At 40.3% G+C, this 72,089-nt stretch overlaps 1 long non-coding RNA gene across 8 annotated transcripts; it reads left to right on the forward strand.

Moving 5' to 3' along the window:
• The first annotated feature begins 25,620 nt into the window (after positions 1 to 25,620).
• On the forward strand, positions 25,621 to 45,304 carry LOC133254049 (uncharacterized). 8 transcript variants are annotated; one of them, XR_009738547.1, is made up of 9 exons: positions 25,621 to 25,900; positions 26,770 to 26,949; positions 30,023 to 30,344; positions 31,805 to 31,872; positions 32,951 to 33,116; positions 33,571 to 33,870; positions 34,970 to 35,398; positions 37,675 to 37,860; positions 39,688 to 45,304. It is a non-coding gene; the product is annotated as an uncharacterized LOC133254049 (long non-coding RNA). The 8 variants fall into 8 exon arrangements; XR_009738546.1 differs by lacking the exon at positions 39,688 to 45,304 and adding an exon at positions 38,832 to 39,681; XR_009738542.1 differs by lacking the exon at positions 39,688 to 45,304 and having other exon boundaries at positions 25,624 to 25,900; positions 37,675 to 39,681.
• Positions 45,305 to 72,089: the final 26,785 nt, after the last annotated feature.

Below are 72,089 nucleotides of genomic sequence, written 5' to 3' on the forward strand. Positions count from 1 at the left end.
ACTGCTTCCTTTATGAACAATTTCTTCACCAGCACTATATTTTTTCTTGCCCTCTCTAACCTTTTATACAATAGGCTCCTGAACTTCATCTGCAGTCCTCTGGTCTATATCCGGTTTCTTCAGAAGCCAGGCGAAACATTTAGTCAAATCGCTCTCTTGACAAGCAATCAATCCACAAATATTTATTTTAGTGTCCGTAGGATCCAGCCACCAAAACCTGTACTCTTCTCTTCTTTATAAAACCAGCATTTAAAATCAGCTACGGGGATTCCTTGATAGTCCAATGGTTAGAACTCTGCCTGCCAATGAAGGGGATATGGGTTCAATCCCTTGTCTAGGAACATCCCACATGCCTCTGAGCAACTAAGCCCAAGAGCCACAACTACTGAGCCCACCATGCACTCTAGAGCCCATGCTCTGCAACAAGAGAAGCCAATGCAATCAGAAGCCCAAACACCGCAAGGAGAGAGTATTCCCCACTCATTGCAACTAGGGTAAGCCTCTGCATAGCAATGAAAACCCAGCACAACCAAAATAAATAATAATAAAGAAATAAAGTCAGCCATGATGATAACAATAACAATAATGATCTCCAGTAAGTTGAGCTGGTTTATGTGTAGACACAGGTTTTTTAAATTTAATTAGTTAATTAATTTATTAGTCAGATCTTAGTTCTGGCATGAGGGATCTTTGTTGCAACCCACAGGCTCTCTAGTTTTGGCATACTGGCACCAGAGGGCTTGGGCTTCAATAGTTGCAGCATGGGGCTTCCCAGGTGGCTCTGATTATAAAAAATCCACCTCCAGTGTAGGAGACCTGAGTTCCATCTCTGGGTTGGGAAGATCCCCTAGAGAAGGGAATGGCTACTCACCCCAGGATTCTTGCCTGGATAATTCCATGGACAGAGGAGCCTGGCGAGTTATAGTCCATGGGGCGGCAAAGAGTCAGGCACATGTGGGATCTTAGTTCCCCAACAAGAAATTGAACCCAGCTCCCCTGCATTGCAGGGCAGATTCTTAACCACTGGACCACCACGAAGTCCCTAGACACAGGTTTTTAAAATGCATATTACAGAATGTCTAAACAATGGGTTTGTGGCATGTGTGTAGGCTCATGAAAGAGTGATTCAAACATCAGCAGCACCAGACATTGCTATGCCTCCCAGGAGGCTGACATAGAACCCGTTTGGGGGAAGGCAAAGAGTTGGAACACAGAGAAGGGAATTTACAGTGGTGATGAAAGGGCCTCCTGGGTATCCCTTAGTTAGATAATGATTTTCTTACTGTTTTCTTTAGAGATATAAGCTGGGCTGTAATGCCTCAGAAACAAAACAAATTCGTATTGTTAACATGTATAACTAAAAGAATCTTCTTCATTTTCAGAAGATCATGGTCAGAGGTAACTGATACTGTTCTGTGTTCAAAACACATAAGTAGAATCTCTATACTCATCTCCTATGTCTGAAGTCTGAGGACTGTCTACTAGTAACACATCAGAGGCACCTGGAGTGTGGCTTTCAAATGCAGATTCAAATCCCACAAATAACTACAATATGTCTTAGTTTGAGAACCGCTGTCTTCTGGACCTTGGGCGTGAATAGGGCCCATTTCCCATCTGGCAGGACTACACAGTAAAGTTTGAATTACTCAAGAAAATGCCTTAATAATGAAACATTACATGCACATACGCACATCACTAATATTAGTTAACTTTCAGAAAGCTTATCATTTCTCAAAATCAGTGTTTATAGTTGTGGCAATAAAGGTTAACTTTAAAAAGAATTCCTTGGAAATGAAAAAATAACACGAACTGCTCAGCTTAATCTTACGAAGGTAATTTCAATCATTTCTTGGAAGCAGATGAAGCTCTCATCAGGGACTGTAACCCAGCTGGACACAGTAGCTTCCAAAAGTGGAGTCATCCCAGGTGAAGGGGCAGCCTTGGTCTTGTCAGGAAAGTGTTATAATTCCTGTTGATTAGTTGAGCCCTGCAAACAATGGAAAGAAAATGATGGATAAAGGAATAGGGTCTTCTTGGTATAGAAGGCCCAATTTAGTTCTGTAAAGAATTTACTCCTGCAGGGCTAGGGGAAGGCCCATTCCTTCCCTGGCAGCTAGTGAAGAACTTTCATGGAACATGTGCCCAGAGACCCCCACCTGTCCTGAGTGTGGATGAGGGGGAAGGGCAGCCCTCCTATTGGAACCACCTTGATCAACATTCCCCACCTCATTTCCTGCCAGGCTTCCCTAGCTTTGAGTCCAAGCTACCTTTGGGAAAGTGATCTTAAGTCCCTTTGCTGCAAGGTCTACCATGCTACACCATGTAGTCTGCACAAATAAAATATCATTTGTCCCTCAAATGGCAATATGGATGGAGATTTGGACTTCTAGGAATTTAAGTACCTAGAGTAACGGGCAGTTTAGTTAATCAGGAAATTAGTTCTGCTAATTTTGTTATTCTGTTATTAACAATTATAATTATTACAGTATTGTTTTGGTTTGTTTTCCAGACATAATACCTCTTAAATTTGCATTTTAGGCTAGAGCTTGGTGATTTTCAATTCTTACTGCATATTAGATTCATTTAGGGGGCTTTAATGAATTCTAATCTGGTCAAGTCTAGTCTAGTCAAGGCTACGGTTTTTCCAGTGGTCATGTATGGATATGAGAGTTGGACTGTGAAAAAAGCTGAGCGCCAAAGAATTGATGCTTTTGAACTGTGGTGTTGGAGAAGACTCTTGAGAATCCCTTGGACTGCAAGGAGATCCAACCAGTCCATCCTAAAGGAGATCAGTCCTGGGTGTTCATTGGAAGGACTGATGCTGAAGCTGAAACTCCAGTACTTTGGCCACCTCATGTGAAGAGTTGACTCATTGGAAAAGACCCCGATGCTGGGAGGGATTGGGGGCAGGAGGAGAAGGGGACGACAGAGGATGAGATGGCTGGATGGCATCACTGACTCGATGGACGTGAGTTTGGGTAAACTCCAGGAGTTGGTGATAGACAGGGAGGCCTGGTGTGCTGCGATTCATAGGGTCACAAAGAGTCAGACATGACTGAGTGACTGAACTGAACTGAACTGAATGAATTCTAACACTCAGGCCCCATTACAGGAAAGAGTTTGATTCCATCTAAGGGAGGTTCAGAGCACCACATTTTTCAAAGCTTCCAGGTGATTCTAAGTGTAGCACCATTGCTAGTTTTATGACATGATACTTACAAAAGTCAATTATATGAAATCAGCCACCATCAAGAGCAAAACTTTTGATTTGACCACACCCTAATGGTTCAATAGTTTATGGAGACATTATTCTTAGTTTGACATTTTTCTGGGAATTTGACTACCTTTCACAGTTTAAGTGGCAGGAGTTTAATTCCAGGATTCAGAACTCCAAAAATACAGACAGAAATATTCCATCACACAATGATGAAGCAGTAATAGCAAATCCTCTATTCATATTTGTGGGGCTTCCCTGGTGGCTCAGTGGTAAAGAAACCTGCCAATGCAAGAAACATGAGTTTGATCCTTGGGTCAGGAATATCCTCTGGAGAAGGAAATGACAAGTCACTCCAGTATTTTTGCCAGGGAAATCCCATGGACAGAGGCACCTGGCAGGCTACAGTCCATGGGGTTGCAAAAGAGTCAGACACAACTTAGTGATTAAAAACAACAATATTCATATTTGTGTACTGTTTGGGAGCAGAATTCAGCAAGAAATTCAGTCAGTAACATTGCTAACAAATGCTTGTTTTCTCAATTTGTCCACAAAATTTCCAACCTCAAAACTTGAGAGAATTTAACTTCTGTGAAGCCCAATATGTGTAACAAAATCAACTGGAATGGTTTTGCAGTTAGCTTACATTTAATTGACTTGGGGGACTTTAGTCTAGAGCTAATCTGTGTTCACGGAGCCAGTCAAAGCTGTGAAACCTTCATTTTGCCACATATGGTTATGTCCACCCATAAGCCAGGTTAATAACTTTCATGAGAGTGAGAGTGGGCTAGGACAAGGTTGGTTTGGGTTTTGAGGACAGTAATTACCTGAGATAATGCTTCCACCAAGTCCACGAGATGAGGGGAGGTCCCTGGACACCTTCCCAACAGCTGAGGAGGCCATTGTGTGCCCTTTCTACCTGATGTCACACCCCTCAATTTGACATGTACGCACTGCTATATTTATTTATGTATTTTCAGCTGAGCTGGGTCTTCATTGCTGCGCCGGCTCTCTCTAATTGCAGAGTAGGGGCTACTCTCTCGTGGCCAAGCAAGGGCTTCTCATTGTGGTGGCTTCACTTTTGCAAAGCCCAGGCTCCAGGTGCGTGAGCTTCCATGGCTGCAGCACGTGGGCTCGTTAGTTGTGGCACATGGGCTTAGTTGCTCTGCAGCCTGTGGAATCTTCCTGGACCAGGGATTGAACCCGTGTCTCATGCACTGGCAGGCAAATTCTCATCCACTGTGCCCTGAGGGAAGTACACACCCCTCAATCTGTGAACTGAACTGCTGGCCTTTAATGTTGGTGAAAGATAAATGTAGAGGATTTATGAGAGCTAAGTTGCTAAGCCCTTGAGGAGGAGCACACATATCTTAACTTTCTATGGAGGGTGAGGGGGCAAAGAGAACAAGAGGGTACAAAAAACAAAAGAAACTAGTATTTTTTAAAATTAATTTTTATTGGAGTATAGCTGCTTTATGATATTGTGTTAGTTTCTGCTGTACAGCAAAGTGAATCAGTTTATATATGTATAATATACATCTATCCACTTGTAGAGGTTATTACTGAGTATTGAATAGAGTTCACTGTGCTATACAGTAGCATTCTTATTAGTTATCTATTTAATATATAGTTATGTATATCTGTCAATCCCAATATCTCAGTTTATCCCTCCTCCACTTTGATAAACATAAGTTTGCTTTTTCCATCTGTGACTCTCTTTCTTTTTTGTAAATAGGTTCATTTATTCCATTTATTTATTATGTTTTAGATTCCATGTATAAGCAATATCGTATAATATTTGTCGTTCTCTCTCTGACTTACTGCACTTAGTGTAACAATCTCTAGGAAACCAGTATTTTAAAGCGCATCCGTTTAGATGGTGTCCTTAGCTAGTGTCTGCCCCTGGGAGGCACGTGCGTCTGGCTGCTGCAATCACTTAATCCCTGCACCTTTACCATGAAAACTGGGGAGGCGGAGGTCGGGGAGCGGGAATCCAGTGCAATCGCTGCTGACATCCCTTTAAAGCCAAAGTCGTAGAGAGAAGTAATTGGATTGAATGGAAATAGAGTTTTAGAATGAAAGTGAATGATTTGATTCATCTAATTCAGTTAAAACTTTAGATCATCTCATTTAAATTGCCTGTGTTTCCATTTATATGTCAAATTCCTGGCCTTTACCAAGAAGGCAGAGTTTTCCCAATATAAAATAATGGAAGTCTGTTCACTTCTCCTTCAAGGCCGTGCTGTACCATTCCTTTCAGCCAGGACTGAAGGTCAGGACCCAGGTCCTTGTAAAGACAATCTCTTTCAATGCAGTGTTGGTTGAGTCATAGAATGTGAGCTCCTGAAGTGCTCTAACGTTGCCTAGGTCTCTCTCCAGTTGCAGTGAAGCCTCCACATTCTGATCCTCTGGGGGTTTTGGTAGCTATGGGAGCCGGCACTACCTCTGCTCAAGGACACAGCCTCTCAAGGGCACCTAATCATTCCCAAGGGCAAAAGCCATGGGGACTTTGCAACAGATCAGGTAAGAACTATACGTTCATTTCCAGAATGAAAATCAGTCTTGCAGTTCAACATGATACTTTTATCTCCCAAACCCAGACAAATGGAACCAGCTAATTAAAGCTCATGACTAGCTAGGCTGATGACATGGCATGAATTCCTCAGGACTTACATTGGAGCATCCCTTGGCCTTGGTGTTTCCCTTGGAAGAAGGAAGTGCAGCAGAGCCTTCTGAGCTGGTAAGGAAACACAGAGGGAGGCGCGGGTAGGAGGGGTAGTCCTGCTGTGGCAGGTGGAGGCCCCAGGAGAGGGGGAGATAGGCAGCAGGTCTCCTCATTATCGCTCCCTCATTTGCTCTCAGTAAAGCAGGAATGACTGAAGTCATAAAACAGTGCATTTCACGATTGGATAGTTAACACAGATGCATTTCCACTGCAGGTGGGAGTCAGGCTTTCTTGCCTCTCTGCGTGCCCACTCCCAGGGCAAGTCTGAAATTAGTGTCTTCAAACCCTCTGTTCACCTCTTTCCTCTTATTCCTTTGAGATTGTCAGAAAGCCTGTGCTGTTTGTAGTTAATACCAAATTGATTTATTGTTACCTCTCACTAAGAGCAGTATTATTTGAGGACATATATTTTTGTATCCATTTGAACACACACATCACCATTTATGTTTTGTCGTATAATGTGATCTGCTTTCTCCATGTTGCCATTCTTCTCCATAACTTGTGTACATATATGAACCATTAAACTATGATTATTTATTCACTCAGCATACCAGGCAAGGCAGCAATATAGACAATTATTAACTCAATAAGTATTTATTGGGTGACAGCTTCATATAAGGCACTGAGCCCAGGTCTTGGGGTAAGTACAAAAATGTTTGACTTAAATCCTCTCCCAGGGGCTTCTATTCTCATAAAGGCAATTAAGCCACAGACACAAATGACTGACTCAAAGAAGAAAGTGGCAACTGGGAAATACTGAGAAAGTGCTGTAAGTCTGCTGAAGAGAATAAGTTAATGTCTGACGGGTCTGGAGAGAGCGGGAGAGTCAGAGAGTATTCTATCCAGGGGAGGCTTTTGGTGCTGGGTTCTGAAGGAGACAGGGGTTTGGACAAGTCGTGGTGGGTGGAGATGCGGTGCCCCAGGTAGTGGAAATAGCGGGGGCGATGCCTAGCCCTAGGAAAATACTGAGCACTTTCCAGCCCCATAAACTAGCTGTTGGGTTGTGGCACAGAACAGGCTGAAGGTGGTGAGAAGTAAATTCTACTAGAGCGAGATCCTGAGAACACTTTGGTAGCAAGCTAAGGAGTTGGAACTTTTCCAGTTCAGTTGCCTGGGTCCAGAGAGACACAAATCTGAGTCCTCCCAGAGGAAGGATTATCCTGGCAGCCTGGGCCCTCCCCAGCTTGCACCTGGTGTGTCTGTGGTGAGCTCCGAACACCTGGCTGTCCTGAGTCATATCTGCACGGACACCCACAGTCACTGTCTAGTCTGCAGCCCTGCCCTCACCCTCAGTTCATGGGAATGTGACCCTAAGCATCTGTTTACATCTCCCAGGGGTTGGCGGGGGGATGTCTTGTCCACTCTCCTGTGCCCAATACCAGCTGCAAGCTGGGGAGGGCTAGACTGCCTGGGACTCTAGAGCAGAACGTAGGTGGGGCGTTCAAAGCCAGTGCTTCTGGTTCTTTCCACTCTACCACATCTGCCTCCCATGTTTTACTTTACTAATGAAGTGTTTGTCATATAAATGTGTACGCCTCTAAGAGAAGGAAGGGTAACTTTCATCTTGGTAGTGCTTCTCAAAAATTGCTTTTTGGTTTAGAGACATCTAAATAGCCATATCAGAACTACCATTTGAAAGACACTTTTAAGGCATTCACTCAAGAATACTTGTTTGAATAAGTGAATACAATGAATACTTCCTATATGATAGATACTGTGCTAAACTAAATAACAACTTTTAGGTAAAGTGAAGCAAAGTATAAGTGAAGCAAAAAAATATGTTTTACATCAAAATAAAACACAGTCTCCTTATATTACCATTTATAGTTGTAAGAGTAAATGAAATAATATAGTATAGACTTACTATAATATAGTAAGACTATAATATAATATAGTCTTAACACATGGCACACAGTAGTCATTACCTATTTATTATTACCATTATTAACTCTATTCCATGTGAACTATCCAGCTCAAAAAGTTTTTAGTGGAAGATGATGTATTTTGCCTATCAGTTTCAGGTTTTAAATCTTTTAACTATCAAAAGATTGACACACATTTCTTGAAAAGATCAGAAATTTGGTTTCTTGAGTTATGACAACCATTGCAATGTGCCCTAATGTAGGTACTCTGGTTGCTATTGCTGCTGCTGCTAAGTCACATCAGTCATGTCCGACCCTGTGCAACCCCATAGACGGCAGCCCACCAGGCTCCCCCGTCCCTGGGATTCTCCAGGCAAGAACACTGGAGTGGGTTGCCATTTCCTTCTCCAATGATGAAAAGGGAAAGTGAAGGTGCTCAGTCGTGTCTGACTCTTAGTGACCCCATGGACGGCAGCCCACCAGGCTCCTCCATCCATGGGATTTTCCAGGCAAGAGTACTGGAGTGGGGTGCCATTGCCTTCTCCACTCTGGTTGCTAAGGACTGTATGAATCAAAGTAAAAAGAGAGAGATGTGACAACAATCGTTTTATTCGCCTTTAGTTTGGTCATTTGGAGGGAAAACCAGGTTTAGGAGATGTGTGGGTGTATGTCTGAGGCATTGGAACAACACTCTGAAAAGGAATCAATCAGCATGATGATGCCAACCGTGTGTGGCTCACTTCTGGACGATCTGCCAGCCCCACAGCTGTACTGCCATGCTAGTCATGGGAATGTGGGTGAAAATCCTTGTGTTAAAGAAACTCCCAGGTCTTCTGTTCCCTATTCAGAGCAATGGAAATCTCCCTCCACCCTAGAGATTGTAGCATAGAGCCTTTGCCTTGATCAAGAGCAGAAATAAATGGTCTTGGCATAAAAATTGATTTTCCAACACCACAAGATTTTGTGTGAGTTATCCAAGGACAAAATAGCTATAAAGTGAAGTCTTAACACAAGCCTAGAGAGTTCTGAATCTAGATTTACAGACATCATAAAAAGGAAAGATTACTACATCAAGGAAGGTATATTTTACTAAGGAAATGATGTTTAATCCCAGTGTTTTTATTTGTAGCATTAATATCATATAAGTATGTTTTATGCAAAGTGGTAGGCAGAGAAAAAGAGAGAAGAAATTAATTTTGAGCCCAAATATACCAATGAATAAACAAGTTGAAAAAAGATGATTTAATATCAGAAGGCTCACCCAATTTGTCTTGTACAAGAACAACAAAAACACAAATACATCATGTCGGTCAGAGTATGAAAGTTGCAAGAGTTTGTCATTTCCATTTTTTAAAAGAGGAAGCAAATGTGTCTGGCTTACTCATTTTTCCCCCAACTTCAAGTTTTCATCTTTAAATAAACATTATGGAGACTTGCTGACTCACAGCACTTCCTTTCTTCTTGGCTCTTTAAGAACCAAGAATGGCGTCACCAAGAGAGTGGACAAACAAATGATGCAAGTTATTCATACACCAAATCAGATAATCATATACGTTTATATCTGTTAATTGGCAAAGTCTGCATGAGATCATCTTGAAAGAAGAATTGTTTTTAGAATCCTAGAGCAAATGATCAATCCAGCAACAGTTTTTACGTTTGCTTGATTTGCCCCTCCTCTGGTACGTTAGGCACATGTTCGCTTGCTTTTGTAATACTTCAGATTTACATTAGCACTGCTAGCACCATAGCACTTAATATTTATTGGCTTAAGTATCTCTTTCCCCAGTCACATGAATTTCTTGAGGCTTGACTGTCTTAGCAATCCTGGTTTCAGAAAGTGAACCAACTGCCATATCAGCCAGCACATGGAAGATTCCACTCCAGAGCACTGATAATGGCAATTTTTTCTTTTTTGTCAGCATTGGGGCTAAGAAGGAAACATCAAATTTGGTCACCTAGGGTGAGGAATACAGGTGTAAGGCTGCTTGAAGACACATACAGTTATTTACATAATGTAGATGAAAAACTAAGGGAGAGATGGAACCACCACAATGGCTTCCGAACTGCTGCTTCCCAGTGAGATTTTAAAATTGTTGCCCAGTGAGATTTTAAAAATACAACTTGAATTAGTTCACTTCTCTGCTTAAAACCCTCAGTGCATCCAAGGATACTTGGGATGAAGACCTTAGCCCTCTCCTGCCGATGAGGCCTTGAGTGACATGGCTCCTGTCCATCATCTGCCAGGGTGGACCCATTCTCTCCTTCATCCATTAAGGTTGCTGTTTTCTGGTTCATCAAAACAGACAGCTCTTCCCGCCTCAGGGCCATTGTTTCTGCTTTTCCTCCTGCCTGCATCTGAGAGCCCGAGCAGCATGCCAGGCCTTCTGCTGTCTTTGGCTGCAGACCTCTTTTGTTTGGCCAGTCCAGAGATTTTTAAAGCTTGAATTTGAATGCCTTAAGGCCAGTAGACTTCCTCCAATCTGCCTTAGGACCTTTTGTTTTTCTTTCAGTCTTACCCCTGCCAGGTACACATTGGTGTTAGCTGCTTGCCACCCAGAAGGAGTTTGGATTTGCAATCTCTTGGACTAATTAATTCCCACTAATCAACCAGTGATCTTTGTAAATGTCATTTCCTCAAGGAAGTCTTCTCAGCCCCACACTGTCAAAGCATCCTGTACTTTCTCTTCATAGCACTCAACACAATTGTAATTAAATAATTGATGGCGTAATTAGGTGTTAAAAGCCCATCTTCCTGGTAAGGACTCTTCACACTGTATCCTCAGTGCTTTACCTACAGAAGGCACTCATTTATTGAATGGATGATAAAGCTAAACTATTCCAAACTTAATAATATAGATAATTCTCTGAAAGCTTAAAACCAGAATGATAGGCAGACATCTTCCTGGGATTTACTGAAGCTGAATCCTTTCACTGCTGAGACACTACCATCCCCTAACCCTGAGATGATAATACAGTGGTAAGTTTGTCAGGACAGCAGTTTTGTACCAATGTCCTGTGTTCAAAGAACAGAAGATGCAGAGAGGGCGCCAGGCTCCCTATACCTGATTAAACTAGAGCATCTCTACCCTTCTCTTTATTCATCTTCTGTCTTTTATGTAAATATAATGCACTCCTGCACAAGGTCTGACTGAGCAAAGCTTTCCTCAAGGTGGGAACAAGGTCTGCCATATAGACTGTAGTAGCAACAGCTCCTTCCAGTATTGCTAGTGGGATCCTTTTACCTGATCCTTTGTATGTAACTTTTTTCTCTCTCTCTAGAAACTTGTAAGATCTTTTCTGTTCTAAGTGTATGTGATCAGTGACAATGAACCTTAGTGTGGGTCTATGTTCAGTCTACTGTTATGGACATTTTTATTCACATTCTTGAATTCTGGAAGACTTTCTCTCAGTTTTTTGTTAAATATCTTCCTTTGTCTATTTTTTCCTCTTTTTCTGAAATATTATCAATTGGATGATGAACTTTTTGGACTGGTCCTCTAACTTTTGTATCTTTTCTCTTTTATTTTCTTTTAATTAATTTAAAAAATTTCTGTGACATTCCCAGAGCTTTATTCTCATCCTCTTATATTAAATTAAAAAGTTCTGCTATTACATTTTTAATTTCTAAGATCTCTTTCCTAAGTATTCTTTGAGTATTCCTTTTATATAATATTCTGATTTCATTTCATGGTTGTAATTTTGTTTCTCTGCTGCTACTGCTACGGCTAAGTCACTTCAGTTGTGTCCGACTCTGTGTGGCCCCAGAGACGGCAGCCCACCAGGCTCCCCCGTCCCTGGGATTCTCCAGGCAAGAACACTGGAGTGGGTTGCCATTTCCTTCTCCAATGCATGAAAGTGAAAAGTGAAAGTGAAGTCGCTCAGTTGTGTCCGACCCTCAGCGACCCCATGGACTGCAGCCCACCAGGCTCCTCCGTCCATGGGATTTTCCAGGCAAGAGTACTGGACTGGGGTGCCATTGCCTTCTCTAGTATGTTAATTAAGGTGTGTGTGTGTGTGTGTGTGTGTGTGCGTGTGTGTGTTAGTCACCTAGTCACGTTCAACTCTGTGACACCAGGGACTATAGCCCTCCAGGCTCCTCTGTCCATGAAATTCTACAGGCAAGAGTACAGGATGGGTTGACATTTCCTCCTCTAGGGAACCTTCCTGAGCCAGGGATCGAAACAGGGTATCCTGCATTTCAGGCTGAGCCACCAGGGAAGCCCATTAAGATGTATGTATACTTTATTATTTTTGTTCATTTAACAATTGTGCCAGTTTTTAAGTTATAGTTTCTCAGTTTTTAACTTACTTGCGGAATTTTTGCTTTCTGTCCCTATACTGTGAGATCTGCTGGCTTGTGTGTGTCAGGTCGTTCAGTTGTGTCTGTCTGACTCTTTGAGACCTTTTGGACTGTATTAGGCTCTTCTGTCCATGGGAGTTTTCAGGCAAGAGTACCGGGGTGGGTTGTCATTTCCTCCTCCAAGGGATCTTCCCAATGCAGGGATCAAAACTGCATCTCAGGTGTCTCCTGTTTTGCAAGCAGATTCTTTAACTGTAGCGCCACCAGGGAAGCCCACCCATCTTTTGGCTTAGAGTTTTTATTTCCCAAGAGTGGAATACTCCACTGGGAATACAATAGTAGTTCTGTTGAATTGGAAGATGACACTACCACCTTGCCATTTTGGAATCCTTGTGCTACTGAGCAGAGAGGAAAAGAAGGGGATTAATCCACCAGGTAACATGATTCATTCTAATTACCAAGAGGAAATTGGGTTGCTGCTAAACAACTGGAGGCCTATATGTGAAAGCCAGGGGATTCTCTGGGCTGTCTTTCAGTATTTTCAGGTCCAAAAGTAAAGCTGATAGAAAATTACAGCAGCCAAACAAGTCAGAACCACAGGATTCATAAGCTTTAGGAATGGAATTGGACCATTCCACTGGATAAAGACACCTTGAGTTCCTGGATAAGAATAACAACAACAACAGCAACAAAAATGAAATGAGTAGTGGAAAAAGCAAGTCAGAAATATTATTCTCATTCACTTATATTTTGTCCATTCTACTTTTTAGCTGGTTATGGTTGGAATATTGATAAGCTAATTTATTTTAAAAATTAATTAATTAATTTACTTTAGGGCCACAGCATGTGGGATCTTAGTTCCCCGACCACACATCAAATCCTGGGATTGAACCCAGGCCTCCTGCAGTGGAAATGGAGCACTAACCACTGGCCCTCCAGGGAATTCCCTGGATAAGCTATTTTAGAGGAATATGTAGCTTTTTAAAATTCATTCATTAATTAATTTTTGGCTGTGCTGGGTCTTTGTTGCTGCACAAGGGCTTTCTCTAGTTGCTCCTGGCAAGGCTACTCTTCATTGCAGTGCCAGGGCACTCCTTGCAGTGGCTTCTCTTGTTGAGGAGTGCAGGCTCTAGGTGAATGAGCTTCAGTAGCTGTGGCTTACACAAGCTTAGTTGCCCCCATAGCATGTAGAATCTTCCCTGACCAGGGATCAAACCCATGTCTGCTGCACTAGCAAGTGAACTCCTATCCACTGCTCCACCAGGGAAGTCCAGAAGAAGATTTTAAGACCTTGTTATACTAGTAAAATGGTTCAATTCTGTCTTGTTCAATTGCTACCAATAATATAGATTTCTGGTATAATGAAAACTCAAGTTTGGTAACTAAAGTCTATAAATATCTATGAGGAACCTAGAAGAGTATTTTGCTGAGTTAATATTTGAATTAATAGAAAAGATTTCAAACATGTTGAAGACTTCAAATGGAAACGACTTCAACCATCCTATTTGTGATGTTGCTGGTATTCAGTCGCTAAGTTGCTGCTGACTCTTTGCGACCCCATGGACTGCAGCACACCAGGCTTCCCTGTCCTTCACTATCTCCTGAAGTTTGCTCAAATTCATGTCCGAATCAGTCATACTCTCTAACCATCTTATCATCTGCTGCCTTCTTCTTTTGCCGTTAATCATTCCCAACATTAGGGTCTATTTGTGACACAATTTTCTAATATAAGAAATGAGAAAATTAAGAAAATAAGCTAGATTACAGAACTAGTGTTGATATCAAAATTTGGTATTTTTCACCTAGATGTCTTTGTCAGGTACAGGTTCTGACATAAAATACAAACTACTGTTTTAATGCTGCATCTGGTGTTCTGAAATCAACATATAGGGCAAATGTTGACTGAAACTTAATTTAATTTTAAATTAAAATTAAACTTGTAATATGAAATAGAATGTGTGCTGGGTATTCATCACTTGGAGAAAACCTAAAATAAAGCTTAATCCAAAAAAAAAAAAAAAAAACTGTGTGTGTGTGTGTGTGTGTGTGTGTGTGTATACACACACACACAGAGAAAGAATTCACAATGCAAGCTTTTACCATGAAATAGAAATACCCTCATGTCAAAAAGAGAAAATGTTCTGAGTGTTAAGTTTGACTAAAGTGAAGGATACTTGCTTCATTTATTTTATCTTGTTTTTTTATTACTTTCAAAATCAGGTAAACAGTTGTTGAGGCTTCCTCCATACCCAGTTCTCTAGAGCTCATCTTAATCCCATTTTCTTCTCTTTATCTGCAAGCCTACACACTCCTAATCCAATTACTCTGTGAACTGGTACAGATTTTTCACCTGTACCCCAAACAGAATTCCAGGCTTATCTTTAAGTTACCAGTATCTGATCAAAGTGCTCAGCTAAAGATGGAAACAAAATGACCACCTACTCTGGATCTCGATCCTTCAGCCCATGGAAAAGTGGCAGAAGATTTGAAGTTAGAGCTTTTTCATAAGATCACCCAATTCAAAAGATGGCTGGTCATGACACAAATCTCTAAAAATGGAAAGGAAGAAATCTGAAAGTGCATTTTTCCTTGCTACAGAGAAGTTTTTCCAGGAGTGGGAGTTAAGGGGTGGTATGGGGGTTGGGAGAGGTCAATTCCACTGAAATTTATTTCAGTGGAAAGTGAATGAAGCCATGTTTATGAGCTGTTTTAAATTCACAGTGATATTATGAATAATAAAGCTACACTTTAAGATTTGTACTATCATTGCATTTTCAAAGTCTAACTCTCTGGCTTAGATGTATTATACTTAAATATAACATCAGAGGTGTGCTAGCACTGACTTGCAACAGCAAATGGTTAAATTGTTAGGAATTTTGTGAGCCAGTTTTCAAACACAGCCATTATTAAAAAATCAAATTATATAAACTTAAAATGTAAATTATTTTCAAAAGAAAGGTAAAAAAAATCCTCAAAACTCATTCCATTTTAGTATTATTTATGCCCTTTAGGTTATGCCTATGGCCTTGACATTAGGAATGCCAGATAAAATCCAGGATGCCCAGATAAATTTAAATTTCAGAAAAAAAAGTGAATAAATTTCTAAGCATGTCTCAAATATCACATAGAAATTCTTACACTAAAACAATTATGTATTGGTTATCTGAAATTCAGATTTAACTGGATATTTTCGCTTTTTATTTACTAAATATGGCAGATTCTGTATGGAGAAAATACTGTATAATGATGCATTACAACACATTTCTTCTTTACTCCGTGTCCAGTGAATTTATATTGAAGGCTTGACATCAGTCATGGTATGTGTATTTATCACATAGATACCAACACACTGCAAATCAGGGCTCCCACACCCTAACCAGTTGTTAAATATTGACCAATACACTGCTGAGTATAATCCACCTTAATCATATTAAAATACTACATAGTGCTGTACAGGTGCTTAGAAAGAATTGATCCTTTGATTATTTGGTCATTGCAATGAAAATAAATAAATCCACACATATGCTGTTATTATTTTCTCTGTGCTTATTATTCCATGAAGAAAGTGATATCATTTTCATGAAACGTCTAACAGAATAATTTTGCCTTGAGGTTTGAGGGAAACTATGCTTACTCCTTGGAAGGAAAGTTATGACCAACCTAGATGGCATATTCAAAAGCAGAGACATTACTTTGCCAACAAAGGTTCGTCTAGTCAAGGCTATGGTTTTTCCTGTGGTCATGTATGGATGTGAGAGTTGGACTGTGAAGAAGGCTGAGTGCCGAAGAATTGACACTTTTGAACTGTGGTGTTGGAGATGACTCTTGAGAGTCCCTTGGACTGCAAGGAGATCCAACCAGTCCATCCTAAAGGAGATCAGCCCTGGGTGTTCTTTGGAGGGAATGATGCTAAAGCTGAAACTCCAGTACTTTGGCCACCTCATGCGAAGAGTTGATTCATTGGAAAAGACTCTGATGCTGGGAGGGATTGGGGGCAGGAGGAGAAGGGGACGACAGAGGATGAGATGGCTGGATGGCATCACCGACTCGATGGATGTGAGTCTGGGTGAACTCCGGGAGCTGGTGATGGAACAGGGAGGCCTGGCGTGCTGTGATTCATGGGGTTGCAAAGAGTCGGACATGACTGAGCGACTGAACTGAACTGAACTGAACTGATGCTTTACTCAGCATTAGGATTCTCCATTAATCACTACAAATGTAAATACAGTTTAAAAATTCCCTTAAATGTTTATTTCTTCTAGAGAAATCCAATTAGATCTTTATATCTACCAGCGTATTCTTTCAATTCATATGCATTTGTGGTTAGAATAGTCTGGAGAATTGTAGAGAGAGGACTAAACCTGGGATAACAGGTTAATTAATATGAAGAAGATATGTAATAAAAGCTATATTTCTTTGTTCACTCTTATCTCTGTTGGGGTATATGTACCATTAGTACATATTTTAGAGGATGCAGCAAGCTAAATGTAATTGTGTACAGGTCAATTCATTAAAAATATTTTCACTTTTTTCTCCTTCAAATTAAATGAATGAAATAAGAGAATGGACCAGTTAATCATTTTAGTTGCTAGGCTCTAGGGAATTGAGGTCGGTAACCTTGGTGGGCTGATAAATGAATTTGATACCAAGGAGTTCTGGTAAGATCAGGTTTCTGGTTGCCTTGTTTTAATCATTTATGTGTTCCCTATTATTCATAGAGAGAGATACAGTGCTAGGAGCTCCAAACTCAAGTTCATCAATATTGCACAACAGACACTCGTGTTCCCAGGAAAACTAAGTCAGAATAGTGCTGATCACCAGAAAACATGAAAGCCAAGGCAATGATTTGTCTGTGAAGCTGACGTCTTTAAATCTAACTTCAAGTCCTATATGCATGGATGCAATAAATATAACTTAGTTTTAACTCTATTTGTGTACTTTTGTTGTTGCGATTCCATCACTAAGTCGTGTCCTACTCTTTGTGATCCCATGGGCTATCGGCCGCCAGACTCCTTTATCCGTGGTATTTCCTAGGCAAGAATACTGGAGTGCGTTGGCCATTTTCTCGTCCAGGTGATCTTCTGACCCAGGGATCAAATCTGCGTCTCCTGCATTGTCAGAAGAATTCTTTACCACTGAGCCACCTGGGAAGCATATATACTTTTAGGGTGTCACTTAAAATATTTCACCCTGTTTTTCATTGCTATTGTTTTCTTGTTATGGACCTGCCACATAACGTGTCCTCAGCATATCATAAATGTTTCAGAAGTAAATGAAGACACACAGGCTTGTAGAGGAACACACAGTGATACAATGCATGGACAGCATCTCCTTGCGATGCAGGCATGGAGAGTCAGACTGCCCTTTGAGGAGTGTAGGATGTTAAGTGTGTCAATCAGAGACCATCTGTTCTGTTCACCTGCCTCGCTGCCTTCAGTGTTGCTTCTGAAATACAGAGTGTGTTGCCTAAAGCAGCTGCTCAGTCCATCCCAGAAAAGCAGACCTGGTGCAATGCAGAGCCCCAGCTGTTCAGATGTCTTCCCTCCATCTGTCAGAGAATCAGAGCAGTAGACCCTGTGGAACTCAGGGGCTCACCCCATGCAAACATGGGTGTTTTCAAAGGGAAGCAGTAAAGTAAGATGAATTGACAGATGAAAACCTGGGTTGAATCCCAGTGGATCACTTCAACACATATTTTCTCATCAATATGATGAGATGTACATGACCCATATATAGGTCCCTTCCAGACCTATTAATAAAACTCTGCAATGTATTGCCTATAACATTCTTGAAATATACATATCAGGCTCATCTCAGCTGTGGCTTTACAAACTGCTGGCTTCAAACAACACAGCTCACACTTCTTCACTCTGCCATGATGAAATAATCATGAAATAACAGTGAGAAATTACCCCTGATGACAACTTGGTTAACTAACTACTTAGTATTCTAATTAAATAAGAAAAATCTTTGATAACTCTTGTGACCTTGGTAGACTGTTAAGTGAATTGGATCCCAGGGAGGGCTGGCAAGATCAAGTTTCTGGTTGCTTGCTTTTAAACATTCATAGGCACCTGTAGTCTGTGTGTGTGTTTAGAGAGTCACTTAAATAGGGAATAAACGATGTGTAGGAACAAAACTGTTTGCTGAATAGACTGTATTCTTTACCCCAAATCAAACTGACTATCATCAGGGTATTATTGGAAACTATTTTTTCAGTACAAAAATGTCAGGTTGGGTCTTTTAATTTCTCTCAGTGCCCCTGGTCACTACGCACAGAAGAGAAAAGTGAGTTTAGTGACAGATTGGCTTTGTCTACTGGTTTGTGTCCCGTTGCTGAATTTCTTCTTCTAATTGATTTTCTTTTGAGGTGTTTTTTTGTTGTGTTCTGTTTTTAAATTTAGGAGTTATCATTCACTAAATATAGTTGTAGATTATGCACTGAATATGTTTTTTAAAAAATTCTCTGAGTGAATAACCAGTGAATGCCCCTAAACATTCATCTTCAAAAGCACAATATTGATCCTAATGAACATAAACATTAGAATACATCAATTGAGGGAATGCATAGATTATCTATTGATTAAAAAAACTATCTTGGAACTCTAAGACTGGCATTAAATAGGACTATCCATTTATCTTATGGGTCAGTGTTTTTTCAAAATTTTTGACCATGATCCACAATATGTATTTTTTACTATGATCCAGTATATATGTCCGACTCTGTGCGACCCCATAGACGGCAGCCCACCAGGCTCCCCCATCCCTGGGATTCTCCAGGCAAGAACACTGGAGTGGGTTGCCATTTCCTTCTCCAATGCATGAAAGTGAAAAGTGAAAGTGAAGTCACTCAGTCGTGTCAGACCCTCAGTGACCCCATGGACTGCAGCCTTTCAGGCTCCTCCATCCATGGGATTTTCCAGGCAAGAGTACTGGAGTGGGGTGCCGTTGCCTTCTCTAGACATGACTGAAGCGACTTAGCAGCAGCAGCACCAGTATATATGTGTGCATCTGAAGAAAAGTTTTACTAACATATTTTTCTTACTATGTGTGATGTGCTCAGATATTTTAAACAGTCTCTTTTATTATTTTTTAAAATTATGGCTATAATTCACTAAATTGATTCATGATCCACTAATGGGTAGTGACTTATAGTTTGAAAAAGTGTTTGAAGCTAATATACTATCAATATATACTGTATATATAAAACAAATATCAACAAGCCATGTTATAATGAAGCAGCTCTACAGTGAATATTTGCTTAAAATTAGCAACAATATGGATCGCTTTTCATAGTTATTGATGGAGGCTTAGGCCAGGAGCTACTAGTTGCTTCCTGCAAAGACCCATCAGTATCCATGTTTCTCTGTTTCTCAGGCAGTTAGGTGTGATCATATGACTGAATTTTTGCCAGGGATATGAGTGGAGGTGATTGTGTTTTTTCTAGTCCTGCCTTTATAAACCTCCCCACAAAAATCCCTGGCCCTCTTCCCACAGATGCTGCCGGCTGAGTAGAGAACTCTGGTGATTCTCAGGAGGGAGAGTCCACCTCCAGTCCATTTGTGCTGCAATGTAAGTAAGCAATTCTTTGTTATGATAAATCAATGAAATTTCAAAGTTTTATAGTAGTTTGCTTATCCTGAGCAAATTGTTCAGTTCAGTTCAGTTCAGGTCAGTCGCTCAGTCGTGTCTGACTCTTTGCAACCCCATGAATCGCAGCACGCCAGGCCTCCCTGTCCATCACCAACTCCTGGAGTTCACTCAAACTCACGTCCATCGAGTCGGTGATGCCATCCAGCCATCTCATCCTCTGTCGTCCCCTTCTCCTTCTGCCCCCAATCCCTCCCAGCATCAGAGTCTTTTCCAATGAGTCAACTCTTCGCATGAGATGGCCAAAGTACTGGAGTTTCAGCTTTAGCATCAGTCCTTCCAAAGAACACCCAGGACTGATCTCCTTTAGGATGGACTGGTTAGTCTCCTTCAAAAATCTGTTGTGTTGTATTTGCCTCCACTTCATCTTCCTTCAATCCATTTGTCATAGTGTAGCTTCAGTGGCCTTCCCATATAAACTAATCATGTCAAGTCTATCTGCCTCATGCCTAAGAGATTCCAACGGCTTCAGATTGCCTTCAGGATAAAGCCCAAACTCCTTAATGTGGCCCTCAAGACTTCATCTGGTTTTGGCCCACCTATCTTTCTGGTTTCATCTCTCACCTTGTTTACCATCTCTTATCATCTCTCCCCTTACTCTACTCATTTTGATTACATAGGCTTTTTCTCAATTGTTTCTACTCATTCTCTCTCTGGCCACAGGGCTTTTGCATATCCTATTCCTTCTGCCTAGAATATAGGTCGATAACGTGTTGCCTGTGAAGATGCAGATAATAAATATTTCAGACTTTGCAAATCATATAATTTCTTTCCCAACTACTGAAATCTGCCATCTTATCCAAAGGCAGCTGCAGACACTGAGTAAATGAGTGGGCATGGCTATCAGCTGATCAAATATATATTTATAAATATATGTGATGAACTGGATTTGCCCCATGGCCTTTAATTTGCTTACCCTTGGCCCAGAATGTTCTTTCTACCCTTTTTCCTAATGAACAGCCCTATATACCCTTTATCTCTTCCCCAAGTGAAACTTCACTGATACCCCTAAGTCAAAACCTCTTATTATATGGTCTCATAATTCCATATATTAATACCTTTATGATACTTATTACACTGGAAATACTACACTGCCCATTAGTGGTCAGAAGGAGTTTACAAGCCTCTTGCTTATTCATCATTATTCATTCACTGCTATTCACTCATTGTTATGTGTAATAAATGAGCACCTGTGATTTGTCACCTTGTACATAAGACAGAGTAAAAAAGGTCATTGTTCTAGCCTCTGTGATTTAAGATAATAGATTCACCCATTTGTTGAGTTGACAAATTGCAAGGAGAATTCCAAGGTATGTAAGACATGAAGTCATTACTTTGGTTATGGGGATGGTTGTTTTCCTATCTGAAAAATAAAAATGAAATCCTCAAAACTGAAAGCAATAAAAATAGTGCTTTGGGGGGATTTCCCTGGTGGTCCAGTGGCTAAAAACTCCATACTCCTAATGCAGGAGCCCAGGTTTGGGGCCTGGTTGGGGAAGTAGATCCCACATGCTGCAGCTAAGACCCTGTGCAGCCAAAATAAATAAATAAATATTTTTTAAAAGTAGTGCTTTTGGCACCTTGAGTATAATAGTCTTACAGGTGTAGTCATTTGATTTGCAGGATTGTTGTTGTTTACCTGCTAAGTCATATCCGACTCTTTTGCGATCCCATGGACTGTAGCCCACCAGGCTCCTCTGTCCATGGGATGCTCCCGGCAAGAATATTGGAGTGAGTTGCCATTTCCTTCTCCAGGGGATCTTTCCAACCCAGGAATCGAACTTGTGTCTCTTGCATCGGCAAAGGATTCTTTACCAGTGAGCCACCTGGGATGCTATTGATTGAATATTGAATGTACTGCCGACCCAACCACTAATTTTCTCCTTTCCATGTGCTGGTCAACCTGGGCAAGTTTTGTAGTTTTCTTTTTGGCTTTCTAAGCCTAAAATATCTAGAGACTACCTGTCAGACTTGAGAAGCTGCTGCGCCAACAGAATTGGAATCGGGTACCACACTGCCCACATCAACTTTGGTCAGAAACAGATGGGTTCATCCAGCCCTCTTGATTCCTTATGTTACATGGTAGCTCTTTTCTGCAAAGAAGACCCAGAGAAAAGAAAATACTGTATCAGTGAATGCAGACATAGAAACTAGACTTTCCAGATGATTCTGGGTGTTGCTGACTACGTGTATAAGTTTATATGGAAAGAGGCTAAGAATATCTTGAGCAAGACTTGACATTATTGCTCATACTTCAGTTTAAGAGGGAAGCTGTTGCCAAGCACAGACTAGGTCAGGCACTGGTAAGCTTTACGCCCGGCTCTGATGGATTTCAGCAGGCTAGAAGTGAAAGTTGTTTTCAAAGCAGAGTCACTTTAAATCAAATACAAAAAATCACGTGTTCCTCCTCGCCTCCCCCTCAACCAGCTGCATCTGGTCCATAGATTTGTTTGGTTTGGCTTTCATAGTGTTTAAATAAAACCCCAAACTGGATTTGTTGATATGGGAGATTTCGTATAAAAATCTAGATTTCTGGCATCTGGGAAATCTGGCAGCTCTGGGTGGTATTCCCATGTGGGACGGTGGCTGGATGCTGTGAGGCTCAGAAGAGTCATGGACTTGCCAAGACCTTGTCCCTGACTGACCACCTTCATTCACTCATGCCACAAGAAGTTTGTGTTTTCCCTTGCCAGATAGAAAATAGGCTCAGGGGCATAGAAATATTTTGGTGTTTTAAAGAAAACAGCTGTTATTAATCCCACTGTGTTACTTGGATATTTGTATATCACTTTGTATTTTTATAAGTATCTTCCCCTCAAAGAACTCAAAAGACTATCCAAAGGTTGAAGAGTTAAAAACCCATGGACCATTCCTGGTCCAGTGGACTAGATGTCCTGAAAGATGGCTGAGTTTAGGAAAATACCTGGTTGGAAGGGCTGCAGAAGGACTGCACCTAAAAGGCACCCTCTTCATACCAAGAGTCTCTCCGTAGGCTTTTCAAGGACTCTGAGAAGGTGAGTCAGTGAGGATAGACGTTCTCATTTTGTCTACGAGGTTAGACAGATGCGCAGAAGTGTCCCCTTCAGCCCACAGGGACTTGTTAGGAACCTGGCCACCGGGCGGGTCTTATGCCAGCAGACATAGCTTAGAACATGAAACTTAAAGGATAAGTCACAACTCACCAAATGAATAAGGACTTTAGAAGCAAGCAAGTCAGCAGGAACAAAGTGAGCACAAGCTTAGAAACATTAATAATAATATTGGGTGTTGGAGGAATCATGAGAAATTTCCATTTTCCTCAATTGTGTCCCCTGTAATACAGGAGCATTTATGCCAGTTACACTGTTGACTAGAGCCCTTTTAGAGCCTGCTACTCAAAGACTGGTCCATGGACCAGTGGCGTCATTACCCAGGAGCTTGTTAGTAACAGTATTTCAGAAACTATTCTGGAGCCACTGAGTCAGGTGCCCAGAAGATTCACATACACACTAAAATTTGAAAAACATGTCTTACGAGAGTAATGAAGTTTGGGATCAGATAATAATAGAGGGATTTTTCTTTCTTTTTTCCCCCTCCTTTGCTTTAGAGCTCATCTGGCCATGAAGCTAAATACACTTGAAACCTCAAAACAATGGAAATAATGCCCAATATGTCAAGATGGGTGGTATGGAGGCCCAGAATAAATAGTAGAATTACTATTATTTCATTTTTAAGAAGCTATTTTTTTTTTCTAAATAAATTGAGATTCAGTTAACTCATCATTTTTTAAAATCATGTAGATAGTAGATATAACCAAGATCAGGTAGAAATAAATAGTCTCTTTAAAACAATGAATCCCAGTCTTGCTCTTTGGATTCAAACACTAATAAAAGGAATACAGATTATTGAGTTATTTATTACATTCATGAGCTTACTTAAATTCCAGTTTATGGCAGGAAGCTATATAAAAATATTCTTACTTTTTTTCATTTAATGAGTACTGGAGATGATAGATTGGCCTCTATGTGAGATAAAGGTATCATTATTGAATGCACACTATATGTCTAGCCCTTCACATAGTTCATAAAGTCTCCACAACAGGCATGAACCAGCCTTAATTTATAAATGAGAAACTGAAGATCATAAACATTAAGTTGCTTATGTAAGGTCAGAGGATTATTGTTTTGCAGTTAAGATCTAAACACACACTTGAATCTGAGTCCTGCATTATTTTCCTTTCCCTCCAAGGTACCCTGGACTGAACTGAAGATTTTTTTACTTCTCTCTTACCTAGCAAGTTTTCCTTTGATCTTGACCATCAGAATGGAAAAACTTTTTTCTTTTTTTTTCCTTAACTTGATTTCATCTTTCCTATTTCCAACCATTGGTCTTCCCTGGTGCATCAGTGGTAAAGAACCTGCCTGCAAATACGGGAGATATGGGTTCTAGTCCTGAGTCCGGAAGATCCCCTGGAGAAGGAAATGGCAACCCACTCTAGTATTCTTGCCTGGGAAATCCCATGGACAGAGGAGCCTGACAGGCTATAGTCCATGGGGTTGCAAAGAGTCAGACACAACTTAGGGACTGTGCACACACAGTTACAACCGTTAAAACAAACAGAAATACTAGCTGTATTTCTAGTGATTTTTTTTTCTTGATTATAGAATCAAGTGGTAAAATTTGGAAAATATGGAAGAACACAGTGAACAAATGAATACCACTCATAATCCTATCACTCAAAGATAACCCTACCACTCAGAAATAACCACTATTCACATATTATATGCTTCCATTGACAATGAATATATATAGCTCATTAAAAATAGACTCATGCTATGTAACTATTTTATAACAAATGTTTCCTCATGTCAATGGATATTGTTTCTACAATATACTTTGCAAGGTTCCCTAATATCCTACACATAGATATAACAATGTAAAGTGAAGGCCACATTCTAAGTACCTCGGCAATGTTATCTCACACAAAATTTAGTAAGTGGTTTTATTATCTTCACTTTATATGAGAAATGGGGGGCCCACAGAAATAGTGTGGTGTTATTTGATTTGGATTCCATGTCTTTCAATGACAGGGTTAGGACTGGAACTCTCAGAGTCTAGATTTAGAGCAACATCCGTAGTCCCTTTACTCAGTAAGTCTCACTGGAGCTTCAGGAGTCCTTTTAAGAATAGCAGATAGATTTTCATTAAATTCTTCAATGTAGCATAGCCATAGTCCATTTTTATGGACCAGTGTCATGGTTCGTTTTTTTTGCTTAATCCTTTCATCTCCTTCACAGCTTATATTTGTTTATAGTAGTAATTATCTTTGTCATCAATTGAGACTGTGTGTAGATGTGTGCCCTATCCCACATCCTGACAAATTCAATAAATGGTAGAGAAAAATAATTGTTATATACATATATCTTTTAATTTTCTCCCCTTCTTTCCCCTCTTCTCTCCTCCTCTTCTCTCCTCTTCTCCTTCCTTTCTTCCTCTCTTTCCCCCATTCTTTATTTCTTTGCTAGGTTTTAGTTATTTGGTTTTATTCACCAGGATCAAGCTACCCTTAAATACATACAGTATTTTATGAGAAAAAAGAAGCCTGCTTTCATCATTCCAAATGAAACCTTCGGGCATTTCAAGTAATACATGTTACAGCTTTGAAGAATAAAGATATTGAATGGTGAGAATTTAAAAATATCGAAGGGACTTTCAGATGGCAATTTTATAATCTGAAACTTTAAAAAACAAAACTTGGAAACTTAAAAAGCAAAATTGTATAATCTGAGTTGTCTCTTTACACATTTATGAAATTTTGTGGAAAAGCAAATCTTTATATGAAAGGAGAACTTGGAAATTTTAAAATATGAGTTGTTATTTTGTTTCCCAGAGCTAATACAGGAACCGTAAACCACAAGTGAAACTGCTGGATGACACTAAGAGTAGTAATAATGTTCATTTTCTGATGTCAGAAAGATGGAAAAAGGAAGTACACACTTCTGCAATTGAATTGAACTAAAGCAATTCAATGATGCCGGCTTTGGTTGAAATGATGAGTCTGGCCACTAACAGAGTTTCCTTACAAGCAGGCCATGGCCAGAAGGAGATCAACAGACAAGATGCCAAAATCATCAGCAGGACCTGCCATTGGATTCCTTTGAATCTTTTCTGTGAGTGCTGGTATTAATCACTGAACTTATACACAGGAATGCCATAATTACCATAAATTTATCTCACTTTGCTTCACTGAGACTATTTTACTAATGAATGATTGAAAAAATAAAAACAAGAAAATGGTAAAGAGCAAAAGATTTGGCATGGTTTGAATCCCAGCTCTGCAATGTACTTGGTTTTTTTGCCAACTCTGGATCCCTACCTTCATCTTCTGGAAAAATCACCTTCTTTTTCCCTTAGGGAACTCCTCTTTTCTTATGTTGTGTCAATAATCAAGATGTCTGCCCTCCTCTTGAAAAATGGTAAGTCATGTTACCCAAGCCTTACCCAAGGCATGTTACCAATCAGATTCAACTTCCCAGAAATTAGGTCATGTCCAAAGGAGGTGAGCAGAATAGATCATCTCTATGGTGGTTTTCCTGAAGGAAGTGATCTGTTAGTTCCTGCTACCTAGATGTTGGAAATTTTTATGTTTCTTATTCTTCCAATGAGCCAGTTATTTGTTCTCCCTTGATTCTGTGAGGTACTCCATGCTCTTCCAGTATGTTTCAGTTTTACTTAAGTTAACCAGAATCTGTTTTTCTTGGATTCAACAAAGAACTTCAATAGTCTAAACAAATTAAGTAAGTCATAACTTTAATCTCCATACACTTCAGCAAATGTAAAATATCTAGTTCAACCCAAAGCTAAATCTATTACTACAGATTTATAATAATGACCTCAACATACTTGACAATACTAAAAAATATTTTGATAACTGTGGAATATTTACATCATCTTCTTAGAACTTACTTCGTATGTAAAATTTTGAAAACTGGGACTTCCTTGCAAGTTCAGTGGTTAAAACTCTGTGCTTCCAATGCAGGGGATTTGTGTTTGATCTCTGGTTCGGGGACTAAGATCCCACATGCCTGGTGGCTCAGCCAGGGAAAAAAAAAGAAAGAAAGAAAAAAAGAGAGAGAGAAGAAAAGAATGCCTGTATGTAGGACTTGTGAAGATTAAACGAGAACATGCCTGGAAAATGTCTAGCACAGCACCTCTTAGAGTAAGTGATCTCTATCTATTGGTTTAGTGGAATACTGATCTGGTATTCAGTTTTAATAAATAGATTTTATCTGAAAAAAAAAGGACCCAGTTTCTATAAAAGCATCTAATCAATATTTTCACCGTGCAAGTGAGCAGTTTTAATTTCCCTTAGAAATTTATTGTGGTGGTGGTGGTGAAGTAGCTAAGTCGTGTCCTTCTCTTGTGACCCCATGGACTGTAGCCTGCCAGCCTCCTCTGTTCATGGGATTTTCAAGCAGGAATACTGGAGTGGGTTGCCATTTTCTTCTCCAGGAATTTTCCTGACCCAGGGATCGAACTCAGGTCTCCGGCACTGCAAGCGGTCTTCTGCATTGAAAGCGGTCTTCTGCATTGCAGTTGGATTCTTTACCAATTTTGCTTTAAATAATGAAGCGATCTAGTAAGGAGGTATTTTCAGATGTATGTCAACTGAGGGAATAATTAATTTAGTCTTCGATGTATATGTATGTTAACATAGATGTGTATTTGGTTACATAATAGAGCCAACTTGACTTGTTCTTAAGATTTTGTAGAATATAGATGTACAGAGAATTAAAACCAAATCCGGGATATCCTCAGCTATGTATTCTAATAGACTCATGTACCTGAACCTTTAGGCTTATACAACAGTAATCTCATTCTAGTTGGCATTTGGCATAGAAAATCTTTAGTTAAAGCTTCTTCTGCTGAAGCTGAAGTTTAAGAGTGTTAGGTCATTTTTTTATGTTACCACAGTTTTCAAAATTTTACTCATTATGGGGAAAGCACATCAGCAACTGCTTTTCCCAAGAGCCTTGCCAATGAACTGACATTACAAAAGCCATTTAGCCTGCTCTGATGAGGCAGTCCAATTCTGCTAGCAGAATGAGAGGAGGAAGGTGTTGTGAAAGGCACTTATCCAACAACCATTCCTCTTTGATAGCCAACAGAATCCTAATTTCATTCAGATTCCTAAATCTCAAGGCAGGTGGTGATCTCCAGCAAATGAGTCTCATGCATCTTAGCCATCATGGTAATTTGGTTCCTGTTTGCCCGTAGTTGGTCTAGTGTTTTGCATGTGACCAACTTCTGGCTGAAAAGGTGTAAGGGAATCTGTTGAGAGAAGGAGCTTCTAGAAAAGAGTTTTTTCCTGGTTAAAAAATGTAGAGACTTGTGAAAAGCCTTTTGACCTTTAAACCTTTCTTCTTGTCTTGAAAGTAGCTAAGTGAGGATGACTTCCTTGTAGCTATATCCATTTTCCTGTAACCATGAAGTGATGAGATAACTGGGTAAAAAGCCAATATACTAAAAATGGCAGAGTGGGAATATAAAAAGAGCCTGAACACTTGATGTCATTTTTAGCCTCTGCTCCTAAAATGGAACCCAGAACTGTGTACCCCTGGACAACTTGTTAACTGAGATCATTGAATGTCTTCCTTACTTTTCTTTTACTTGTAGCTGAAAGCATTTCTAAGGGCATTCACACTTATATACCTTTTCTAAACCCCTTAGTTTTAAACGCTTTATATCACCAGCCAAAAGGATCATTGTCTGACAATAGAGAGAAAAGACCCTGGAAATTCCTGCATTTTTATCTCTCAAAAATGAGCTAGAAATTCTGTTCAGTGTTTTACTAGCAGATATCTCGGGAGTGGGGGGGAGTAAAGGAGAGTGGGGGGTTTTTGTATTTGCTACAACTGTCAGAGTAAGTACCTTCCAGTATAGCAAGTTTAGTTTGCTAGACAATCTTACAATAAAGGATTATGAATGGGACCTGTAAGGAAAATTCTCAGTTGTCCTGTCTTGGAGAGAATTTTAGAATCAGGATAAAAGAAATCAGTTACTGATAACCTGGAATGCAAAGCATTCTTCAGTATCTACAGAAATTAGGAGTGGGGTATTCGTTTGCATAGAAAGTAGCAAAACTTTGAAAACATGTCGGATATTAAAAAATAAAAATAAGAGAGCAATGTTGTATTACTATAGGGACAACTGTAGCCTCTTGAACCCCATGGCCTATTTTTCACAGATAGAGAATTCTAGAAGCTGTCATCACAAAGACTGCTGTGCTCTTGAAGATGCCCTGCAGGTTTTCAATGTTAAGGCAATTTCCTGAATGGATAATGTGCCTGAGAAGAAACTTCTGAAGGAAAAAACTTGTTTTTTCAGTTAGCAGAGTGACTTTCAAACGTTTTTTTAAACCATGACTCACAATAAGATATGAGCTTCCCAGGTGGCTCAGTAGTTAAGAATCTGTCTGCGAAGCAGGAGATGCAGGAGATACGGATCTGATCTCTGGGTTGGGAGGATCCTCTGGAGGAGGAAATGCAACCCACTCCAGTATTCTTGCCTGGAGAATCCCATGGACAGAGGAAGCCCGGTGGGCTACAGTCCATGGGATCACAAAGAGTTGGACATGACAGAGATATACATTTTACATGTCTAGTATAAAGCATATATGTGTATGAACACATACCCGACTGAAATCAGTTCAGTCACTCAGTTATGTCTGACTCTTTGCGACCCCATGGACTACAGCACGTCCATCACCAACTCCCAGAGCTTACTCAAACTCATGTCCATTGAGTCAGTGATGCCATCCAACCATCTAATCCTCTGTCATCCCCTTCTCCTTCGGCCTTCAATCTTTCCCAGCATCAGGGGCTTCCAATGAGTCAGTTATTTACATCAGGTGGCCAAAGTATTGGAGCTTCAGCTTCAGCATCAGTCCTTCCAATGAATATTCAGGACTGATTTAGGATGGACTGGCTGGATCTCCTTGCAGTCCAAGAGACTTTCAAGAATCTTTTCCAGCACCATGACTGAAATAAGTTTCATGAAAAGATACTTGTTCTTTTATTGTGTGATGTCTTCTCAGATATTCCAGTCTAGTCATTCTGTTTTCCTTTCCATTTTTTAAAAGGGGTGTTTTTAACCTACTAAACTGATTTCACCACCTGCTAACGGGTTACCACTTGCAGTTTGTAAAAGCACTGAGTCAAGATAGTTTCTGTAGCAAGTTACGGCTCATATGAGTTCAACAGGTTTGAGCAATGTGGAAACTTGTCTTACAGAGCAGAAATCCCAGAGACAGGGAGGACTTCAGAGCTGCTTGTCATCAGTCGCCAGGTCTGATCTGTCTTTGTCTCTGATCTGACTTCTACAGTGCCGTCTTCAATCTTAGGCTGCCTTCCTTGCCGGCTTAATAAAGTGGGTGTGTTAGACATTTTCAGTTATTCCGTCAGATCTACCCTCTGCCTTTCTCTGTCTGCCCTGGGCCCTGCAAGACCCAGCTGTATGGATTACATGAGCGGGCACCCTTATCTGCTGACTTCTGCCTGGATTCCACCAGTTGAAAGACCCTTCAGGAAACTGAACATAGAGAATGAAACTGAGGTATTTGCTTACTTATCTGTGAGGTCAACGTGTACTAATCACATTCTTTCACCCAGGTAATTAAAATACCCTAAATCAAAGAGCACTGAGACAGATTGTTCCATACTGCCTCCGGCTTCAGCTTCTAGAAATTCTCTCGATGATGGTATGGGTTTTGAAGTCAAGATGGAATTCCCTGGGGCCCTGGCCTCGGAGGTTAGGTTGACAGTGGCCACTCATCCCAGTTATTTCACCAGCATCTCCCCTGGACTTTTCCAAACTCAGCCATGGCTGTTTTGACTGTGCTCACTATCTTTGTCCTTCTCTGCCACTGTCACACCTCCTTGTTCTTCACATCTCTCCACACTCTCCCATGAACCTTTTCTCCTTCCTCTTTCCAAAGCTTTTACTTGTGTCAGTTGAGTGACAGTCACAGTAACTTCTGGGACTGTGACGCCGTCCTACAGGCTTTATATCATTTTGTGAAGTAGGCAAAGGTTTAGAGCAGTTGTTTGTGTTCTGAGGGCCTTCTCTGGTGGCTCGGATGGTAAAGAACCTGCCTTCAGTACGGGACACCTGGGTTCAATCCCTGAGTTGAGAAGTTCCCTGGAGAAGGGAAAGGCTACCCACTCCAGTATTCTTGCCTGGACAATTCCATGGACAGAGGAGCCTTGCAATCTATAGTCTGTGGGGTCTCAAAGAGTTGGACATGACTGAGTGACTTTCACTTGTGTTCTGAGAGCATCTAAGTGAATTTCTCTAACCCCAAAGTCAGCTAATGAAGGAGGAAGTATTTGAGGTACATGGTACAATTGGAAGGCCTATCAGAAGACCTAGGGAATTAGGAAGTATTTGGGGAAAATATTGAATTCCACATTTAAAAACAAAGACATTTAACATCTGCCCAAGTTCTCTCTCATTCCATTTCTTTCTTTTCTTTCCTTTTCTCCCTTGCTTCCTTTCTTCCTCCCTTCCCTTCTCCTCTTACTTCCTCCCTCCCTCTTTCTTTCTTTCATCTAGCCACCCATCTATCCATCCAACCACCCATCCATCCCCAACCTACCTACTTATTACATTTATACATTTGTTAGTCACACCTATGTACTTACGTATCACTAGGTAACAGCTGCTAGACAACTGCAGTTCTTTGTTTTTACCTAGAGAGCAAATTTCAAGGAAGTGAACTTGTTTCTTTTTTTAAGAAACAGTCTTAAAATTACCTTCTGAGTTGCTTAGTGTAGGGAGAGTAAAAATCGGTGTTGCTTGTGGAATGCTGGGTCCTTGGGGCAAGCACCCGCCCTGAATCTGGGCTATGTCACCTCCTCCTAGTGTCCCTGAGGCCTCTTCTTGGGTCTGGTTCACTGGTGGGCCATGGGTGGTGACTTCTCTGGAAAGTTATTTCATAACATGTTTGCACATTGTTTTGGAGTAAAGGTTGCCAGAGACTGAGGTGTTGGTTTCCATTGTATTTACCCTTCTAGGAGGAGACTTTGTAGTAAAGATGTTTTTCTAAGGAAATTTTTCACCTTGGGGATGGATCAACGTTTTGGTAAGTAATTAGATTGTACAAATTTAGTATATCACCTTTAAGAAAAAGTATACAATGGTGGTTATGAATTAAATATTTATTTTGAATTTTTAAAAAATCTCAACAAATTGCACTTTAAAAATATATCATATACCATAAACATCACATAATCCAGAAAAACAATGTAATATTTACAATTAATGAATTGCTTTGGCACACCTCTTTAATATTATCTTATATTATGGCTATGTACTCCTGACTTTTCTCTTCATGTGATAATAGCTTTTAAAAATAATTTTTCATGAAGAAAATAGAAAGTAATTCAGTCTGCTACTATGTTTGATTGAAATTTATTTCTTATTATTGATGATTGGTATGAATCAGACACTCAACTTCTCACAGAAGTTTTCTGTAATATTGTTAAATATTTGTGTTTTATAGAAGGAATTCTGATTAATTCTATTCTCATAACTATTACAAAAAAAGCAAAGAAATATGTTTCATTTACTTTTTTATGCATGTTCTTTTTTTGAATTTTCATATGAATTTTATTTTTTTTTTTCCTCTTTTTTTAAGCTTTAAATTTCTTATTTTTTTGAATTGGGGTATAATTTATTAACAAATATTGTGATAGTTTCAGGTGAACAGTGAAGCGGCTCAGTCATACATATGGCTGAGTTTCAAGCATGTTCTTGACAGGAGAGAATTTCCAATTTGATTAGATGTCATGAGAAATAAATATTCCACTTAAGATTTTAAATGTCTTGCTGATTGGAGAATTTTCCATAGACTAATTTTTGGTTTCACATGTTTCAAAAACCTTTTCTCCTGCATTGTTGGTACACTCTGATGCTAAGTGCCATAGGCAACATTCATATACTGACACAACTCCTGGGCCCCATCGTTTAAAAAAATTTTTTTTAAAGTATAGCTGATTTACAATGTTTCAGGTGTACAGCAAAGTGATTCAGTTATACGTACACATACATATTATACCTATATACCTATATTCTTTTTCTCATGAAAATTAGTGGTCATTTTTATTTCTCTTAATAGTTAACTTTGTCCAAGAAGAATTTTCCTTTTATGTTTCCTTCAGAAAAGCAATAACAATAATATCAGAATAATCACCATGCAATAGAGTTGAATGTGTGAGACAGACTTTATATATTACTGCATTCAATCCTCAACTTCTACTGAGGCGGATGGTATCATAACTTTCTTACCAAACTCAACAACAACTACTTGCTCAGGACCACAAACTTGTAAGTGAGAAAGCTTTTGAAACCTGGTCCATTTATCCCCAACACTCATGTTCTTTCCTTTCAATGTTCTTGCCCTTCGGATTTAGATCAGATGGGTGTACAAAGGTATCCAAGGGAACAGAGTCTTCTTAGCCTCTCTCTAAGGAACTGGACAACACTTGTAATCGGGGCCTTGAACCAATAATTCTAACTCAGTGTGAGTCTCTTTTTGTTCGTCCCACATCATTCTTGGCCCTCATGGTCTGGTCTGGGATGTGATGCTAGACCTTGCTTATCATCTTCATAAGGTTGAAGTTCTCTGTCTTTCTGACTGAGATGCTGGGCCTGTTTTACTTCCTGTGACCTTTGTCTGTGTTCAATATCAGCATCATTTTTTCCCATGATGATGAGGGTGGGGGAGCAGGAGGGCACAATAGTGTGAGTGCCAAACTTGAAACAAGATTCTCATCTCCAGGTCCGTGGTTCCAAACTCTACACGACAGCTCCCTGGGTCATCCCAAGAAATTCACAGAGACGCCAAGGAATGATGCAAACTTCTGAGGAAAACAGTGACACTCAACATCTACCAAATAGCACGTGAACCAATGGCTCAAGGGAGTTCACGGCTTCAAAATGAGATCACATTACACTTCTTTTGATGACGTATCTGTGCAAAGCTCTTTTTAAAAAATTGTTGAGCTAAAAGGAATTTTATCTGATTCTAAGATTTCAGAAGCTGTGTAGGACCCAACAAGTAGGCACACACATCCTATCAGTAAGTAGTTGTGACTGTTTAAGAAGGAAATAGTGATTATTTCTCCTCTCAAATTATGCTTTTTTCCCCCTAAACATCTAGTGCATTGTTAGGACATAAGGACTTACTCTGTTGTTTGGACCTACCTACTTAATAAATAGAACTTAATAAGGTATTTTTCTGGGCTCAGGCATGTCAGGAAGAAATTACTGAGACACTAACAAGCTCCATGAACAGATACTTGGGAACCTCTATTCTTGTTTCCTTTTTTAATTTTCTTATTTAACCCATTATTTACTTTATTTTGAATACATTTAGAAAATATGATTTTACATCAGTGGCCAACTGGATTTGCTAATTCATGAGACCCGAGTTACACAGATATATTGACTTCATCACAGGATACAGCTAGGCTACTCCTCGTCCCCACCAGGGGCAGACCTATTGCCATAAGACATAGAACAGATGAGGACATATGTATTTTTCAGATAGGTTGTCTCACAAAAAAGCAGGCAAGAGAAAAAAAAGAGTCTGAAGGTGAGAAAGTTCAGTTTCATCAAATAAGTCACTTGATCCGCCTGCTTAGGGAGGAGAGGGAGGAAGTAGGAAGAAAAATCAGAAATAGTCCTGGTGGCACTCTCTCTCTGTGGAAACCTGAATCAAGGGAAATGGAAATTCTTCCTGCCTACCGGGAAGGAAGGAGGGTTCACACATTGTAAAATGTGTGATCGGGAGGCTGGACATTGAAAAACAAATACATCTCTGTTGTAAGACACAAAGCTAGTTGCAAATAAATTGTCATTTCTTTACTAGTGAGTTTGAAGCATTTTTCATGTTATCAAATTGCTTTAGCTCTTACATAAATTGTCTTTTCATGATAAGTATATTTTTTAAAGGTCATCAAGATTTTACCGTCTGGAAAAGGAATATTTGTGATATGTCTGGGCAGGGAACAGAGTAGAGAAAGAGCTACAGGTGAGGACAGGGAAAATATTTTATCAGTTCCTAGCATTATCACCCATGATGAAATCATTTTCTTTTAAGTTCTCTGTATTCTTGAGATAGTTGGAATTGTTTTCCCCTGCAAATACCTTCATGCCCTCACCCCCCTCTCTTTCAGGCAAACCTGAACCGCAGATAAACTTCCACGCTGGCTTTGCCTGACGACACTGGGGAGATGGCCCTGCTGAGAAAATGCAGCAACCAGCAGAACTGGAATCACTGCACATTCATAATCACAGCCCTCAGCACAGCCCTGCAAACCTGCTCAGCTTCTCCAGAAAGCTTGCTCTCATTCTCTGCAACTTCATGCCTTTTCCCTTCTCTAAGGAGGAGACGCACACTCCCACACACCCTCCACCCACTCTCAGTGATGAATCATGTATAAGGCTGTGGCGAGAAAGCTGAAAACATCAGTGAAGAAGCACTGTTGACCCCCACCACCAAATGCACACACTGCCTGTGTTTACACCTGAAGACAAACCGGTATAAACTTCCTCCCTGATGAAAAGGGAGCAACAGCTCATCTTGTGTCAAAAATTGATCACAGGTACCCTGAAGGCCATAGCTACCTCCTTCCCTGCCTCTTTGTTCCCTTCCTTCCTTCCTTCTTCTCCTCCTCCCTCTTCCAAATAACTTTTCTTCTCAGTAGGACAGTCCAGTAGAAGCTTCCTCACTACACAAGTCTCTACTCCAGCACACAGTTGACTCTGGGTATCCATGAATACGGAGGGCTGGCTGCACTACATCATTTTATTTGAGAGATCTGGGCATCCATGGATGGTCTCCATGGGGTCCAGGAACTGCTTCTCTTGGATACTGAAGGACAGCTGTGTAGACATCCTGCATTGCTCCCCAAACCCTCCCCTGCCCTGGCCTGCACCCCCTGCACCCTGCTGTGGCATTTCCATCAGAAGACAGTTGTCAAAGGGCTCTTCACACTTCCATCACCCTGTTAGGCTGACTGTATTTATTAGGAGTAGAGAAAGCTCCCTAGTGGGTTGAGAGGACTAAAGAAATGGCCAGAGGACTGCTTGTGTTGGAATCTTTGTATAGAGGCTCAGCAATCTCCATATTCAGTGAGTACTCCAGGTCACTCCCAGCTCCCAGGGTAAAAACAGAAATTCCTTTCTCTAATGGGTTGCAAGCAGCTTTAAAGTCGTCAAACGTTGGTGGTCACGAGGGGCTGGGGAGAGGGTAGGGGTTGGGCGGAATAGGGGATAACTGCTTAAAGTGTATGGAAGTTTTCTTTTGAGAAATGATGAGACTATTTTGGAACCAGAGGTGGCAATTGCATAACATTGTGAATGCACTAAATACCATGGAATTGTAAGTTTTACAATGCTAATTTTATATTATGTAAATTTCACCGAAATTTAAAACACTTACTGAGAAAAGAAAAAACAAACCTTATTTAATCCTCTCAAGCAGAAAATACTTAAAATATTTTTGATGGGCTGCTCATCAGGGAAAAAATTATAATAATTATGAGGGGGGTCTTTATATAGGTGAATAGTTTAGAAGAATTTTGATCAACAAAATGTTGGATCACAAGGATTCAATAATATAAACTTTATTTGTATGAAACATGGCCCGGTGTCTATTATTTATCTTCATTGGGACCCTGGGGAGGAAGATAAAATAATATTTTGAGATATTATGGAAAAGTCTCTTTTATTATACCCTATTATCCAATTTGGAAACTGCTATTTGCATGAGACACTAAATATTAAAAATGCTGTACAAGTAGATTATATAAAACATGGGGAAAAGGGCTATAATTATTCAGTAATTTTCAGAATATTTCAGCTTCAGTTTCATGCCACCTCATTTTAAGACAGAGGAGAACAGCTCGCTGGGGACTAATTTGCATTGATAACACGCTGTGCCTTAATGGACCCTCTGCAAAAGCCAAGACTATAAGCGGGATCAATAGTGCATAGTCTTTACTAAGGCTTTTTAATGCATTTAACCGCATTAATAAGCTTTCTGAGCTTTGATCATTATTGCTCCTTAGAGTATTAATAAGAAACACAGAATTGCATATTGTATTCCCATTAAATAAGTAAATTCATATTAGGAATCATTATGAAAACTAATTATCTAGGAAAAGCAAAGCCATGCTACTGGCTGGGAAATCCTGACATTATATTCCAAAATATGAAAATACCCTTCCTTCCTGGAGCATCTTTCCCCAAGCAATGTCTGAGTGTGTTTCCCTAATCCACGTCTTCTCTTTTGCTTTTCTGCATGAGGGTGAGAAGAAGCCTCTGCCTGCATAGACTTGATCTGCCTGGCTTGGGAGGGGCCCACAGGGCTGGGAGGGAAGTCGGTATAGAGTTGAACCCTGAGTGCTCCAAGTTGTAGCTACTGTGGATTGGATTGTCCGCTGTGTGTGTGCGTGTGTTCAGCTGTCTGACTCTTGACGACCCCACGGACTGTAGCTCGCCAGGCTCCTCTGTTCATGGAATTTTCCAGGCAAGAATACTGGAGTGGGTTGCCGTTTCCTACTCCAAGGGATCTTCCCAACCCAGAGATGGAACCCGAGTGTCCTGTGGCTTCTGTATTGGCAGGTGGATTCCTTACCACTGCACCACTGGGGAAGGACATTCCCTGTGTACTGGGCACTTTTCATCTGTTACCTTGTTCATGCCTCACAAAGAGCAATCCTCACTTCACAAACAAGAAAAAACCCACACATCTAGAAAGTGGGAGCTATGTTTTCAAGCCTGGGTGGGCAAAACTATTAAATCCTTTCTCCTCTCTGAGATACTCACCCTTCTCTGCTGGGAATTAGCAAAAAGAAAAATCCTTTTCTTGCTCCAGACAGATGGGAATGAAGAGTAACTCGGAAGCAAATGAAACCCTACCTTTCTGAGGCATCGGATGGGTCTGTGGTCAATTATCCCGGAGGACCTGAGAAGTGAAAGAATTTCCTTAGAAAAGTGCATTGTTGAACTTGAAAAGAGGATTACAGTCATTAAATTAGCTCCTTGACACCTCTGGGAAAAGGTAAATATCATTATAGTTTTTTCATTTAGAGAAACACTAGTGCAGAAATATCGAAGAAATTTCTCCCATTGTCAGAGAGGTGGGAGTGAGGGGTAGATGGAAGCCAGGTTTAAACTGACTTCTCAGATTTCTTACTCTAATTACTACACTATATTTTCAAACATTAAAATGTCTCTCAAGCTTTTGGCAAGAAGTTTTAAAACATCAAAATTCAATTCTCTGCCAATTACCAGCCTTTTAATTTAGGAGTACCTAATTGAGTTTTCTGATTTTAAGGTACTTATGGGCTAGAAACTCATATGCTATATTTGAGCCCAAAGCTGAATTTTTATAGGCAAGTTATAACCTTTCTAATAGACTTTGAACTGCAGTGACTGATCCTTGCAGGTATAACTGTAATGAGCTTTCAGCTCTTGTTTGAGTGCATTTTCCACCTGAATTCGAATCTATAATGAATCATGAGCTGATTTCCAAGCTGCCGTCTCAGGAGGACAGCTGGGTGAAAAGGTCAGGGAGAACTGGTCTTTGTTTAAAGTGGTGCCAGCAAAAATATCTCATTTAAAATCTGCTGGAAGTTGGCACTTTCATTTTTTCACCTTTATCTCAGTGCCTGCACTCTGATGAGCAGAGCAGAAGAGAAGCAAAATTTTGTTAATATAATTGGGCATTAGGATCTAAGAAACCTCAGAAAGCAAAGAGGAAGTCTATTACATTTGAAATATTAGATTTTATGTCAGATACTGTGGGCATGTGTTTGAACTAGTATGATTTGATATATAGCCAAGGGACACTTACATATCAATTAGGATGGTGATGAGTCATGTCCAAGTTCAAGGAATATGTATTCCTATGACTAAGCTTCATCCAAATGTTTCTACAAGGAAGAAACTGCTTTCTTATAGTACATCTTGGTACAAAGATGTAACCACCCAAAATATTTACTTCAAAACAACATGTTTTAATCTTTCTAGTTTTACTGTGGTGATTGGAGAGATAAAACTACTACATTTAAATGAAGCTCCATGTCTTACATGTAGTCAAGGCTATGTAAATATTTGCTGAGTTAAAGAATGAAAATATAAATGAATAATAAAGTGTGACAGAATCAACCAAGTTCCTTCTGTGTCATGCCGGCTTTTAAATGGGGATTTTTCTTCTTTTTTAAAATTGAAATATAGTTGATTTACAATGCTTCAGGTGTACAGCAAAATGATCCAATTATATATATATGTGTGTGTATATACATATGTTGAGAGGTGTATACATGTATTTATATCTTTTTCAGATTCTTTTTTCATTGGCCACCACAGGCAGCTTATGGGATTTTAATTCTCCTGACCCAGAATCAGACCCAGGCCCCTGGCAAATAGGCCCCGAGTCCTAACTACTGGGGCACCAAGTCCTAATCACTGGACCACCAGGGACTTCTTTTTCACTATATTTTATTATAAGATATTGAATATAGTTTCCTGCCCTACATGTCCTTGCTGGTTATCTATTTTATATATAGTAGTGTATCTCTCTTAATCCTAAATTCCCAGTTTATCCCTCTCCCCTTTCCCCTTTGGTAACCCTGATTATTTTCTATGTCTTTGTAAAAGGAATTTTTAAATTGAGTCCAAAAAGCATTCTCAGGGTGAATATGACTGTATTACAGAAGCAATCCTCGGGCAAAGTAAGTTTTCTCGGAGAGAATTCCTGCATAGAGAATTAGAGTCTGTGGCTTTAGAATTTGGTTGGCAGAACCACTAAAGAATCCTGAGAATAAAGACAACCCATCTCTTAGCCTCTAGATAATCATGTGTGGATGTGTCTCCTCATTTCCAGATATGACTCTACGAGTGGAAAAAAGCCCCTTATATGAAGGAGCATTTTCTTCTACAAAAGCAGTTCAAATGCCAGGAATCCTTTTAAAAGGATTTCCTATGGATGGACGAAAGCGTCATAAAAGCTCTGGTTTCCTATATGATTGGGCCACTGTAAGGAATCATAGCTGCTTGAAAAGGCACTGAATTCCTAAATCAAACACATAAGGTGTAATAAAAACCACATCATGGGCTTTAAAATCAGAATTTTGGGGTTTGAATAAAAACACAATCACTGGTTATAACTTTTACTTGATCTATTTGAGCCTCAATTTCCTTCATGTGTAAAGTGAAGGTAATAAAATCTACTCTATAGAAAGGTGAAATAATACATGTAAAATGATCAGCACAATACCGTTCTCTTAGTATTTGGTTGATAAACGTAACCATCGACATTATTGAACAGATACATATCCTACCTTGAAATGTTCCTTATCTGCTCTACTTCTTCAGACAATCCCGCAATATTTATTGCGCAGCTACTATAAGCCAGAAGTGTGCTAGGTATCACACATACAGTGTTGATTAGACATACATGGCCCCCTGTTCTCATGGAGTTTACAGTCCAGGAGGAAAGAGGGACATTAAACCAGTAATCCCTAAGAAGAAAAATCAGAAAATGAAACTTTATTATGGGTTAACCAACAATCCAAGCTTTATTATTTTGAACAATTTTCAACCCTTTCCTTTCCTTGGTGCCTTTGTTTAAGCATGGGCTGTAGGGAATTTCAGAAGAAATGTATTATTATCCACTTCTCTAGCATTAATAATTTTTAAAGCCATGGACTTTAAGAAAGTTTAAAGTAGGCGATTCAATGTATTAACCACTATTTTTATTGCAAAGAACAGAATCTACTTCTGGGCTTCCCAGGTGGCTCAGTGGTAAAAATCCACCTACCAATTCAGGAGACTTGGGTTTGATCCCTGGATTGGGAATATCCCCTGAAGGAGGAAATGGCAACCCACTCCAGTAATTTTGCCTAGAAAATCCCATGGACAGAGCAGTCTGGACTACAGCCCCTGGGGTTACAAAGAGTTGGACACAACCAAGAGACTAAGCACTCACAGAATCAACTCTGGCTAGTGAAGCAGAATGATATTTACTGCAGAATATTGATACTAATTCCAAAATTGTTGGAAGATTCAAAGACACAATCTAGGCTGAGTTAAAAGGAATGAGACCCACGCCACATTATTGAACCAGGCCATTAAGTGTGGCTGTCCCCTCTCCACTGATCAGGAAGCTATCAAGTCAAGAAGTTGCCACCTCAGCTGCCAGGGGCAGATCCAGACTTCCCCATACCCACAAAATGAGCCCTCTGTACTCTGTCTTTCCTCTCATGTCACTCAGTTCTAAATCAAAGTCTTGTGTGAGTGCATCTAATTGGGGGCACCTACATCTCATATAGAACGGCACTGTAAACCATATTTGGAAAATGTGTGTTTAGCTTTTTTAGCTTCAGGACCCTTAAAGGGGCCTGAAAGTGTTAGTAGCTCCATTGTGTCTGACTCTTTGCGACCCCATGGACTACCCACTAGGCTCCTCTGCTCGTAAGATCTCCCAGGCAAGAATACTGGAGTGGATAGCCATTCCCTTCTCTAGGGGATTTTCCTGACCCAGGGATTGAACCTGGGTCTCCTGCATTGCAGGCAGGTCTTTTATCGTCTGAGCCACCAGGAAAGCCCTGAAAGACCTGGGGGTGGATATACAGTGAAGTGATCCACTATATGAAAGTGTTTGGCAGAGGCATGAGCATCAACTGAAAAAGAGTATCTCTTTATAAGAAGAGTGGATTCTATTTCCAACCACTTCATCGTCTGCATGCCTGTGGGGCCACCCTTTTTAACCATTTAGTACACTAATTCAGCTCAACCTATAACAGAGTAGATGTTAAGATCTTATAATTCTTTTAAATGACTAACCTGGGACAGGTTATTTATTAGGAGAATGATATCAGTGTTGTCTGGTGTTAGTTTCTTGGTGTACCATAGTTTCACTCTTGGTTTTGCCAGTGGCTAGTCAATGAGACTGGCATGTGAAACTGATGAAATGAATTGAGAAACGGAGTCTGACACATGTGACCAAACCAAATCCATCAACATCCTGGTCTGTTTACCAGAAATGAAAGCTGCTAAGAAGAGTGTAAAAAAGAAAAAGCAAAACAAAGCCAATTGTTCATCATAAGTTTAAAAACAATAAACTCTGTGTGTTGTGTGTGTGTAGATCAAATTAAAACAAAACAAATTAAAGCCAGAGAATAAGGGTACGCAGGTGCTAATAATGCTTTTAATGGACACTGACATTTCTTTTTTTCTTATGCTTTGAAATTTTTATTTTGTGTTAGAATACAGCTGATTAACAATGTGGTGATAGTCTTAGGTGATAGTTTCAGCTGTACATATACATGCATCGATTCTCTCCCAAACTCCCCTCCCGTCCAGCCTGGCACACAACACTGAGTAGAGTCCCATGTGCTTTACAGTAGGTCCTTGTTATCTATTTTAAATATAGCAGTGTGTGCAGCCAGCCATAAAGTCATCCTCTATGTCTGTGAGTCTTTCTGTTTTATTTAGGTTCCACATATAAGGGATGTCATACAATATTTCTCCTTCTCTGAAATACTGACATTTCAACTTCATATAATGTTGATGTTCAGGAGATAGTCTTCTTTTGATTTTTTTCCCCCAACAATTAAAAAAATAAAAACCATTCTTAGCTCATTGAACACACACAAGTGGTGGACCAGACTTGATCCTCAGGCCCTCATTTGTCAAACTCTGTTAGAAATCATTAGCGTTTCCACCCACTTAGTCTGAAGGTTCATGGATCCTGACAAATTAGAGAGGGAACCTATGGGGTTGCAGTGTGTTTGTTATTCTGTTCTCTTCTATGCAAACAAACGTTACATATAGATGATGCAACCACAAAGTTGGATGGTGACTGTGTTTAGATTGCAGACCAAGTGTCCATGGTAGGAATGCTGTGTGGATTCACATCTGGTAAGCAAAGTGGTGTGTCCACAGCTGACTCACCCAAATACTATCCCGTTTAATAGTTACATGTACAAGAGGACACAATGAAAACTCACTTTAAAAATATTTCTAACATGGAGAGGGTAGTAGCATTATTCATTAAGATGTTATGCCGTTGACTGATGGTTTGCATGAACTGTGAAATTGTTAGATCTACTTAAAACTTCACCAGTTATACATTTTTTCATAGTGAAGAGTGGAGAGAGATATTGCAGGCTCTGAGAGCAACAGAACAAAATTTCTCAGCTTTTTTCTTAGGACTTGAGTTGCTAAGCCTTAAAGATGCAAAGAACTAGGATTACTTATCTTTAGGAAGATAGTGCCTATTGGGCTTCTTTGCAAGGATAAGACTCTCCTGCAGTTATGTGCAAAATGCTGCAGATTTTGTTTTTTCTTTTCCAATGTTTCTGAATGGAGACCTTCATCAGAAGGACTTCCCTGTTGGCACAGTGGTAAAGAACCTGCCTGACAATGCAGGAGATGCAAGAGACATGGGTGTGGTCTCTGGGTTGGGAAGATCCCCTGGAGGAGGAAATGGCAACCCACTCCAGTATTCTTGCCTGGAAAATCCCATGGACAGAAGAGGTCTCCAGTCCATGGTATCGCAGAGTCAGACACAATTGAGCATGCACAAACATCTCATCAGAAGCATCTGTTATAGTACGGATGCCTGAGCCCCTCCTCACAAACCCTATTAAATCAGCAGGTTTGGGGTGGATCCCAGGATTCTAACTTTCAGTATTGAGAAGATTTTATTATGCCTGAGAGAAGCTTGAAGATCACTTGAGGTTTCTATTGCCCCAGAATAAAAAGGCCAGGGCTTTGCTTCTTGGGCAGACTACAGGACACAAGACTCTCTCCAGAGGCGGAGAACCCCAAAGCCTGAAGGGGTAGTGATCACTGAATGCATTTCAGGCCTTCCCCTTGGGGTCCTGCCTCCTTTCTGGCACTGCCAGCGGGAGCTCTGCTGATGACTGCCTGACTCTGCCACATTCTCTCCCTCACTTCTTGTTGCCTATGAAGGCCCTGCCCACTGCCCACCATCCCCACTTTCCATCTTCTCTGCCCTCTCTCTCTGCCCTTCAATAAATGCCAGGTTCCCCAGGTGTCAAGATGCTGTCTTTTGCTCTCAGCCCTACAAAAGTCATCGAGGCAAGAACATACCAGGAGCCTGGCTAACTTCTAGGAACAAGGCAAGGAGCAAACACAGAGAACAAAACACAGAGTAACATCTCAGCAAATTATCCAGTCATACACCAAAGCCTGAAAACCACAGTGTGGCATCAGTGTGAAAGATGATCAGCTGAATCAGAAAGCCAGCTGGCCAGCAAGTGGCTGGTGTGGATGGTGGTGATCAGGCCCCCCTGAAGATCAGGCCATTGGATTCACCCCCTCCCTGCAGCCAAGCTTTCAGTGGTCACCAGAAGAAATAGTTACCTTGGCTTTTAGAGGTGGTTGGTCCTATTTAAGACACAAGGTACTTAGAAAGCCTTGCTCAGACACACATGTCCTACCCACTGAGTCATTCAACATGCTTCTCAGGTCTTGGTCTTGATTTCCAGTTCTGGTAATTGGGCTTATGGCTATTTTAGACATCAAGCTGTCCCATTCCTCCAGGAAGCAAGACTGATTTGTGATCCCAGGGCCTCTGACTTTTCCAGGATCTGTTTCAGATTATGAGGTCATATCTAGCCCAATGGAAGCCATTTTTATAGAGTGGTTATTTAAATGAATCCACTCATGCATCTCATTTCCGAACCATTCTGTAGTTATAGATGCAGAATCATATTTTCACAGAATATTTTCATATAACAGAGTCAGGGAACATCATCACCACTACTGAGTCTCTAGTCTGTAGCCAGGCATTCAGATGACCATTACTCTGAGTCCTGGTAGGAAAGGGATGCCACAGTGCCACTGGGTAGTTTGAGGAGAGTTTAATGAACAAATGACTTATTAGGTGTGGGTGGAGTTTAAGGAAACCACGGAGGATGGTGTAGTTCCCTGAGATAGGGAAGAGTAGGACCCACTGCTCGAACTCACAGGATAGCTGTTTGGAGAAGGCTGTCTAATAGCAGCTGTGACTTCTGTATGGGAAATGCTGCTGCTGCTAAGTCGCTTCAGTCGTGTCTGACTCTGTGTGACCCCATAGACGGCAGCCCACCAGGCTCCCCCATCCCTGGGATTCTCCAGGCAAGAACACTGGAGTGGGTTGCCATTTCCTTCTCCAATGCATGAAAGTGAAAAGTGAAAGTGAAGTCACTCAGTTGTGTTTAACTCTTAGCGACCCCATGGACTGCAGCCTACCAGGCTCCTCCATCCATGGGATTTTCCAGGCAAGAGTACTGGAGTGGGGTGCCATTGTCTTCTCCGATATGGGAAATAGTCGACCCAAAACTACCCAACAGGGACGGAGCTGGGGGAGGTGATATCTGTCTTTCCCTCTCCTCCCTCATGTGGTCCTGAGCTAGTGTCTCCAGGGCCCAACCCCCAGGAAATCAAGTGACCATGGAGCTTGCGGATACAGTGCATGTGGACCAGCCTCCCAGGGCACTGCTCAAGCAATGCATGAATCTGGAGGGGCCTGTATAAGTTTTCAAGGGCCACACAGAGCCTCATAGCAGCCCTCTCAGGAAACCCCATTCTTCTCACCTTACGACTCTGAGGAACTGGGTACCCTCCACTGCATTAACATGGCTAATGGACTTCAGAGTTGAGGTTCAAAATCATGTTGGGTTTGCATCTACTAGATGAAAGGGACAGAAGAGAAGGAGGATACTTCCCTGGAAAACTAAGAAGTCTTCCATATTTCATGTATCTGTTCATCCTGGGAGACTCCAGTAGCTAGGAGGAGTTTCACATGGTATGCTTCTGAGATGCTGGGGCAGAAAGTGGTGGTGGTTATAAGGGGTGTAAACTTGTTCAGGAAAGATCCACTTTTCATACATAGCATGTGCTCTAATTCACCAGTTCAGACTTGAGAATACACATATATTCTTTGGGGTCTATAAGAAACAGCAAACAGAACAGGCATCTATTAAAACATGCTGGCTTCTTCTGAAGGCACTCCCACCTTTGCTGTCAATCATTGTATAACTTTGTCTCAACTTAATGAACAGTCCATCGTTATTTACCAAACACTTTTATGTGTACGGCTTATAGGTAGGCTTCCCAATATCCATGTAAATAATAACATTTGTGACACTTATGACACCAATACATCTCAAAATAAATTAATTGATGCTTGCTAATTATTTTGACACTCTTAGATAAAAGATGCTATATATCTTTTATTTTCCACTTCTGAGATAAGCATAGAAGTGAAGAGATGCATAACTGAAGGAAGAACTTGCAAAATGATTTTTCCTTCACAACATTGAACAGTGAACAGCTAAAGATATGAGCATCTTTTTAAAAATCGAATGTAATTGTAGAAGTTCAAAAACATGCTGTTCAGCAATGTGCCTTCTGTCTGCCTGTGACCTTTCTGCCATGCTTTAAGGTCAGCAAGCACAGATGGGTTGAGAAAAATGATTTAACCAAACTCTCTTGAAGGAAGAGGAAATATTTAAAACACCCTTAAATATCTCCAGAGACAGAGTAGGATGGGTAGGAAGAGAACTTAGGACCACAGGGGTGTAGGAACCCAAGGGTAGTGGGAAAACGCCTGCCACATCCATAGGGGCAGCTGCTCTTGACTGAAGCTGATTCTTTGCAGTTTAGGTGTATGGACCTCGATCTTTCTAGTTTCTCTTAAAAACTGAGGATCTAGGTTAGAACAAGATGGTGGAGGAGTAGGTTGACATGGAGGACATCTCTCTCCATGGGTAGGTACATCAGGAATACACTTTCAGACACAGCAGTGCATGCAGAGCACCAGCTGAGAGCGGACAGGAGTACCTGACCAGTGGAAAAATATATATATATAAACCTCGCAAAACTTGGTAGAATGAAGGAACTAGGGAGAAAAACATGAGAGCTAGTAGGACTGGACCTACCCTCGGTGACGGGGGGAACTGAAGCAGGGGTCCAATCCCCACATCCGGGCAATCCTCTGAGTCGGAGGAGAAACATTTAAGGCTGAGAGTGAAACAGCTGATCTATGGTAGCCTAAATGGAATGAGAATCAGACAGTCCTTGATGCAGCCATGTATACCCTGGACTGGAATGCTGGTCCCCTGGAAGGCTCAGCAGCTGGAAGCTGGAGTTTAGGAGTTGTGAGGAGCAGCCCAGGGTGAAGGCTGCTGCTGACTGCGGAGAGAGGGATTGAGGGGATGTGAGGGAGGAGATCATGGTGGGAAATGCCAGTGGAGGAAAACCAGTTAGCCATGATAGCAAGGAGATATTGCTGGGTCACGCATATGGGGTGGAGCCATCACCATAGCCTCTCTCTCCTCACATGCCAGCATTGGCAGCTGAACAGTAGAAAGGCTGGCCCATCAAACACCTGATGCACTCATCTACAGAGTAGGACCCCAACCAGGGTGCTCCTTTAAGTGATGCCTGAACTACAGAGTAGGACCCCACCCAGGGTGCCCCTGTAAGTGCCTGATGTGCCAATCTACAGAATAGGACCCCCAGCCAGGGGGTGCCCCTCTATGTGCCTGACACGCCAAACAACAGAGAAGGACCCCAGGCAAGGGAGTCCTCTAAGTGCCTGAATGGGCAGAGCTATGGAGAAAGACTGGCCAAAGAGGCTTTCTGATCTCCAGGTACAAGAGGGTCAGAAAAAGACTCTGATAGGGCCATAACTCCTGCTGTGGAGGCAGTCCATGTCCCTGCACACTAGGCACCTCCAGGGTCCCTGCAAGCAAGCAGCTGCACCACCTTAATACTCAACTCTCACTGGGGCAGAGCTGCAACAGGCAAAAAAAAGTCTTGCATCTATGCACACATGGTCGCTTCGGTCATGTCCAACTCTGCGACCCTTTAGACTGTGGCCTGCCAGCCTTCTCTGTCAGGGAGGGGGGTGTTCTCCAGGCAAGAATACTGGACTGTATTGGCCAATACTGGTTGCCATGCTATATTTCCTGCTTCCCTAGCTGCCAGCTTCCCTGAGTACCTGGTGCTGCCAGAACCCCTGCAACCCAAGTGGCTGCACCATCTTCACACCTGGCCCTCACGGGGGCAGACCCAAGTCCTCCAGGGCAGCCTCAGGAGTAAACCCCAGTGGACGACCCACATGCAGAGGTGGAAATACAACCACAATTGAAACCTAGGGGCAGTGTGGCTAAGGAAGAAGACCCAAAACTTTCCCACCAGCTGTACAAGCTGCAGATTAAATCCACACAATCAACTAGGACTCTGTGCCAATGGAATATATAAAAGGTCATTGAGAGCTCCCACAAAAGAAAATGCACTAGTTCTGATAGCTGTGGACTTTGGAGGCAAGAACACACAGGAGTAGGACCAGATTAGAATCTGAGCTGCCCTCACAGCGGGTCCAGAGATCAGCACAGTGTCGTAGGGCATCCTAGGGAGGTGAGGTGGACTGTGACTCCCAGCGAGGGAAAAGACACTGAGAGCAGTGACTCAAGAAAAACATTTATTATTCTTATTTTTTGACTTGTTCTGTAGATTCTTTTGGATTTTTCCCCCCCTTTTTTTTATCCCTTCCCCTACTCCCTCTGTTGTAGTTGTTGATTTCATTGGCACTAAGAAATCCAATTAAGCTTTTGAGGTAGTTTTTTTTTTTTCCCCTCAGTCACATTTTTTGTTGTTGTTACAAACCTCTGCTTCTACGTTGGGCTTTTGCAGTTTTGTGGAGTCTTCCTTTTTTTTTTTTTTAATTTTAATTTTTTAAACCTATTATTATTATTATTTACACATTTATTCTTCATTTAACTCTGTTTAACTTTGCATATCTATTCTTTCTTTTTCTCTTTCTCTCCTGTCCTCTCAACATATTTGTTAGTTTATTTTTATTACTTTATCCTCCAATTGGCACCTTTCTTTAATTTTTTTTTCCAGTTTGTGCTTTAAGTTAGCTTTGTGCTGGTAGACATAATTTTTAGTTTCCTTTATTCACCATGTCAATCTATTATACTTTATTTTTGTTGGACTGTTTTGATTTTGCTTATGGGTGTATATGTATATGTGTATATTCAGTCACACTTTTTATTGTTATAAGCCTCTGCGTCTACGTTGAGCTTCTGTTGTTCTGTGGAGTTTTCCTGTTTTTCCCTTTTTTCTTTCTTTACGTTTTTCTTTTCTTTTCTCTTTTTTATAATTTCAATTTTTAATTTTTTAAACCTATTATATCTTTTCTACATTTATTCCTTTGTTTGCCTTTCCTACTGTCCTTTTCCCCTTGCAGTTAATCCTTAATGCATATAAATCTTCATCTAACTCTATTTAACTTTGCATATCTATTCTTTCTTTCTTTCCTTTATTCTCAACATATTTGTTAGTTTCATTTTCATTTTTTTATTCCCCCTGGCACCTTGGTTTAGTTTGTTTTCCAGTTTGTCCTTTAGTTAGTTTTGTTCTTAACTGGTAAATGTAATTTTGGATTTCCATTGTTTGTTAGGTCAATCTACTGTACTTTTTTTGGGGGGTGCTGTTTTGACTTTACTCATGGCTGTATATGTATATGTGTTTATTCCATATTTTAATTATTATTTGCCTGATTTTGTAACTGCCATTTGTCTGGGCTTCATCTTTGATCTTGCATTTTTGGATATTTGTTTTAATCTCACTTAATGCTAAAACAAACCACTTGTGAAACCTTCTTTCCTGACCAGAGATCAAGCCCTGAGTCTTATGGAGTGGAAGCACTGACTCCAAGACCCTAAACTACCAGAGAACTAATCCTATGGAGTATCAAATAGTGAGAACTCACACAAAGAAAACCACTTGAATACAAGACTGGGCATCACCCAACCACCAGTAGCACCCTGTACAAGATGCCTCATCTAAACAACAAACAAAACAAAAATACAAACCCAATCATTAGCAGACAGGATTATCACCACACTCAAGCTTGCCCATCAGAGGAAAAACAAACAAACAAAAGCTCAGCACAAATCTTGTCCTATGTGAAGCTTACATAAACCACTGGACCAACCTTAGGAGGGCAGAAACCAAAAGGAAGGAAGAATTCAACCTTCTTCAAGGAAAGGATTCAACTTTCCTTGAAGCCTGGGAAATGTGTATCAGCTTTTGCTCAGTCATGTCCTACTCTTTGCGACCCCATGGACTGTAGCCTATCAGGCTCCTCCATCCATGGGATTTTCCAAGCAAGAGTGCTGGAGTGGATTGCCATTTCCTTCTCCAGGAGATCTTCCCAACCCAGGGATCGAACCCAGGTCTCCTGCATTGCAGGCAGATGCTTTACCATCTGAGCCACCAGGGAAGCCCCATAAGGAGACCTCAAACACAATAAGTTAAAAAAAAAAAATGAAAAGGCAGAGAAATACTACACAAATGAAGGAACAAGCTAGAAACACAGAAGTCCAAATAAATGAAGAGGAAATAGGCAAACTACCTGAAAAAGAATTCAGAATAATGATAGTAAAGATGATCAAAAACCATGAAAACAAAATGGAGAAAATGCAAGAATCAGTTAACAAAGACCTAGAAGAATTAAAGAATAAACATACAGAGACAAAACAACACAATTACTGAAATTAAAAATACTCTAGAAGGATTCAACAGCAGAACATCTGAAGCAGAAGAATGAATCAGTGAGCTGGAAGATCAAATGGTGGAAATAACTTCTGAAGGGTAGCATAAAGTAAAAAGAATGAAAAGAACTGAGGACAGTCTCAGAGACCTCTGGGACCATATCAAACCCACCAACATTCAAATTACAGGGGTCCCAGAAGAAGAAGAGAAAAAGAAAGGGTATGAGAAAATCTTTGAAGAGATTATAGTTGAAAATTTCCCAACATGGAAAAGGAAACAGTCAATCAAGTCCAAGAGGCACAAAGAGTACCATACAGGATAAACCCAAGGAGAAACACACCAAGACACATACTAATCAAACTAACAAAGACTAAAAACAAAGAAAGAATATTAAAAGCAGCAGGGGAGAAGCAGCAAGTAACATACAAGGGAAACCCCATATGATTAACAGCTCATCTTTCAGCATAAACTCTATAGGCCAGAAGGGAATGGCAGGATATATTTAAAGTACTGAAAGGGAAAAATCTACAACCAAGACTACTGTACCTGGCAAGGATCTCATTCAAAATTGATGGAGAAATAAAAAGGTTTTCAGACAATCAAAAGTTAAAAGAATTCAGTACCACCAAACCAGCTTTACAACAAATGTTAAAGGGACTAATACAGTCAATAAATACAAAAGAAAAAAAAAATCTACAAAATCAATCCCAAACAATTAAGAATATGGCAATAGGAACATATATATCAGTAATTACTTTAAATGTAAATGGATTAAATGCTCCAACCAAAAGACACAGACTGGCTGAATGGAAACAAAAACAAGACCCATATATTTGCTGTCTATAAGAAACCCACTTCAGACTTCAAGACACATATAGACTGAAAGCGAGAGGATGGAAAAACATATTCCATGCAAATGGAAAGCAAAAGAAAGCTGGAGTAACAATCCTCATATCAGACAAAACAGACCTTGAAATAAAGAAGATTACTAGAGATAAGGAAGGACACTACATAATGATCAAGGGATCAATCCAAAAGAAAGACATAACAATTGTAAATATTTATGTACTCAATTGAAGCACCTCAATACATAAGACAAACACTAACAGACATAAAAGTAGAAATTGACAGTAACAAAATAATAGTAGGAGACTCTGACACCCCACTCACACCAATGGACAGATCATCAAAACAGAAAATTAATAAGAAACACATCTTAAATGATACATTAGATGAGATGGATCTCATTGATATCTTCAGGATATCCCATCCAAATGAAGAATACATCTTCTTCTCAAGTCCACATGGAACATTCTCCAGGATAGACCACATCTTGGGTCACAAATCAAACCTTAGTAAATGTAAGAAAATTGAAATCATATCAAGCATCTTCTCTGACCACAATGCTATGAGACTAGATATCAATTACAAGAAAAAACTGTAAGAACACAAGCATATGGAGATAAAATAACACGTTTCAAAATAACTAACAGTTTACTGAAGAAATAAAAGGGAAATCAAAAAATTTCTAGAAACAAATGACAATGAAAACACAACAACTCAAAACCTATGGGATGCAGCAAAAGCGGTCTTATGAGGAAAGTTTATAGCAATACAATCCTACTTCAAGAAACAAGAAAAACATTGAATAGCAACCTAACTTTACACATAAAACAACTGGAAAAAGAAGAACAAAAACCCCCAAAATTAGTAGAAGGAAAGAAATGCTAAAGATCCAAGCACAAACAAATGAAAACTAAATGAAAGAAACAATAGTGCAGATTAATAAACTAAAACTGGTTCTTTGAGAAGATCAACAAAATTGACAAACCTTTGGCCAGGCTCATCAGGAAAAAAAGAAAGAGGAATCAAATCAACAAAATTAGAAATGAAAAAGGAGAGGTTACAACAGACAATGCAGAAATACAAAGGATTATTAGAGACTATTATGAACAACTATATGGCAATAAAATGGATAACCTGGAAGAAATGGACAGATTCTTAGTAAAGTTCAATCTTCCAAGACTGAACCAGGAAGAAACAGAAATTATGAACAACCCAATTACAAGCACTGAAATTGAAGCTGTGCTAAAAAAAAAAAAAAATCTCCCAAAAAACAAAAGCCCAGGACCAGATAGCTTCACAGGAGAATTGTATCAAACATTTAGAAAAGAATTAATGCCTATCCTTCTAAAACTCTTTCAAAAAATTGCAGAGGAAGGAACACTTCCAAAGTCATTCTACGAGGCTTCCATCACCTGATACCAAAATCAGACAAAGACAACACAAAAAAAGAAAACTACAGACCAATATTACTGATGAACATAGATGCAAAAATCCTCAACAAAATTTTAGTGAACAGAAATTCAACAAAACATCAAAATGCTCATATACCATGGTCAAGTTGGGTTTATTCCAGGGATGCAAGGATTCTTCAATATACACAAATCAATGTGATACACCATATTGACAAATTGAAAGATAAAAACCATATGATAATCTCAACAGATGCAGAAAAAGCCTTTGACAAAATTCAGCACCTATTTATGTTGAAAACTCTTCAGAAAATGGACATAGAAGGAACTTACCTCAACATAATAAAGGTCATACATGATAAGCCGACAGCAAACATTACTCTCAAAGGTGAAAAACTGAAAACACTCCCCCTAAAATCAGGAACAAAACAAGGGTGTCCACTTTCACCACTATTATTCAACATAGTTCTGAAAGTCTTAGCAACAGCAATCAGAGAAGGAAAAGAAATAAAAGGAATCCAGATTGCAAAAGAAGTAAAGCTCTCACTGTTTGCAGATGACATGACAATGTACATAGAAAACCCTAAAGATAGTATCAGAAAAGTACTAGAGCTAATCAGTGAATTTACCAAAGTTGCAGGATACAAAATCAATATACAAAAATCACCTGCATTTCTATATACTAACAATGAAATATCAGAAAGAGAAATTAAGGAATCAATCCCATTCACCATTGCAACAAAAAGAATTAAATATCTAGGAATAAACTTACCTAAGGAGACAAAAGGACAGAAATGGTATGGACCTAACAGAAGCAGAAGATATTAAGAAGAGATGGCAAGAATACACAGAAGAACTGTACAAAAAGATCTTCACGACCCAGATAATCACGATGGCGTGATTATTGACCTACAGCCAGACATCCTGGAATGTGAAGTCAAGTGGGCCTTAGAAAGCATCACTACAAACAAAGCTAGTGGAGGTGATAGAATTCCAGTTGAGCTATTTCAAATCCTGAAAGATGATGCTGTGAAAGGGCTGCACTCAATATGCCAGCAAATTTGGAAAACTCAGCAGTGGCCACAGGACTGGAAAAGGTCAGTTTTCATTCCAATCCCAAAGAAAGGCAATGCCAAAGAATGCTCAAACTACTGCACAATTGCACTCATCTCACACGCTAGTAAAGTAATGCTCAAAATTCTCCAAGCCAGGCTTCAGCAATATGTGCACCATGAACTTCCTGATGTTCAAGCTGGTTTTAGAAAAGGCAGAGGAACCAGAGATCAAATGGCCAACATCCACTGGATCATGGAAAAAGCAAGAGAGTTCCAGAAAAACATCTATTTCTGCTTTATTGACTATGCCAAAGCCTTTGACTGTGTGCATCACAATAAACTGTGGAAAATTCTGAAAGAGATGGGAATACCAGACCACCTGATCTGCCTCTTGAGAAATCTGTATGCAGGTCAGGAAGCAACAGTTAGAACTGGACATGGAACAACAGACTGGTTCCAAATAGGAAAAGGAGTACGTCAAGGCTGTATATTATCACCCTGCTTATTTAACTTCTCTGCAGAGTACATCATGAGAAACGCTGGACTGGAAGAAAAACAAGCTGGAATCAAGATTGCTGGGAGAAGTATCAATAACCTCAGATATGCAGATGACACCACCCTTATGGCAGAAAGTGAAGAGGAACTAAAAAGCCTCTTGATGAAAGTGAAAGTGGAGAGTGAAAAAGTTGGCTTAAAGCTCAACATTCAGAAAACGAAGATCATGGCATCTGGTCCCATCACTTCATGGGAAATAGATGGGAAAACAGTGGAAACAGTGTCAGATTTTATTTTTCTGGGCTCCAAAATCACTGCAGATGGTGACTGCAGCCATGAAATTAAAAGACGCTGACTCCTTGGAAGGAAAGTTATGACCAACCTAGATAGCATATTCAAAGCAGAGACATTTCTTTGCCAACAAAGGTCCATCTAGTCAAGGCTATGGTTTTTCCCGTGGTCATGTATGGATGTGAGAGTTGGACTGTGAAGAAGGCTGAGCACTGAAGAATTGATGCTTTTGAACTGTGGTGTTGGAGAAGACTCTTGAGAGTCCCTTGGACTGCAAGGAGATCCAACCAGTCCATTCTGAAGGAGATCAGCCCTGGGATTTCTTTGGAAGGACTGATGCTGAAGCTAAAACTCCAGTACTTTGGCCACCTCATGCAAAGAGTTGACTCATTGGAAAAGACTCTGATGCTGGGAGGGATTGGGGGCAGGAGGAGAAGGGGACGACAGAGGATGAGATGGCTGGATGGCATCACTGACTCAATGGACATGAGTCTGAGTGAACTCCGGGAGTTGCTGATGGACAGGGAGGCCTGGCGTGCTGCGATTCATGGGGTCGCAAAGAGTCAGACATGACTGAGCGACTGAACTGAACTGAAGGAGACAAAAGAACTGTACACAGAAAATTATAAGATGTTAATGAAAGAAATAAAAAATGACATAAACAGATGGAGAGCTATTCCATGTTCCTGGGTAGGAACAATCAATATTGTGAAAACAACTATACTACTAAATGCAATCTTGATTCAATGCAATCCCTATCAAATTACCAATGGCCTTTTTTCACAGAACTAGAACAAAAAATTTCACAATTCATATGGAAACACAAAAGACTCCAAATATCTAAAGCAGTCTTGAGAAAGAAGAATGGAGCTAGAGGAATCAACCTTCTTGACTTCAGATTATATTACAAAGCTACAGTCATCAAGACAGTATGGTGCTGGCACAAAAAACAGAAATATAGACCAATGGAACAAGATAGAAAGCCCAGAAATAAACTCATGTACGTATGGGTACCTTATTTTTGACAAAGGAGGCAAGAATATACAATGGGGCAAAGACAGCCTCTTCAATAAATGGTGCTGGGAAAACTGGACAGCTACATGAAAAAGGATGAAATTAGAATACTTCCTAACACCATACACAAAGATAAACTCAAAAGGATTAAAGACCTACATGTAAGACCAGGAACTATAAAACTCTTAGAGGAAAACATAGGCAGAACATTCGATGACTTAAATCAAAGCAAAATCCTCTATGACCCACCTCCTAGAGTAATGGAAATTAAAAAAAAAAAGTAAACAAGTGGGACGCAATTAAATTTAAAAGTTTTTGGACAGCAGAGAAAACTATAAGCAAGGTGAAAAGACAGCCTTCAGAATGGGAGAAAATATTAGCAAATGAAACAACTGACAAAGGATTAATTTCTGAAATATACAAGCAGCTCATACAACTCAAGACCAGAAAAACAAACAACCCAATCAAAAAGTGGGAAAAAGATCTAAACAGACATTTCTCCAAAGAAGACACACAGATGGCTAAGAAACACATGAAAAGATGCCCAACATTGCTCATTATTAGAAAAATGCAAAACAAAACTACAATGAGATATTACCTCACACCAGTCAGAATGGCCATCATCAAAAAGTCTACAAACAATAAATCCTGGAGAGGTTCTGGAGAAGAGGGAATGCTCTTGCACTGTTGGTGGGAATATAAATTAATATAGCTACTATGGAAGACGGTATGGAGATTCCTTAAAAAACTAGGACTAAAACCACCATATGACCCAGCTATCCCATTCCTAGGCATATACACTGAGGAAACCAAAATTAGAAGAGACACATGTATCCCATTGTTCATTGCAGCACTATTTGCAATAGCTAGAAGATGGAAGCAACTTAGATGTCCATTGAGAGATGAATGGATAAAGAAGCTGTGGTACATATACACAATGGAATATTACTCAACCATAAAAAGGAACACATTTGAGTCAGTCCTAATGAGGTGGATGAACCTAGAACCTATCATACAGAGTGAAGTGAGTCAGAAAGAGAAAGATAAATATCATACTCTGAAGAATTTATTTACAGGGAAACAATGGAGAAACAGACATAGAGAATAGACTTATGAACATGGGGAGAGGGGAGGAGAAGGTGAGATGTATGGAAAAAGTAACATGGAAACTTACACTATAATATGTAAAATAGATAGCCAATGGGAATTTGCTGTATGGCTCAGGAAACTCAAACAGGGGCTCTGTATCAACCTAGAGGGGTGGGATGGGGAGGGAGATGGGAGGGAGGTTCAAAAGAGGGGGTATATATATATATACCTATGGCTGAGTCATGTTGAGGTTTGGCAGAAAAGAGCAAAATTCTGTAAAGCAGTTATCCTTCCATAAAAAATAAATTAATAAAAAAATTGAGGATCTAAAATTTAATTTTTCATTGTTCATCATTAAAAAATAAAGGACCAAATAAAACACAGTTGAAATAAAATAACATGAAATAAAAACACTTAAAAAATCACTGACTATAATAAATATAATATCATCTGTCTCTGTGAGTCCAGGTCAGGGAATCTTAAGACTGAAAGTCCATTATTCTAAAACTAAATAGATGCATTGAATGAACTATTTCTAGTCTTAAAACGTAACATTTATCTTCCAGAAATGAAGTCAACTGGGGCTACAGTTTATCGGGGATATAGGTTTATAGGATGTATATTAAGAACATCACCCTTCTAAGCTTACTTTACTCAGAGATGTTTGCTTAGATCTAACCTTTGTTCTTCCCCTCATTTTATTTGTGAAGAGCACAGACACCACTTACACATTGGCTTTTAATGTATTTTTAAAGTTCAGACTGAAAAGCCCCTTACCTCCCACTTTCTTAAGTTTGTTAGGCAAAAATAGCTCCCTTTTCCTCACCACTTGCACAAACCATTCATTAATAATTTATCAAAATGTTCCATAGCAAAGACAGAGCTGATGCCTACATGATCATTATGTGTTCAGGGGTTGTGCAGTGCCTTTGATTTCCCTGCACCTGCTGTCACCTGCTTTCTGCTGTCTCTGTAAGGTTTGTATTTTCTAGGATGCTACCGGTATAACCTTTAGCCTCATATTGCCGCTGCCTGGCAAGGTTGCTGCTGCATGGAGACAGCAGATGGATACAGCTTGCTATGACCCCATTTTTCATCCCACCTCTGCTTCCCAGGGCCTTGCACCGTGATGTGGAGCAAAGTCCCTGTGCTAAGCTGAATCAGGAATCTCCCTGCTGGGCTGGCTCAGCCACTAACTGCTAGAGAATGAGGCAATCTGGGATGGAGTCTCCTTCGTAATTAAATATGGGCATCTGACCCCATTTTGCTTACCTTTTCCAGCTCAGAGGGAAAGGCAGATTCCTCACCAGGTGAATGCTCACCTGTGAATACCTTCAAGCCAGTCATTCTCTACTCAAAGATCAGACAGCATTAGATACAACATGTCAAGTGCAGTATTTCCTGGTGGTAGAACTCTCCCTCCTCTCTACTGTGTCCAACTAGGAGCACTGTCTTTACTTCTTGTCTGCAGAGAGAACCCAACCTCATCTTCTTGCTTAACTTCTCTGAGCAAAGACTTTCCTTTGAGCAAGTGTTCAATCCATTTGAAGTGTTGGCATTTCTAGAAACATAACGAATTAAGCACTCACATGTATTATTTCAGTGAATGCAGCTTGATGAACTGTTTTTTGTTTTGAACATAGAACACACAGGCTGAGATAAATGAAGGACACAGAGTTGGAAAGAGATGGAGCTGTGATTTTAACCCTTCTAAAACTATTATCTGGGTTTACCTGATGGCTCAGACAGTAAAGAATCTGCCTAGAATGCAGGAGACCCAGGTTCCACCCCTGGGTTGGGAAGATCCTCTGGAGAAGCGAATGGTTACCCACTCTAACATTCTTGCCTGGAGAATCCCATGGACAGTGGGGCCTCGTGGGCTACAGACCATGGGGTCACAAAGAGTTAGACACAACTGAGTAACACACACACACACACACACACACACACACACACACATACAAGTCTAATATCTGCCACTAGAAGGGAATAGAAAAGGGATTCTAAAAGCTTCTTTCTTACTTGCTTCTCTCTTTCCTCTTTCTCTTAGATTCTGTGCAGGAAAAAAAAACCCAAAACAAGTTCCACATCAGTGGATCTTTCGAGAACATGGAAGACTACAGCAAAGCCTGCTCCTCTCTGAGGCCTTAGAATTTTATGTCTACTTGGAGGACTGGAAGAGGAACAGGCAGGAGGGGGGCAGGGGGAGTTAGGAATTACAAATAGTTGTGGAATCTTCAGTAGAAAGGGGAGGAGAAAGAATTACACAAAAATAAAAATGCTTATTGCCACTGAAGTGTAAGCTTACCCTGGGCATTAATCAGATGCAATTACTATCAGTATGAATATTATAGTTGAAATATACTTTTGCTTTTTCATGTGATCACTCGTTAACTCTTACTTGGACATCAGTTTTATTGTATTTGTTCTTTTGTATTGTTAAGGAATAATAAAAAGGAAAGAAGAAGAATTATCACACAGAACTCAGGTTATAATGGTGGAATTCTGGACATCAGTCTGAGATATGTATTGAAGATAATTTGGTCAAGGGTGCTTTTCCAGGAATCACTTACCTTGCTTTCACCTTTCACTCCTTATGAGGCTCCTCATGGAAGATCAAGTAGATCAGCTAAAGAAGCAATCTAATTTGGTTAGTAAGAAAGCTGAAATCAGGTCATTTTTTGTGTGTGTGTGTGACAGAGATTTTTATCAAAGAGTTAGTCATCTTCACAGTGACTGCTATCAGTAGAGTGTGATGATTAAGAATGAGTCAGACTAAAACCCTGGTAGTTCTGAGCTGCACTTGACAACTCACCTCTACCTCAGTTATCTTATGTGCAAAATGGGAATAAGGACACCACCTATATCCTAGTGTGTTGTGAGGTTTAACTAGAGTAACACATTTATGGCAGTTAGCACAGCATCTGGCAAGTGATAAATGTTATGTTGCTGCTGCTGCTGCTAAGTCACTTCAGTCGTGTCCGACTCTGTGTGACCCCATAGATGGCAGCCCATCAGGCTCCCCCGTCCCTGGGATTCTCCAGGCAAGAACACTGGAGTGGGTTGCCATTTCTTTCTCCAATGTAGGAAAGTGAAAAGTGAAAGTGAAGTCACTCAGTCGTGTCCGACTCATAGCAACCCCATGGACTGCAGCCCACCAGGCTCCTCCGTCCATGGGATTTTCCAGATAAGAGTACTGGAGTGGGTTGCCATTGCCTAGAAACCCATTATTCTACAAATAAAGAAATCCATGTTTGTACACATTATACTTATGTACTTACACGTGTGCATTTTTAAGTTGATTCTGTAATTAAACATCAATCTGAAGCCATTGAGAGCAGGAGCCCCTAACGTTTGGGATCTAATGCCTAATGAGCTGAGGTGGAGCTGATGTAGTAATAACAGAAAAAAGTACACAATAAATATAATGCACTAGAATCATCTTGAAACTATCCACCTCTCCCCAGTCTGTGGAAAAACTGTCCTCCACAAAACCGGTCCCTGGTGCCAAAAAGGGACCAAACTCCAGCAGACTCCAAAAAGGTTGGAGTCTGCCGCTCTAGGGAATGTTCACAAGGTCACCGAATTTCATTAAAATGCATGTAAAAAATGCGACAGAGCAAGGCATCTCTGGTTCAATGGAATTTAGTTGTTTCTTTATGCATTTTACAGGCTGTTTCTTGTAATAGAGCAAAAACACCTCAAGACAGAAGTCTCCAGAGCCTGGGGCCCTCATGTAGATTTGCTAAAAGGGCTGCCTTTTACCCGCACTTCAGAAGAGGGACCTAGGCAAGCACCCAGTACTCAGTATATCTACCTCATTAATTTGTTCTATCTGCAATCTCCCTACTTGCCTGGGTAGCTACACTGCATGGTCCTGAGTTGGAATTCCAACTGGGGCTCCCAAATCACTGTGGACAGTGACTGCAGCCATGAAAGTAAAAGATGTTTGCTCCTTGGAAGAAAAGCTATGACAAACCTAGATAGCATATTAAAAAGCAGAGACATTACTTTGCCAACAAAGGTCCATCTAGTCAAAGGTCTGGTTTTTCCAGTAGTCATGTACAGATGTGAGAGTTGGCCCATAAAGAAGGCCGAGTACCAATGAATTGATGCTTTTGAACTGTGGTGTTGGAGAAGACTCTTGAGAGTCCCTTGGACAGCAAGGAGATCAAACCAGTCAATTCTAAAGGAAATCAATCCTGAATATTCATTGGAAGGACTGATGCTAAAACTGAAGCTCCAATACTTTGGTCATCTGATGCAAAGAGCCAACTCATTGGAAAAGACCCCAATGCTGGGAAAGATTGAAAGCAAGAGAAGGGGGCAACAGAGGATGAGGTGGCTGGGTGACATGACTGACTCAATGGACATGAGTTTGAGTCAACTCCAGTTGATAGTGAAGGACAGGGATGACTGTCATGCTGCAGTCCAGGAGGTCACAAAGAGTTGGGCACAACTGAGAGAATGAACCAAACTGGGGCCAATTGGATATACGGGCATTGTTCTGATCTAGAAAACACATTTGATGGTGGTGATTCTGGTATGTGTTACCAAAGGAGTCCCAGGAAAAGATTGTGAATCAGTTATTTCAAAGCTGCTGGCTCATGAACGAGATAATTTGTGTGTTTATGATTTGGTTTTAAAAGGAGGGAGGAGGAGTCAAGTTCATTAGCCAAACAAGCACCCTGAGGTCTCCACGTCCTGCAGATAGGAGATTTCTTCCTGGGTTTTCATGAGTCCACTGAACTTTGTTGGTTTGCTGAGACATCTTCCACCTCTGCTATGTCCCAGGATGTGCCTTCATTGCCTAGCTCAGCTGACCAATCTTTGATGGATAGACATTAATGTTCACTTCTTACTGAATGGTATTGTGAGATTTTTGAACATGTAAAATAATACACTTAAGAAGCAAGCAGACAATATTGTTATGTTTGAGTACTTCAATAGGGTTTGAGTGGAAGGGGTGGGAACAGTTTGGATAAATAACACAGATTAAAAAATGCACCTGTTAGCCAAGCCAGTTGTTCTATTAAAAGGGACTTGTTTTTAAAAGGCTTTAAAGAGACCAAGTTTTTAGAGATCAAGTAAAAATGTTTTAAAGGTAGATTGATCCACACAGGCATACAGGGAAGGTGTTGAATGCCCTGGTTTTGGGTTCACATCTGGTTCTGCTTACTTGCTAATTGTGTGTCCCTGGTAAAATCAGCTAACACTCTGAGCTAGAATTTCCTCCTCTGAAAAGGGAGATGGTAATACATATTTTTTAGGGTTGTAAGCTAAATTCAATAATATGCATTAAGAATTTAGCATAGTGCTTGGCACATAGCTTCATCTATATATGTTGGCTGAACAGCTCTCAGAATGAATGACAGTATCATGCTAATTTCATCGTTTGAGGATGACATATGGAAATGAACCTAAATAACAGAAGACTTTAGGGCAAGGTTTCTGATTGATCTTTTGAGCGCCTCAGAAATAAGACAGTGCTGCTTTATTTGTTCTTCTCAATACTTCAGAGATTATGTTATTGTGGCTTTTTTCCCCCAGTGCCTCATGACCCCATATGCTACCAGAGAACCTCATACCTCATTTTATGAACGAATTGTTTTCCAAAAGTTTGTTTGCCTGCTGGCTGTTTGAAATTTTTAAAATATTTTTCAATAGAAACAATGCTGTAAATGATGAAGACATCTCCAGACCAGGCCAGGTCATAACAACTCATTTAAGACAATGTCACTGAGTTAAGGTTAGAGCTAGTGAGTTCCTTCCCATGTATACTAGTCTCCAAGCTCAAAAGTTTACCTGCTCAGAGATGTATGGCTCTCCTTGACTTTTGGGATGACCCAGACTCTGCCCGACATAAGAATCTGGATTCAACCTCACTTTCCATCACTCTCTCCACTAAAACCACCACACTTTCTTCTATCAGCTATCCTCAGGCCTGATCTTTTCATCCTTAGCAGGAAAAACTTGCAGAACTGTGAAGACAGAAGGATTCAATTCTCAAGAAGAAAACTATTTTTTATCTTCCTCTTGGCTCAGGATCTGCTTTTGGCAGTGAGAATTGCATAGATATGACAATGATATCTTAGTTGATCTTTCCTAGAGTCAGTAAATAAACAGACTTGAGGATGAAGTAGAAGAGTCAGACTTCATGTCACCTGTGCCATCTCTCATCTTAATGAGTGGGTGTGTCATGGAAATGAAGACCATCAACTCTTTCATCTACAGTTTGTTTTTTTTTTTTTCCATGTGTCTGTTCTGTCACTGACACTACCTTGTAGTCTCAAAAGACAGGATCTTTCTATCCTCCAGTGTACCTAGTACAACCCTTGGACAATGAAGTGGGGATATATATTTTTTATGATGGTGCTTGATATTCTTGTATGCATCAAGATTCAAGTTATCTTCTCTTAAATAAATAAAAGGATCTGGAAAGAAGGAAAATAATAGTATGATGCAGACATACATTTTTCCTATCTATTAGCAGTCTAAAAGACATCCAAGTACTCAACCCAGAGAAAATAGAGCAGTTGACTTATTAAACTGGTGTGATAATGCTCTTCACTAAAGCAAAGGGAATTGTTACAGTAGTTTGTCCAATATCATAGTGATTAAAGAAACATCTCAGGCTACTTTTAACATATCAGATTTGTTCTGAAACTTTAATAGAATCAGAGAGCTACTTTTCATAGGGAAAATGTATTTCCACTCTCTTTCCACCTCTGTCTTCCACCTTCTCATTCCATTGCCTTATAGGTCAAAGAAAAATCAGATCTGAACCTGAGAGTTTAAGATCATTTCCCAATTATGCTTAAAATTCAATACAGATAAACCCTGAGGCAGTATAATCTACAAGCACTGTCAAATAAAAAGAAGCAAAAATAACTATTACTAAACACTTCTTCATCACGACCTGAATTTCCTACCAGATGGAAAATTCCTCAATCGCAGTAGGGAAAGTTCTCAGCAACCGAGGTCTCACATTCCATTGCAAAATGAAAGAGATGGAGTGCTTGTTTTTGTGGGGAAAAAAAAAAAAAAAGCACTACCAACAGCAACAACCCATATTAATCACCTCTCTGGCTCTCTGACCAGATGTACAGAATGTTTCATGGTCTGTAAATTAGATTAGACTTTCATGACGATGAAGGTCATGAGTCAGTGAGTGACCTGTGATATGAGTCAGTCAGGAAGGTGGTTGCCTAGTTGTCTGCACCAACCTCTCAGATGGAAACGGGGTTGACATTTTTCTGGTAGAGTGGCCACCTTTAATATTGAGAGGCTCCAGGAAAAAGGAAATGAGAAAAAGTGGTTAGACAGGTTTATGGCCATGTCTGAGGAAGAGAAGATAGGGGAGATGCTGGTGGATGTGGGTGGGGAAGGGATGGGCTGGGTTGTGTCCTCTTGTTCCTTCATTTAAAGTCCTCTCCTCTTCTGACTATAAAATACAGGTGAAAGAGTAGGCAAGTGTGTGAGCAAAAGTCATGAAGAATGAATATTTGATGTTTAATATCCCCAAAGGGAAAGAGGGATGACATGGAAGACAACTTTTGCAGAAAGAAATGACTCTTTTTATTAAACTGCAAAGTAGAATGAGGAAAATGAATCTGACAATTGTTATAGGCACCAGTTGTTTATGTGTTTGAAGAGTCTGCCAAATGAAAATTTGAGGAATTTTTCTTCTACTATGGTTAATATATTGACAATATTTCCTAATATAGTTTTATCCAAGAAGGAATTCTTAAGAGGCAACATTTTAGATACTGACAGGTTTGAGGGAAGTTGATCTGTGACGAATGATTTGTGAGATATTGTTGACTAAATATGAATACAGACAGTTCCCAGCTCACCAAGTGGTGATACTCTTTTTAAATGGACTGTTTAGAACTTGCTATCCAGTTTTTAAAAAATATTTATTTATTTGGCTGTAATAGGTCTTAGTTGTGGCCTGTGAAATCTAGTTCTCTGACCAGGGATTGAACTCAGGACCCCTGCATTGGGAAAATGGAATCTTAGCCACTGGACCACCAGAGAAATCCACTATTTTATTTATTTACTTATATTCATCCTTTTATGCAAAAAGATTATTTAAGTCCTGATATATATAAGTCACAATTCTGAACTTTTCAGACTTCAAGATGAATCAAATCCAGGGCAAATCATGAGTTATTTCAAAGTCTAGGAAGGAAGATATGTTTAAAAATAATTCTAGTATTTGAGGAAAATCACCTAGCATCAAAAAAGAAAAGATACACAAAGAGATTTAAAAAAACAAAAACAGAAACAGAAGTTCAGAGAGTGAGGACTCACATATATAGAATTAATATTATCCAAACTGGTGAGTCCTGGGGTTTGAGCATGGACTTGGGAGACAGCCCAGGCAAATTTGAATCTGAGACTCACTTCTTACTAATAATGTAACCACTCTGGGCTTCAGTTTGCTCATCTATGGGAAGGAAGTCATAGAAATATGGGTACTTCAAGAGTCATTATAAGGGCCTCCCTGGTGGCTCAGCAGTAAAGAATCTACCTGTGTTGCAGGAGACAAAGGACTTGCAGGTTCAATCCCTGGGTTGGGAAGATCCCCTGGAGGAGCGCATGGCAACCCACTTCTGTATTCTTGCCTGAAAAATCCCACGGACAGAGAGCCTGGCAGGCTACAGTCCACGGAGTCGCAGAGTCAGACATGACAGAAGCAAAACTGAGCATAGCACAAGCACAAAAGATATTATAAGGGTTAGGAAAGATGTAGGTGAAAAGGGAAGAAGCTCTTATGTAGCCCAGGTGAGATGCTGCTGCCAGTGTGAGCTGAAAACACAGTATGGAAGTAGAGAAGAGATATTAAGGAGGCAGTACTGATGAGATTTGGTAATCCATAGGATATGAGAGGTAAGAGAAGTCAAGGGTAACTCCCAGATCCCAGTGAGTCAAGGTGGTTCTTTTTTTTCCTATACTTGCATTTGTTCTTCATTTCCCTTCTTGCCAATGGAACAAGAACAGACCTCACATATCTAAATGCTTACTTTTTATTCCTGAGTTATTGCTTCAGTGAAGCATGATGTTTGTGTTGTCTCTAGAACTTGAATGTTGATATTAATAGGAATTTTGTCATAATCTTTTAAAGAACAGAGTGGGTCTTGCATTTTTGGCAGAGTTACCAGCTGCCTGTTGGAAAGTCAGTACTCGGCAGGTGCCCTCCACGTATTACTTCTTAATTAACATCTCACAGTGGCATCATGTCATTTTCCCCCTGCCCATATTCAGAGACAAGAAAACTATGACTCAGGTTAAATAAGTGCTAATAAGTAGAAAAGAAGAGGTTCAAAGCCAAGTTTCTGACTTCATGTTCCTTTCTCTTTCCATCAAATGACTTTTGCGTCAAGGGATTAAACCAAGAAAAACTGAACAGATTATCTTCACCAAATATTTCTGAGCTTTCTTCCTCTGCCTATCATTTATGTGGTCATAAAGGTGACTGAAAAAGAATAGAAACAGTAAATAATGTAACTAAGAAACAAGGGAACAGCAAGAGTAGAAGAGTTATAATTTTCATTAAATGACTACTCAATCAACAAATAAATAAGCATATAAGTTAAATAAGCAGGGTGACAATATACAGCCTTGACGTACTCCTTCTCCTATTTGGAACCAGTCTGTTGTTCCATGTCCAGTTCTAACTGTTGCTTCCTGACCTGCATACAGGTTTCTCAAGAGGCAGGTCAGGTGGTCTGGTATTCCCATCTCTTTCAGAATTTTCCACAGTTTATTGTGATGCACACAGTCAAAGGCTTTGGCATAGTCAATAAAGCAGAAATAGATGTTTTTCTGGAACTCTCTTGCTTTTTCCATGATCCAGTGGATGTTGGCCATTTGATCTCTGCTTCCTCTGCCTTTTCTAAAACCAGCTTGAACATCAGGAAGTTCACAGTTCACATATTGCTGAAGCCTGGCTTGGAGAATTTTGAGCATTACTTTACTAGCGTGTGAGATGAGTGCAATTGTATGGTAGTTTGAGCATTCTTTGGCATTGCCTTTCTTTGGGATTGGAATGAAAACTGACCTTTTCCAGTCCTGTGGCCACCACTGAGTTTTCCAAATTTGCTGGCATATTGAGTGCAGCCCTTTCACAGCATCATCTTTCAGGATTTGAAATAGCTCCACTGGTATTCCATCACCTCCACTAGCTTTGTTCATAGTGATGCTTTTTAAGGCCCACTTGACTTCACATTCCAGGATGTCTGGCTCTAGGTCAGTGATCACACCATCGTGATTATCTGGGTCGTGAAGATCTTTTTTGTACAGTTCTTCTGTGTATTCTTGCCATCTCTTCTTAATATCTTCTGCTTCTGTTAGGTCCATACCATTTCTGTCCTTTACTGAGCCCATCTTTGCATGAAATGTTCCCCTGGTATCTCTAATTTTCTTGATGAGATTGCTAGTCTTTCCCATTCTGTTGTTTTCCTCTATTTCTTTGCATTGATCATGAGAAACGCTGGACTGGAAGAAGCACAAGCTGGAATCAAGATTGCTGGGAGAAATATCAATAACCCTAGATATGCAAATGAAAGTGAAGAGGAACTCAAAAGCCTCTTGATGAAACTGAGAGTGGAGAGTGAAAAAGTTGGTTTAAAGCTCAACATTCAGAAAATGAAGATCATGGCATCTGGTCCCATCACTTCATGGGAGATAGATGGGGAAACAGTGGAAACAGTGTCAGACTTTATTTTTTTGGGCTCCAAAATCACTGCAGATGGTGACTACGGCCATGAAATTAAGAGATGCGTACTCCTTGGAAGGAAAGTTATGACCAACCTAGATAGCATATTCAAAAGCAGAGACATTACCTTGCCAACAAAGGTTCGTCTAGTCAAGGCTATGGTTTTTCCAGTGGTCATGTATGGATGTGAGAGTTGGACTGTGAAGAAGGCTGAGTGCCGAAGAATCGATGCTTTTGAACTGTGGTGTTGGAGAAGACTCTTGAGAGTCCCTTGGACTGCAAGGAGATCCAACCAGTCCACTCTGAAGGAGATCAGCCCTGGGATTTCTTTGGAAGGAATGATGCTAAAGCTGAAACTCCAGTACTTTGACCACCTCATGCGAAGGGTTGACTCATTGGAAAAGACTGATGCTGGGAGGGATTGGGGGCAGGAGGAGAAGGGGACGACAGAGGATGAGATGGCTGAATGGCATCACTGACTCGATGGACGTGAGTCTGGGTGAACTCCGGGAGTTGATGATGGACAGGGAGGCCTGGCGTGCTGTGATTCATGGGGTCGCAAAGAGTCGGACACGACTGAGTGACTGAACTGAACTGAATCAACAAAAACTTGGGCAAGATGAGATTAATACTGTTATAATGCAGTCAAGTGAATCTTAGCCACACAACACTCAAGGAGGGTGTATCTTCCTGACCCCTTTTGTCAGATCACCTTTCTATATTCTCATTTCCTCACAACATTCACTATTTTCAGATCATCATCTGAGGTTTTTATGTACCAATTATTTTCTATTTTCTGCATGAGATTATCAACTCCTTTGGGCTGGGATCATGGTGTCTTGTTCCCTGCTGTATTCCAGGAGCCTAGAAAAACAGTAGCAGGTAGTAAGCATTCAACAAATATTTGTTGAATGAATGAATTTTATAAAAAATTTTATTTTTCAGGAGAAAATAACTTGTTGAATTTAATTTTTCACTGTTGGTTACAGAAGCCTGTGTTCAGCTAATATTTTGGAGGGTAATTTTACCTTCTTTTCCTTCTTCTGATGCTAAGAATTGTAAGAGATAAAATAATATGGCAGTAATCTTAGCGAGAAGACTGTTATAAAGATTAGTGCATTATAAGCACTGAGAAGGAAACTTAAAATGCCACATTGTATTTTATTGCTAGAGCAATATTGAATGAATCATTCAGAGAATTTTTTTAAATGGATTTACTTTTTAATTGAAGGATAATTGCTTTACAGAATTTTGTTATTTTCTGCCAAACATTAATATGAATCAGTCATAGGTGTACCTATGTCCCCTCCCTCTTGAACCTCCCTGCCATCTCCCTTCTCTTCCCACCTCTCTAGGTTGTTACAGAGCCCCTGTTTGAGAATTCTTAAGATGTGTGAAAACCCTCATTTTATGGAAGGAAATTCTAACCCATCAACGCTATATGCTTTGACACAAAATTCAGGGGTCAGCAGTCAAACTGGAAACAAGAATGCCTTTGTGTGTAGACAGTAGAAAGCTTTTTTGTTGTTATTTAGGTGCTAAATCATGTCTGACTCTTTTGCAACCCTATGGACTATAGCCCTCCAGGCTTCTCCATCCATGGGATTTTCCAGGCAAGAATACTGGAGTGTATTGCCATGCTCTCCTCCAAGGGATCTTCCTTACCCAGGGATGAAACCGAAGTCTCCTGTATTGGCAGGAAGATTCTTTACCTCTAAGCCACCTGGGAAGCCCAGTAGAGAACTTTAATTCTTTGACAAAAACAGCTTAATTTCAAATACCAACATGTATTCTGACATAAAAGAAAATCACGGTCATTTTAAACTGAGGAAGGGAAACATCCATACTATAATCTAGAGACTGAGGCCCAAAATTAATAATTTGGGAGAGGTGATGACACATAACATATAACTTGCAGTGGGGAAACAATAGTGAACACTAAAGGAGTATTTAAGTTTAAATTTTACATATGCACATTGACTAGTTTTAATTAATTAAAGGTAAACAATAAAAGATTGAAGGTAGGAGAAGGGGATAACAGAGGATGAGATGGTTGGGTGGCATCACCAACTTGATGGACATGAGTTTGAGCAAGCTCTAGGAGTTGGTGATGGACAGGAAAGCCTGATGTGTTGCAGTCCATGGGGCACAGAGAGTCGGACATGACTGAGCAACTGAACTGAACTGAAACAATAAACAGAACAGAAAATTATACCTTTCAATTCATTATAATAACTATCTTCATTCTTCCAAAGAACTGACAATTTCACTTTTAACTAGTTTTTTAATAGAGACATCAGAAAAAAGTATCTGATATTTTTTAATCTTATAGTGACTTGATATCCAATAGTAGGTGGGTAAGTTTATCTGGATTAAACACAAATCAGTGGCTGATTTATTTTATAGTCTGAGTTATAAAATAGCCTTTGTGAAACAATGGAGCTCCTTGAAATGAGATCCTTCCTGGTGCCACCCCTAAATCCTGTCCAGCTTCATTCTATCCATTCCCTATGCCATCCCTGAACTTGAATGTCTGATGGGTGCGGAGCCCTGTGCAACAGTACAGGTTGTCCATCGATAAAGCTGACCTCAGTTAAGTGTTCTGTTCAGAATTTCCCTTAATTCTCAATATCATTAATGGCACTCTTGAAAGCAACATATTTGAATTATCTATTCACCTATCTGCTTCCTCTTTGGGAATGCACTCCATTAGGGAAGGGACCATATTTGCTTCATTCTTGAATTATTCATTCATTCATCTATTGTGATAGATGCTAGAAATATAAAAGACAAAGGGAATTTCCTTGTGGTCCAGTGGTTAGGGCTCCATGCTTCTACAGTAGGGTTACAGTTTTGATCCCTGGTCAAGGAACTAAGATCCCTCGTGCCATGTGGCACAGTCAAAAAAGAAAAAGAAAAAGAAAAAGTAAGATGTATCTTTGCTCTGAAGATGCTTAATGAAGAAGAGTGAGATACATGTGCTCTTCTAAGTTGCTTCAGTCATGCCTGACTCTGTGTGACCCTATGGATTATAGCCTGCCAGGCTTGGCTCAGCTAGTAAAGAATCCACCTGCAATGCAGGAAACCTGGGTTCGATCCCTGGGTTGGGAAGACCCCCTGGAGAAGGGAAAGGCTACCCATTCCAGTACTCTGGCCTGGAGAATCCATGGACGGTCCATGGAGTCACAAAGAGTCAGACACAACTGAGGGACTTTAACACAGGCTCCTCTGTCCAGGGGATTCTCCAGGCAAAAGTAGTGGAGAGGGTTGTCATGGCCTCTTCCACAGGATCTTCCCAACCCAGGGATCAAACCTGCATCTCTTCAGTCTCCTGCATTGGTAGGCAGGTTCTTTACCACTAGCACCACCTGGAAAGCTCATGAGATACGTAAGTAGATGCTTATAAACACAAGTAGTGAGTACAGGTAAAAGGTTTAGACAGGAAATTACTGGTGCTTGGAGTAAGGTCACCTAACCAGGCTACGGGATAGGTGTGACTGGATTTCAGGATAGGCTTCCTGTATGAGTGATTGATGCTTAAAACCTAAGGGCTTAATAAGAATTAGCCTAATGTAGTTCCAGGAGTTGAAATGAACAAATGGAAGTGTTACAACACTTGATACTGCTAATGGTCATGATTGGAAGGGATAGGGAGGGATTTCTTTAAAGAGTATGCAGCAATTAGAGCCCAAAGGGAAACAGCATTAAGAGAAAGATCTGGAGAGATTCTGCGTGGTCTTACATATCATGTTGTCCAATAGGTCATTGCTGTCCAATAGAAATAAAATGCAAACCATGGGTGGAATTTTAAACTATCTAGTAATGGCATTAAAAATTAAAATCAGTTCAGTTCAGTTCAGTTGCTCAGTCATGTCTGACTCTTTTCGATCCCATGGACTGCAGCACCCCAGCCCCCCTTGTCCATCACCAACTCCCGGAGCTTACTCAAACTCATGTCCATTGAGTCAGTGATGCCATCCAACCACCTCATCCTCTGTTGTCTCCTTCTCCTCCTGCCTTCAATCTTTCCCAGCATCAGAGTCTTTCCAAATGAGTCAGTTCCTTGCATCAGGTGGCCAAAGTACTGGAGTTTCAGCTTTAGCATCAGTCCTTCCAAAGAATATTCAAGACTAATCTCCTTCAGAATGGACTGGTTGGATCTCCTTGCAGTCCAAGGGACTCTCAAGAGTCTTCTCCAACACCACAGTTCAAAAGCATCAATTCTTCAGCACTCAGCCTTCTTCACAGTCCAACTCTCACATCCATACATGACCACGGGAAAAACCATAGCCTTGACTAGATGGACCTTTGTTGGCAAGGTAATGTCTCTGCTTTTGAATATGCTATCTAGGTTGGTCATAACTTTCCTTCCAAGGAGTAAGCATCTCTTAATTTCATGGCTGTAGTCACCATCTGCAGTGATTTTGGAGCCCAGAAAAAATAAAGTCTGACACTGTTTCCACTGTTTCCCCATCTATCTCCCATGAAGTGATGGACTGGATGCCATGATCTTCGTTTTCTGAATGTTGAGCTTTAAGCCAACTTTTTCACTCTCCACTTTCACTTTCATCAAGACGCTTTTGAGTTCCTCTTCACTTTCTGCCATAAGGGTGGTGTCATCTGCATATCTGAGGTTATTGAAATTTCTCCCAGCAATCTTGATTCCAGCTTGTGTTTCTTCCAGTCCAGCGTTTCTCATGATGTACTCTGCATAGAAGTTAAATAAGCAGGGTGACAATATACAGCCTTGACGTACTCCTTTTCCTATTTGGAACTAGTCTGT

Source organism: Bos javanicus, chromosome 9 (genome assembly GCF_032452875.1).
Source record: "Bos javanicus breed banteng chromosome 9, ARS-OSU_banteng_1.0, whole genome shotgun sequence".
NCBI lineage: Eukaryota > Metazoa > Chordata > Mammalia > Artiodactyla > Bovidae > Bos > Bos javanicus.